At 37.4% G+C, this 60948-nt stretch overlaps 6 protein-coding genes across 16 annotated transcripts; 4 read left to right on the top strand and 2 right to left on the bottom strand.

Moving 5' to 3' along the window:
• Positions 1–886: 886 nt before the first annotated feature.
• On the bottom strand, positions 887–2048 carry LOC103708364 (hevamine-A-like). Its single transcript, XM_008793260.4, has one exon. It carries the CDS (start codon positions 1979–1981, stop codon positions 1100–1102), a length of 882 nt encoding a protein of 293 aa, XP_008791482.1. The 5' UTR covers positions 1982–2048; the 3' UTR covers positions 887–1099.
• A 6414-nt stretch (positions 2049–8462) lies between these two features.
• Positions 8463–9995, top strand: LOC103708363. Its single transcript, XM_017843123.3, has one exon. It carries the CDS (start codon positions 9055–9057, stop codon positions 9787–9789), a length of 735 nt encoding a protein of 244 aa, XP_017698612.1. The 5' UTR covers positions 8463–9054; the 3' UTR covers positions 9790–9995.
• Positions 9996–17151: 7156 nt separating this feature from the next.
• On the top strand, positions 17152–20285 carry LOC103708361 (F-box/kelch-repeat protein At3g61590-like). Of its 4 annotated transcripts, XM_039131187.1 has the most exons (5): positions 17152–17500; positions 17590–17701; positions 17866–17920; positions 18051–18102; positions 18774–20285. In XM_039131187.1, the coding sequence occupies exons 3-5, from the start codon at positions 17886–17888 to the stop codon at positions 20019–20021; spliced, it is 1335 nt and encodes a 444-aa protein (XP_038987115.1). In that variant the 5' UTR covers positions 17152–17500; positions 17590–17701; positions 17866–17885; the 3' UTR covers positions 20022–20285. The 4 variants fall into 4 exon arrangements, with proteins under 4 accessions (XP_038987115.1, XP_026660939.1, XP_026660940.1 ...); XM_026805139.2 differs by having other exon boundaries at positions 17153–17701; positions 17866–17960; XM_026805138.2 differs by lacking the exon at positions 18051–18102 and having other exon boundaries at positions 17152–17701.
• A 17149-nt stretch (positions 20286–37434) lies between these two features.
• On the bottom strand, positions 37435–41708 carry LOC103708380 (cytochrome B5-like protein). Of its 5 annotated transcripts, none has more exons than XM_017843104.3 (9): positions 41412–41707; positions 41257–41315; positions 41045–41154; positions 40612–40667; positions 40364–40458; positions 40246–40283; positions 38920–38997; positions 38733–38824; positions 37435–37728 (listed from the first exon to the last, which is right to left on the bottom strand). In XM_017843104.3, exons 5-9 carry the CDS (start codon positions 40440–40442, stop codon positions 37662–37664), a joined length of 354 nt encoding a protein of 117 aa, XP_017698593.2. In that variant the 5' UTR covers positions 40443–40458; positions 40612–40667; positions 41045–41154; positions 41257–41315; positions 41412–41707; the 3' UTR covers positions 37435–37661. The 5 variants fall into 5 exon arrangements, with proteins under 5 accessions (XP_017698593.2, XP_017698592.2, XP_038987116.1 ...); XM_017843103.3 differs by having other exon boundaries at positions 41045–41168; XM_039131188.1 differs by having other exon boundaries at positions 41045–41315.
• A 1554-nt stretch (positions 41709–43262) lies between these two features.
• Positions 43263–46140, top strand: LOC103708360. The gene is made up of 3 exons (XM_008793253.4): positions 43263–43827; positions 45545–45660; positions 45881–46140. Exons 1-2 carry the CDS (start codon positions 43424–43426, stop codon positions 45648–45650), a joined length of 510 nt encoding a protein of 169 aa, XP_008791475.2. The 5' UTR covers positions 43263–43423; the 3' UTR covers positions 45651–45660; positions 45881–46140.
• Positions 46141–50714: 4574 nt separating this feature from the next.
• On the top strand, positions 50715–58595 carry LOC103708359 (hydroxyproline O-galactosyltransferase HPGT1-like). Of its 4 annotated transcripts, XM_008793252.3 has the most exons (12): positions 50718–51059; positions 51238–51301; positions 51687–51736; positions 51835–52028; positions 52830–52893; positions 52975–53047; positions 54556–54679; positions 55215–55302; positions 55405–55455; positions 57634–57705; positions 57841–57953; positions 58207–58595. In XM_008793252.3, exons 1-12 carry the CDS (start codon positions 50947–50949, stop codon positions 58227–58229), a joined length of 1029 nt encoding a protein of 342 aa, XP_008791474.2. In that variant the 5' UTR covers positions 50718–50946; the 3' UTR covers positions 58230–58595. The 4 variants fall into 4 exon arrangements, with proteins under 4 accessions (XP_038987117.1, XP_026660935.2, XP_017698589.2 ...); XM_039131189.1 differs by lacking the exons at positions 57841–57953; positions 58207–58595 and adding an exon at positions 55768–55868 and having other exon boundaries at positions 50715–51059; XM_026805134.2 differs by lacking the exons at positions 57634–57705; positions 57841–57953; positions 58207–58595 and adding exons at positions 55768–55868; positions 56104–57627 and having other exon boundaries at positions 50715–51059.
• The last annotated feature ends 2353 nt before the right edge of the window (positions 58596–60948 follow it).

The raw sequence follows: 60948 nt of genomic DNA on the forward strand, positions 1-60948 counted from the left end.
TTTAGTACTCCATAATTCTAAATTAAAAATTAGAAATATCTATTTTTTATATTTTTATTTAGTATTTTTAGTATATAGAATTAATTAATTATATGAATTAAATTATAAATTAATTAGTTATCTATATAGTAATATATATTAATTAATTAATTCATATATAATTAATTAATAAAATTATGTACGAAATCAAATTAAATATTTGTATATTATTTATATGATAATAAATTATAAAGATTATAAAATTATATATTACTCTATTTCTTTAGTATAAATAAGTATTATAAATTAATAGCAATATTTTTTTATCAAAGAATAATTGGGTAAGAATGTTATTCAAATATTATGCATTGTCCTTTTCACTCTCTCTATACCAAATAGATTAGAAAATTATATTCATCTATCCTTCCATGTTTTCCCAAATATACAGAAGGATGGATGAAAGATTCATTCTAAATATAGGGTTAGGACTGTCCCAAACATCCAATTCTCTTTAAGAAAGTTTTTCCATATAACAAAGTCGAACGTTCAACGATCTATGGAATTATCAATCTTAAGCAAACTTGGGAAGTGAAAGCTTAAAATCGTTCAGCATGTTTGGAAATGGGAAGCCGTTACTTCCCCTTCCTAGATCAGTCAATGGTGTTTATTTGGAAAATTTCACATTCGAACAAATTGGATTTCAAGAATATCTTATAATATTCCAATATAAGTAATTTATATGAGGAAATTACATGTATCTAGAACGCTGCACAAAAGTATCGACTGCTTTGGAAGTTATCCACGAGGATTGTTCGCGTCGAACTAATAAAAGAGCTGTAGTTAACTGGTGAGACTTTGTCCGGTCAAAGTGGGTGAACAAACAAGCATCCATGCGACTCGCATCACGTACATTTGACTTTATTTATTTGTTTATTTTCTTTTTCAAGAAAGGTCACTTAATTCTTTTAGTAAAAAGAGGAATCCATATCACTTCTTTATTTCCAAAACATATTTAATTGATTTCAGATTGGATCTTTCTTGGCAAGCAACCTGCTTGTCATTATTTTAGTAAACATGACCATAAGTATAGACCTCCTTGTATATATGTATGGGACGCAATTCAAACGCTATTCTTCACGGTGGCACTGTAGTTGTTCAGCACATCGTAGTACCGGCTCCAGATCATTATCCCACCATACTTTGGCCCCTGAATTGCCGGCAGAACCTGAGAAATCAGCACGTCGGGAGGAATGTACCCACCACTCGGGGCCGCATCGGGCGACGCCGGCAAGCCCAAGAAAAAGCTGGTCGCCGTCACGCTCGATATCCAGGTGTTCCACGCACTGGTCAAATTGTCGATGCTCCCCGACGAGTACTGGCACTGTGCGTTGTTGTAAAATTGGATCCAGACATAGTCGAAAAGCCCGGTCTGCAGCGCCGTGTTGAGGTGCGCGTCGGGGTACGGGCACTGCGGCGCCGCCGTGAGGTAGACCTTGTTTCCCTGGCTGCTGAACTGCGACAGAGCCTGTGCAAGGGTGTCGAAGAAGTCTCCGTTGGTTGCCTCGATGTCGAAGTCGATGCCGTCGAGGACGGCGGCTCCGAGGGGACGAGAGGAGGAGCTGCCGCCAAGGAAGTTGTCCCAGAGGTACTGGGCGACGTTCTGGGCGTCGTCGGTGGAGGAGAGGGAGTAGCTTCCGGAGGCGCCGCCGAGGGAAAGGAACACCTTGACGCCCTGGGACTGGCAGGACTGGATGTCGGAGGTGAGGCTGGTGCAGGTGCCGGCGGAGGGGTCGCAGTGGCCTGCGAGGTTGAGGACGGGGGTCTGGCCGTTGCCGAATGTGGTGAGGAAGGCGAGGTTGACGTAGGAGTAGAGGCCGGAGGCGCAGGTGTCGGCGAGGGTGCCCTCGTTGCCGTTCTGGCCCCAGTAGACAGCGATGCTGCCTGCATGGGAGCCGGCGACTAGGGCGAGGAGGAGGAGGGGGAGGAGGAGGTTGGTGGCCATGGTGAATGTAACTATGTAAGAGGAGAGGAAAGCTAATGGGGCTTCTCTTCTCCCTGGGTTGAGGGAATGGGAGAGAGCTCGTGCCTCTTATAACGGGTGAGGGGTGGTGTGAATTGGTTCTTTTCCTCCCCCGTTCGGATAGACTTGGAAGACTAAAGCTTCATTGACCCGGAATCGGCGGGTAAGATGGCATGCATGCATCAGCAAAAATTTTTACATACATATCCTCTTAAATATTAAAATTTATATAAATATATCTTTTTAAAAATATTATTTATATGTATATTTTATAAAATACTTATTTTGTGTGCATACTATTTTTTTTTTCTTTTTTCTTGCATATATACCTATGTTATTTAGCACTATTAAAAAAATTTCTGGTTGAAAATTGAAATGACGAAAATAATCTTAATAGGTAAAAATGCAAAAAAAATACTGATAAGGGTATATATGTAAATAGTAATTTTGAAGAGTATTCATGCAATTTTACAATTTAGAAGAGTATAAATGCAAAAAAAAATGATTGTTGCATAAATACTCTCATAAATATTTGAATTTGCATGCATACCTTTTTAGATTTTTATTTACATGCATGCCCTTACAAAATATTATTTTTGTATAAATATCGTTAACATAGCAATTTAGCTGACATGATTAGTGAAAGAATTTTCATAATTCTTTTTATTATCTAATTGTCGAATTAATATTTTTTGAGTAATATTTTTACAGAAAATATTGAATAGCAGGCATTAAACTAAAATCCAAGTATTAAAATAAGTTGAAATAGATAAAAATAAAAATAATTTTTTTATGTAAACACTCCTAAATATGTGAAATTATATGAATATCTTCAAATAGTAATTATTTATATATATATCCTTATAAATATTTTTTTTACATGTCTATCTATTAAGAATATTTGAGTTATTTCTAATTTTAAACCACTAGTTTTTTAAAGGCGTGATATGCATGTAAAATAAGGGTTTTGAAACGATATTCATACAAAGTTGAATATTTAGAAGCATATGTATGCAAAAAATTCTAAACTTAATTATTTAGGAGGCTCTATTTGCATCACCCCAGTCCCCTAAGATGAGGCCGCTACAGCATGGCAAGACTGCAAGAAAAAAGATTTCGCTGCTACCAACATGAACCTGCGAGTCGATGCAATTCTCATGGAGCGAAGTAAGAAAATTCATAGCCATGTATGACCGAGCATGGCATCAAATTCTTTCAAAGTATCGTTGATGGCTCTCTGTACTTATATTTTAACAAGTCTAACGAAATTGAAATGCTATCATATAGGCCGCTCAATAGGCGGAACTTCTCCTTTTCAAAACAAGAAAAAGAGCCTACTTTTGAGGAGGAGGAGAACCATGCACAAACGTCAGTATCAATTTGTCACGTTAATCCTGTGTGAAAGAAAGAGGTTAAACTTGATAAAGATGACGAAGAACAAGAACAAGAACAACCAGAAAGTTGAGTTGTCATTATCAATTTGTCATGATTAGTTAAACTTGTGTCCTTGAATTATCATCATCAATTTGTCGCCAGCTAAACTTGTGTTCTCGTAACAGCCTGCACCAATTGTTGGTCGCTAAACTTGTGTTATCAATTTGTCGCTAGTTAAGCTTGTGTCCTTGTCACTGGTTAAACTTGTGTCTATCAATTTGTCACTAGTTAAACTTGTATCCCTGTAACAGCAACTTGAATTATCATTATCAATTTGTCACTAGTTAAACTTGTGTCCTTGAAATATCACTATCAAGTTTACTGGTTAAACTTGTGTCCTTGTAGCAACCTAGACCAATAAGAATAAGAACAACTAGAAACTTGAGTTATCATTATCAATTTGTTACTGGTTAAACTTGTGTTCATGTCGCGCGCTAGTTAAACTTGTGTTCTCGAACTATCATTATCAATTTGTCACGGATTAACCTTGTGTCCTTGTGAGAGCCTTTTCCAACTGTCACTGGTTAAACTTGTGTCCTTGAATTATCATTATCAATTTGTCACTGGTTAAACTCGCATCCTTGTAGCAGCCTGGCCCGATTTGGTCCTGTATAAGCCAATTAGTCAGGGAGACCAAGTAATACAAGCACGAAGTGGGCAAGGTATAACCTGAAGACAAAGCAACAAGGGTTTGGCAGGGTCCCCCTACTTTATTATTGAACATCAAATAAACTTGAACGGATAAGAAATGGTTAAAAAAATGGATAACCATGAGCTTGGAACAAGTGAGTCATCAAGTACGCGACAACATTATCTTCTCTTTTTCCAAAAAGCCAGCTTGACGGCCAGCTTTTATTATTATTATTACTATTATTATTATTTTTAATGTAATGGGACGCAAAAGAAGCCACCCATTGAACCTGCAACCTCTTCGCCATCTAGAAGCGGTCGCCTACGCGGACCTTTGACGTGGAAAAGGTCGCAGTGGGAGTGCTTAAAACGTGGAATTCGGGCTTTCATTCCACAGGAAGCGACATCGTGCTGCCGAATCTTGAGAGTTGAAGCAAAGCCACACCTTCCTGCCAGAATTTGGATCCAGAATTCCACAGCGACATTCACGCAAGCACTAACTTTTTTTTTTATTATTTTCTTTTAAATTTAGATCCAATACACCCTAGAAGGCATGAGCAATAATAATACGAACGCGTGTAAGAATCAATATATACATTAAAAAGCATCGAAAATTTTTGTTTTTTGTAGTGAGTTGGAGATAAAGTATATAACTCCTAAGCCGTCATCTGGGTTTATTACGTATTATGGTCGCACGAACATTAAAACGGTGCCCTAAAGTTCATACAAGATCTATAGATGGATACTTTTTCAATGAACTTTATAAATTTAAATCAATAGATTATAGACAAAAGGATCCAACTACTAAGTCCATCATAATCAAGTAATTCAAATATTCAAATACAAAATTTTAACTGTTTATTGACATTAGAAAATAAACTAGCTAACTAGCTAATGACTATTGTTCGAACTTCACACCAACCCATCCAAAATCTAAACTTCCTATGACTATAAAAAAATATGCAACAAGAGATGTGAGTTTTACGGCCCAGTAAGAATTCTTGTGCACTGGCATGCATGATTATAGATATTTTTTTCATATAAATATATGAATGCTAATGATCAAAATAAGTAAAATGCAATAATTTTTATGATAGTTTTCGTATTATTATATTTTGATCATGTATACTTGTCATTGATAGTATGATGAATGCATATACAAATATAACTTATATTTGCACAATTAGACTAATAAATGTGGTACTCTAGATTAATCATGTTATGCTGATTACCCCGTTATGGGTGGAAAGCGTTTAGTTTCACATCGGTTATTCGCTAGATAGATATTAGGTTGTTTGGGGGGGGGGGGTGCACCGAATTTAGTCCCACATTGACCGTTCAGCGGAAAGGTCTGTGCGTTAAATGGGGGGCTCAATAACCTCTTCTCGCCGAGGCGCCTTTTGGGGACAAAACCGTGAAGGACGCCCAAGCCCCCTATGCGAGCTCCGCGCCCGCAGGTGGGTGCGCACCCCGTGCGAGCTCCGTGCCCACAGGGTCCAGAGCGGACAATACCTCGGTGGGAACGCATTCGCTTTCCCTGCGCGGCTCGGTTTGGGACTATGCTGTTGTCGGGGTGAAAATCCCGCAACATAGGTATTTATGCATGACTAAGTAATTCAAATAATACCTTCCAACTAGCTATTTTAAGTGTGGTTCTCTGTTGTTACAAATAGTATCAGAGCGGAGGTTGACCACGAGCCAATCTGTATGTGTTGATAGACTAGCAACAAAGTTGTATTCTAATGGACCGGTCTAATCCTCCTAGTCACCAAAAGTTAGCTTCCACGCATCAAACGCCGCCTACAATTTGGCCTGTTCTATGACCAGCTGGATTGATTCCAAGAATGCGTCAATATGGTACATTCGTTGTTTAAGAAAAGAGAGATGTTTTGAAAACGAAGTTTTAGCAACCGTATTTGACAAAATAACAAAGTTTTAACGGAAAAAAAAAAAAATCAAGGCACGGCTTGTCAGTTTTAAGGAGAAAAAATAATCAGGCCACGGCTTGTCAGTTTTAAATTGGCCGTGGCATCTCCTGTGTTCTTCCAACTTTGCCTCTGCCACCGTGTTTTGAACTTATAACATGTCGCTCCAAAACTTCTAAATAGAAAGTGTCATTTGGGTTTGTTTAAATTTTTTGGTCCTACAACCAGTATATGGGACTAAACACATACTCATATGAGTCTCTCATATACATACTCTTTTGAGCCTGGGTATTCTCGTCAGACTAGAGGTCTAAATCAATGCAAATCCGATCACAAATGCTACAAATCTAATCATATATACCATGGCTAGCCCATGGTCAACTTAAATAAGCTTGTGGTAAAGTATCTTCTAATCCACATAGGTTATGATAATTCAATAGCAATTTAAGGCCTTATTCAAAAAAAAAAAACTATGGATGTTATTTGAGTTTCTTGATCCTATATAAATATTCAAAATTTGTCTAGTGCATAGCCAAAATGGAACTAAAAATACACCCATAGATCCTTACATTATCAGTGAAAGCCGGTGATATATAATAGTTATTACTGCACCTTTATCCATGGCAACTTGAAGAGGAAACTTTTCCACTATTGCACCTGCAAAGTGACCCTCAATGAAAGCACAAAATATGCAAGATCTTGCTATCAAAACTCGATCCAAAGTCTTAAAGAGCACTAATTTCATGCAGAAGGAAGAAAGAACAAAGGCCATTAGAGTTGTCCAATGGTAGGACTCTCTAATGCTTAAGTTAGTAAAGAGGATTTTGAAGAATGAAGAAGAATAAATCCGGGTAATGAATCAGAAAAAAAAAGGACCTTACGTACTTGATATGTCGCCCCTTTTTCTAGACATGGAGTCCTCGCCCACCGGTGTTCAACTTCGAAGTCCCAAGCCTGATGAAAAATAACCCATGGTCATCCTTATCCAATTCAACCCATAAAGATTTGTCCAACTAAAATAAGGTCCTCTTTCTCTTTAGTGTCATGCATCGGCCTCGAGGTTGGATTTGGGCTATATTACATATTTGTCTGTATAACTACCCAAGATGTACTCAGTAAATAACTCATGTGAAACTAAACACATGCCTGCACGGGTCATCACATACCCTTTCCATTTAAGCCCCAGTATTCTCGTCAAGTTAAGAATCCACATCTATTCAAATCCAATCATAAATACTATGCAAATCCAATTACAAAACACCATGATCAGCTTGTGATCACCTTACATATACCCATGTTGCGGTGTCCCCAATTCCACATAGATAATAGTTCAAGTATGTTCAGATACTATTTGTAACAATCCAAAACTTCATCCAAAAAACCTAGCCAAAAAGTATTATTTAGATTATTTGATCTTGTATAAGTATCCAAAATTTATCTAGCGAATAACCAATATTGGACTAAACACACATCCGCATGAATCCTCGCAGATGACAAGATGGGCCACACAAGGAATGTACAAAACAAGACAAATGCAACCCCACAAAGGATGACAGAAGAGCGAGATGAGGGAGGAATGGCCTGAACCAGATAGATCAATGGGGAGGGCCAGGAGGATCGATCCAAGCAGCAACATCATAAAGTCCAACAGCAGACATGACCATCCGGCCAATTCAAATCACTTGTAAGTAGCTCGAGCTCGGGAAGGATTCGAGCTAGCTAAGAGTGGAAAAATTGTGATAGATAGAGCATCACCAATGAAGACAAGAAAAGGAGCACCTGGCACACCTTTAGAGATTGTATGGCCAAGAACAAATGATGAGTCATCAATCACCACCACCATCACCATCGATCATCATCTCCTCATTCTCAAGTATAAATCTCATTGGCAATGCAAATTTCCTAATCTATGAACTCTCATTGTGATGCAAATCTCAAGTATAGATCCTATTGACAATGCAAATTTCCTACTCAAGAAACTTGTTGCGAGCTTGTGCTAGTTATCCTAAAGCTAGAGCTTAACATACTTTTATGGAGGAAAGAGCTTATTATGCTTGTTACCTTTTAACAAAAGGTTATTTGCAGGAATTGTTTTTAATTAGAATTTAGTGGCTAGAAATCAAAACTTTTTATCTAGTTCTACAAATTGTGTGAGCAATGATGCGACGACAAACAACTCTCCTAGACAACCTTAATGAGACATCATATGCTCTCCTGTAATTTCTGCATGCAGTAGCTGTCATTCAAAGCCTTACCTGACCGTTTAGGGCTAAACTTTCCTGTATATTAGAATTTTGTTATCAAGATCTCATCTAATTGTCCTAGTTTCTAGATGGCATCAAGCAAAATAATCTGAAGACTTCGCAATGACACAACATCAAGTTGGTAACAAAATTATCTCGATAGAAAGGATGATTTATACATTCTACTAAGTTATTTGATATTTCTTTTAAATTTCTCACTTCAAAATCAATTAGCGGACAATCCGGCCAGTTTAACATACATTATATGGAGTTCCCACTTTGAATAGTTACAAGCAGCACATTGGCCATATTTTTTTCCTCTAAACTCAAAACCTAAATAAAACAGGTTTTGCTTTCATTTACGTTCTCTTGCCATCATTTAGTGTGAGACACGAATATAGAGGCAACCGGCGTTGGCCCAACCCACATGCTTCTCGACCCAACTTGCATCCTTAGTGGGCCGGGCTAATATTTTAACTCGTACACAGCTCCGAAAGCGAACAGTTAATGATCCAACGGTGGATTGGCTCGAAGGAAAGCGAATCCTTCTTTTTCGCGCGAAGGATGCAAGTTGGATCCCCCAAGGACTCTTAGCTGCGTTCAAGTAACCGCGATTACATACAGCTGGAGCACGCCTGGTCGCCGCTTTTTAAACCCCTAACGCCTCCTAAACCCCTCTCCAATCACACCGCGCTTAGCAAGAAATAAAGGCATCCTCGCCTCCTCCTCCTCCTCTCTCCCCCTTTCCTGAAAACCCTTCCCTTCTTGAAACCCAGGCGAGCGAACGCCGCCGATAGCGGCGGCCCCCGGCGCGAGCGTCGGCATGGACTACCACTTCCTGGAGATCAACCTTATATGCGCCCAGGGACTGAAGCCGCCAGCCGGATTTCGCCGCGCCCAGGCCTACGCCGTCGCCTGGGTGGATCCCGCCTTCAAGCTCCGCACCCGCGTCGACCGCACCGGCGGCGAGAATCCTACCTGGAACGACAAGTTCATCTTCCACGTCCCCGCCGGCTTCCTCGCCGACGACTCCTCGTCCGCCGTCTCCGTCGAGATATATGCTACCGCCGGCTGGATCCTCACCGACTCCCTTCTCGGAACCGTCCGCCTCCTCGTCGGCAACCTCCGCCTGCTCTCCCGCCGCGACGGCTGCCCCGTCTTCGACGCCGTTGGCATCCGCCGCCCCTCCGGCCGCCTCCACGGCGTACTCAATGTAGGCGCCATGCTCCTCCGCCGCGTCCCCCTCGTCGCCGCCGAGGTCCTGGGCGCCTGCCCCGCTGTTAGCTACCTCTCCCTCATGGGCGAGAAGGGTTTCAAGATCAGGCGCCGCCAGGCGGCGGCGCCGAGGGACGACCCCGCCGCCGGGAAGGATCCGGCGCTTAAGCAGTGGAACGGAGAGACGATATCGTCAGACGGCGGGGTTGAGGCTGAGGAGATATCGGACGGTAGGGTGGTGCCGTGCGGGCCCTGCTTCCTGGGGTTCCCGAGGCGGATCCATCGGAGCCCATCTGATCAGATCTTGCAGCTCTCCTCGACCGAGGAGAGCCCTGGTCGATGATGGACTGTCCTGATCTCTGAGCCACCGCCGCTGTTGATTCGTCTCTCTCCGTTTTATTCGTTTAGTTTGTTTTTGCTTGCTTTTGTTATGAACTCATTGGTTATTCTTTAAATTTGCCAATTCTATTGGTGATTTTGTGGACATAAGAGACAACACATTGGATGATATATTTATGTAAATCTTAGTGTTAAGAAGTTTTGAGGTTTTGGGATGATTGAATTTGGGATTGGAATTTGGAATAGAAACTACGAGTGATGAATAGAAACTGCCTCCCGAGCTAATTGTAGTTACTAGGGTTGCGAAGGGGTTTAGCCGACCCATGTCTTGACCCTAATTTGTATTTGAAGATCTGTGAATTAAGCGAGCTAAAATTTGGCCCGCGGTCGGGTTTGAGTCATGTATCACTTCACTAGTTGTGGCTTTAAGTTGGGTCGGCAAATTATAAGCTTGTCGAACCAAATCCGATCTGACAAGATCCAAAAATCCGAATCATATAAACTTGTTCTTCTTCACTTTAAATAGCTTTCCTAACTTATTAAATAAGCTCTTAGTTAAACTAATTCCTCTTTTTTCATGTCAATAAATATATCTCTTTAAGTTTAATTTTGCCTAATTATACTCAAACATTTATATTTTGTTGTTTGTTTTGGTAGATTTCTATTTAGAACATGCTAAATACATCAATATATGCAATAAAAAGTCTTAGCTGGTAAATTTAAGAACAATCAATTACTTGGATGAAATAAAAAATTCTTAAATGAAAATTTAAGTTTAAGCTAGTTTTTTTTTTCTTATTTAATTTTTAATAACTTATATTTGATTATAATTTATATCTTAGTTATAAAAGAATAGGTAGATGCTTGACTCAAGTTGTAAAATTGACTTGATTCTATTTTGAACTTGAATATCTCATGTTGTGTTCAAGTAAAACTTGATCCCGGCCTGATCAGAATAACTCATTTAGTCTCTAATCCTTTCTATGGACTTGATCCGACCTGACTTAATCAGTTTATGGGCTAAATCCGGTAGGGAGACGAGCATGTTGGAAAAGTATGCTGGCAGGCAAAGGATATATAAGCCCATTATCTAGGCTAGATATATGTAAGAACATGCCACTGGCGTTAGGTTAGCCCAGAAGAGGATACTCGAAGAAAGTTAATTCAAATAGCATAGATTCAGGTATCTTGACCTTTAAGAACTTTTGTTATCGCCACACCGTCTGTGATGGATAGGGTTGGATAAGGTGTAGCTGAGCTATGATTGAAAATTTTTTACTATTACTGCCACTCTTAAGGTAGAGCTCTACTAGTAATCTAAAAGTAAGATAAATTAAAGATAAAATAAAAATAATTAAAGATAAATTAGATTTATTGATGTGTCGAGAGGTATCCTCTTCTAAAATATAATTCACTTATTTATACCAGCAAACAAATATCTATAATTGTCCATTCTAATGATGGTAGCTAACATCCGACATCTACTTTCTTGATAGTTTTGATAACTAGTACCAACTATCCCCCACCACACGTTGCTACGTTGTTCTAACCTTCTCATCTGCCAGACCAATAAGTAGGCTCAATCAGCCTTGACTCATCATGCCTCCATTTGGCCTGTTCTATAGTTTATCCTAACATTTTTTTTCTATTCGGCCTATAGCATGATATCTCTATGCTAACTTAGCGAATTTCTATATACTGTCTACTACTTAGCTTTATCTTTCGCTTGGATATTCACCTGAAATCTATTACACCTATCATATTCCAACATTACCGCATAGCTGAGCGAGCGCGTGCCCCTCATCCTTACCTTGAGTAAGGATGTGGTGTAAATAGATTGGAATATGAAACCAAGTTGAATCAGGTTCAGCATGCCCTGATCTAACCCAACCTTTGCAGCCCTAATAGTTATATTTTTTTTTTGCGATAGAAGATAAAAACTTAAATTAATCTAAACAGAGAGGTGGCCATCCAAGAACAATAGTTTAAGGAAAAGAGATTAGTGATTAGACACGGCATTAATGGGGTCACGCATTACACTTAAAACTGCTATCTTTCTTCCTCTCTTTTTATGCTTCCGGTGTGCATATTTGCTTTTTGCGGGGCAAGAGGATGAGCATGCATATTTGTGAAACACATATGATGACAATCTTTTGTACCATCAGTTCCAAGGAGACTTATATGTAACACCCAGACATATGACAGATAATGAATGGTGTGTAACTTTGCCATCATTTTCATGGGAACTTAAAAGAGCCGACCGACGAACCGTCTCTTGTATTGTCTGGCTTTGGTCATGAGTCTCTACCTGATAAAAAGTTTTAGAAAATCCTTGGCCCAAGCCTACCAACTTTGCATCTCTACTTCGTGATGGAGCAGGGTCTATTCAGCATTTTTAAACACATAGAATGGATGGAATTATTGTGTACGAAGTGGCTCTAACTTTAGTGTTACGAGCCGATCGCATAAGAACTTCTCTTACATGCACTGGAACAGTGTGTGCTTGCAAACACGGTCGCTGGCTGTAAATGGGTCGGCCCGGCCCAAAAATGCCCCAAAGAGCGGACCCCAGAAAAACCGAGTCGGTCTCAGGTATTGGATCCATGGGCTGTGCTTCAAGCCTGGAAATAGAGACCCATGTAATTTATTTTTTTTTGGTACACCGGCGGCTCACACTAATCTCGCATGAGCATTACCTACTGAATCAAAGAACAAAATACTCTGCAACGGTGGAGGGACAAGTACATGCCGGGTCCAAAAAATATCTCCAAAATGATGAGCAGCGAAGAAATTTTTGCGGCGAGTCCGAACCATGAATTTGATTAAAATGTCTACGTCGAGCCCAGCCCAGTCCAGAAAGATAGCTTAAGTTGGCCCGAGCTCGGGCCAAATTTCTTGGGTTTAAACTTCAGGCTTGTTATGAGCCTAAGCCTGATTCGGGCCATTGATATTGCTTCATCAAGAGAATGCTCGCAAAATTTCATGGGTTCATGTTGGAAAATTGATAGATTAATCATGTTTGACAAGAAAAAGAATGAAGAGAGTACAATTACGATGGATGATCCAGTTACAAAAGCCTCCCTTCAGCAAAGAATATATAGTAAGATAAATTATCTCTTGGAATAAGTGGATGTAATATTTACTATATTAATGTGATCTTCCGTCTCTACTTTGTGATTTGTCATCTTTAAACACTATAGAAGCTTGTACAACTATAGTAACAATGAATGGGAAAAGAATTTAAAAGAATGTCCCTAACTAAATAGCTACAAATATTGCATTCGCTTTATTTTTTCGACATGTGGAATGGTGCAAACTGGAGTATCTTGAATTTTAGTTGTATTTAATATACTCGGTTTTAATATCATAGATGGGCACAGTGGTAATGGGATATTATTTGTGTTTCGACAAAAGTTCTGAAATAATATTTTTTGCTTTATAGTATAATGTGAATGGTGATATATTATATATTAGGCTTCTGCACAAGAAGTGAAGTGAGATCCCTCCCATTTATATAGTTTTTGATTACCATGTTGAATTTTACCGCATGATTTATGTATAGCCTTTTCTTCTTTTCTTTCTTGAAAAATAATTTTGAGTGTTACTTCTATTCCGTAACTTACACACACACACATACATACATACATACATACATACATACATACATACATACATATATATATATATATATATATATATATATATATATATATATATATATATATATATATATATCCACTTGCATTTGATGAATTTTTAAAGCTATATACTATTAATTTCTTGACAAGAACAGTGGATGTGGTATCCTGCAACTCATAGGGTTCGCTTGTTTTTTTTCAGAGTTCAAAAAAAAATTAGCAAACCACTTAATTTCTCTCCAATAATCTCCAAAAATACATAATCCGAAGAAGATAATTACATGATAAGATTACCTTAACATATAATTTATCTCCTCCTCCCCCCTCCTCCTCTTCTTTTTAAAGAGGTATCCCTTCTTCTTTTGGCCCATCATTTTCGCCACATTTGTTCTCAACATTGTTTGCACTAACAAAAATTAAAACTCTAATAAATTTCCCCTTAAAAAGCTACAAGACAATTGCATTTAATTCCCCACGGGTAGCGAGTTTTTTATGACAGTTGTCAGAATGTTAGCCTCCAAAAACGATTGAAATGCTGTAAAAAAAGAACTGTGATGATCTCTCTACCTACCCAACCTGCTCCCAGTCCTTGCTGCATCACATTACTTTGGACTTTGGAGCTACATATTCTTCAAATCTATGGGTGTGGTCCGCCTTTTCTTAGCCCTTAGCTGGGTTTCTAAGGCGTCGCCAGGCACTGACAGTAGAGCCACTTCTGTGATCATACGGAAAACCAGCTCGCCTCTTTTTATTTTCTTTCTTGTTTTTTTCTTCATTGAAGCTGGCCTCTTCTTTTAGGAGCCAGACATGATAAAAATAATCTTCTAACATTACCCAAAGCTCCCCATCTACAGGACAACTTCTATGGTCTTGACTCTCAAACAGATTGTTCTCAATAAAAATATCTGAAATGTTTCCATTTCATAAGCTTAGAATATGTGGCTGATGTCACAAGCTTCCTTTCCCATCATGTGCACATAATGTCTTCTTACATACAAAAACAAAGCAACATACGGATGGCCACCCCATCACATTTAAAGTTGGCCACAATGGAACAATTCAGCTGACATGGAATGATGGAACTCCGCTCATTCTTCGCTACTGGGCTGATTGGATATTGCATGCACTTGCAGAGGAGTGAAAGCAATAATGGCGAGGGCGACCCTCCACCATCCTCCCCACCCTTTATTAACCTTTTGGCATCTAACTTAATATATATCTCATCCGGCCAATTGCGATCCACGTTATCTCACTTCAAGTTGCTTCTGCTGCTGCTCCTTGCGTTCTTGGTTATGGACAATGACATGTTATACTTTGATTCTATCATTCTACGTACGTATCTTTTTGTGGGCGACCAGCTCCGTGCTCCAATAATTTACGTGTCTTCCTCCGCTACCATTCGTCCACCGTCGTAATTTATATATGATTCCACTCATGAAATGGATCTTTTCCCCTATGGAACTTTCTCGTCTGTTGCTCTTCTCAGAAGCTTTCAAGTCTCTTGCACGCTTAATCTTAAGAGCCTTAGAAATTGCCTCGAGTGGCTTTAGTTGTTGGAAGCCATTGTTGCAGCGATGTTGGAGTCTAGCCTGGACTCGAGAAAACTGAAAGTTCTCGGTCTCTGTAATTGATTTCCATCCAGTGTCCAATTGGCTGCTGTCCGAAGGAAAGACAAAAGCCAGAGAGGACATGCACCGAGTTGATAAACTATTGCAAGCGAAGCAAGAAGCCTGAGAAGGGCGATGGTCTGGGCTGTAAAGAAGCGGTGTGGCTTAGTGGTGCTGCCACTATCCTTCACGAGTTCTCCTCAGCACAATGCTTCTGATGCTATTCTTGGGGGTCAAACTTTATTAAATCCAATCAAAAGGTATATTCATCAAGGCACATAACCATAGGCTTTAAGCATTATCTTCTTGATGAAAGTGGGTTGGATTTCCTCCTTTTTTGATAAAAAAAAAGAGCACACTAGTGCAGTGCTCTGAGTCAACTGGTTGGTGTACCCATATTCTGATACAGACAGGAGTCCTTTTAGGGATTGGATTCCTTTTTTTTTCATTTCCTGTTTTTACTTTTTTATTCTGGCTACTTTGTTTGGCTAGAAATAAGTCATACTAAGACTTTGTTTATTGGGTACATGGCTTGATATGGAACATGTTATTAGCTTTGGTAGGAGTGAAAATTATGAATTGTTATCAATTATTTGTGCCTTTTTTTGAGGAGGATGTAAGCTCTAAGATTTACAAATATGCCATTATTTTTTGATACTTCTGATTATCAATAAAATTGCTAGTTCTTCACTTTTGTTCTTCTCTAATTAGAGGCAATTTGAAGGCTCCAACCCCTCAAAGATGACCCTGTTTCTTGATGCAGAAAAACCACATCATATTCCTCTGTCAACCTTTCACCTTGTTATAGAAGAAGAGTATATGCATGGTAAAACTTTTGTTGATGAATAAAATAACACTGCCTATAGATTTCTGAGTTTGGACTTTTCATAAATGCACACGTCTGAGGTCGGTCCATGCTCTCTTGTCAAGTGTCCTCTATTTTTGATGATTAACATAGCTATTAGTCTTCCTTTTTAGAAAAAGCTCCTAGTCTTAATTTCCATGCATTCACACGTTGGACTGCGTACCATGATCTCTTGCCAAGTTTCTTCATTCAAGTTGCTAAAATATATCCCTTCATGAACAAATACGCTCATGCACAAATTCTCGTAGGTGAAGAATAATAAGCAGGACATGGAGTGAGTCCTACAAATCCCTGGTTTCTTAGTTATTTAACTTCTTAATATGAAATTTCAACAGTATACTATAGCAGTAGTCTGGCACGAACATATTCGGCTATAATTAACAGAGAGCAAACAGCTTGATGCTACTAGAGATATTTAAACCTCCCGATATTATGAAACAACCAGAAAGCTCTCTGTTAATTACTTAGCTTTTTAGTATGTCATGGACTGCCTCCTCCAACGTTTTTTTTTTTTTTTTTTTTGTTGCAAAGACGGATGTTTCACACCACTCCACCTAAAAAATTAGAAAATAATGGATTCCAAAAAGCTTTTGGCATCTACATCCTTCTGAAGTGATGAATCATAAAAAAGCCATCCAATCCTTCGTCTCCTAGTAGATATGTCTCGCCTCAAAAGAGATGCAATCTCTTGCCGAACCCTAAATATCCTAAATTGTACAGTTTGTTAATTAGAAGAACAACACTGAAAAAGTTATCAGTTAGTTACTTAGCTTTATAGCATAAAATTTCACTGCTCCATGGCACAGTGCTGGCACCAAATTTTTCCATCATTGTTAATAGAGGATTAACAGTCTGACGCTGCAAATGCCATATAAATCTCTTTCGATATTAAAGAAACTATTTTATATATATATATATATATATATATATATATATATATATATATATCACCCTGCAACATTACCTGACATGGATATAGAATGGTCCACCACCCTCCAACCCCATTGGAAGGGTAGGCTGGTAGCTAAGCTGGACTGGATATTTCTCTCTCCCCAAAATATATTGGGCATCAAGCCATCAACTGTAGAACAAGAACATTTGAAAGGGAAGGGATTACTGTGGGCAAAAACAGAGGGCAAAACCCATAAAGAAGAGACCCCAAGGAACTACAGAAGGCGATAAAGGTGGCCACCTTTCTTTCTAGAGAGACCAAACAGACCCACACATATATATACTCTTGGGAGCATTACATGGACCATCTCTCTCCCCAACTTGCCTATCTTCTCTTCTCTCTCCTATCGCTCTTTCAGGCTCCTCCCCTATCTGCTCTTCCAAAACCACAAAAAAAAAAAAAAAATCTGCCCTAAAGAAACCACCTTTCCCACTTGGTACTCTGCCTGTCGTTTTGTTTTCTTGCTGGAGCCGGAACCACTGCTCTGTCTGTCGCAAATCCGTCGCAACCTCTCGGTCTCGATCCCGACGCAAGACCCCATCTCGGGCCCCCTCGTCGTCGTTTCCGACCGCCGAATCCGAAGCCTTCGGATAGATACGGCTCGAGCCCGTATCGCCTCCCGCTGTTTTCCCTTCTCCCTCGGTCGCCAGATGGTGAGATGCGGATAAAAGAGGCCTTCGTGGCTCTTATCTAAGACCTCTACCCGCCATTCCTCCGGGAAATCACGATTTTTTTTGGATAGAAATAGGCGGAAAGATCCCCGGAACGAGCGAAAGGTGGAGATCTTGGAACGAGAGGAACCAACAAGATCGGATTTTGGTGCGCCTCTCTTTTTAGTATCCATCACTTCTAAGGTATGGGAAAACACCCCGCCCCTTTGTTTTTCCTCTTTTTGCCATTGTTTACTTTTTCTGTTTGCTTTTCGTTTCCCCTGTTCTTGTTTGATCTATGCCGTTTGTTTTTCGAGTCTCTTTTTTTCAAAAAAAAAAAAAAAATCTGATTTCGTTTTTTTTTCTAGTGTTTGAGGTTAAATGATGGATGGAGATATGGATAATGGCAAGTCTCTTGCTGAGGTACCTGGGAGAGAACATAATCTAGGGTTTCATTTTTGGAGTACGCAAATTCTCTATATGGAGATTACTTATATAAAACAGTTGCTCGAAATTGTTAGTATTTAATTATGGGGATTCTTTTATGATGCAGTGATAATAATATTGATCCATCTGAACAGATTCAGTCCAATCGGAAGATTGAGGTTTATCACTATGCCTTTTATTTAGTATGTTAGATTATAGCATGCTAGTTGATATGTACATCTAATCTTTTTGCTGAAATGGCTTTGTTTGTTGCTAGCTCCTCGTTTATATCTTTTCCCCGTTTCTTTCTAGTGAATGGATGAAAATTTTTGATAGGATTCGGTGCAGTGATGGGAATGCTTGCATATGTCCTCTCTTTTTTTTTATTCCAATGCAGTCTTGGTTGTATTTCCTGCTGTAATTTATGAACCAATATACTTGTACTTTCCTGGTGTTCAAGAACTTATCTTTTATTCGGTGCAGTGATGCGAATACTTGCATGTGTCCTCTTTCTTTCTCTCTCTCTTTTTTAATTCCAATGCAGTCGTGGTGGTATTTCCTGCTGTAAGTTATGAACCAATATACTTGTACTTTCCTGGTGTTCAAGAACTTATCTTTTATTGCGTAGTTATCTGTATAATGCTTGAAGATCCGCAGGATTCTATTTTACAGGGGCTTTTTTCTTTAAAGTTTTTCCCCTTCCTTTCTTCTTCTTGTTTTTTTTTTCCTGGTCAAGAATAGTTCGTGCTTGGAATTGGATTCATGTTTTGGGACTTTTACTATAGTTTTGAATCTGATCCTTTATATTTCCCTGCTCTCCTCCCTTCTCTCTCTTTAATGATCCTTTCAGGTTTTGTTTTGGCATTTGTTGAATGGTATCATTAGCCTCATGGAGGGTGAGTCATCTTGGGAGCCTCATCCTATTAGCCACTTTGGAAGTGAGGTTGCTGAACTCGAACCAGTCTCTGGCAGCAACAACGGAGGCGAAGCATTCGTGGTTTGCTTGGATAGCATTCTTCCAGATGATATCTTAGAAAGAATCCTATCCTTCTTACCCATTGCAAGCATCATCAGGGCTGCATCGGTGTGCAAAAGATGGTATGATATCATCCACTCAAGGAGGTTTCTATGGGCCAACAAGTTGCCTCAGAAGCCATGGTACTACATGTTTACCTATAGCGAGGCGCCTGCTGGTTATGCTTATGACCCAATACTTCGGAAGTGGTATAGCTTCAATCTTCCTTGCATTGAGAAAAGTAACTGGTTTATCTCTTCATCCTGCGGATTAGTTTGTTCCATGGACAATGACAGCAGGAGTCGTATTTTTGTTTGCAACCCAATTACAACAGACTGGAAGATGCTATTGGAACCTCCTGGTGTAAAATTCCCCGACTATAGTACCCTTGCCATATCCGTGGACAGGAAGTCTCATGATTACACTATTGTCGTGGCAAAATCTAAGCAGGTGCCTGGTGATTTCCTCCAGTGGGAATTCTCCATCCACATATATGAGTCAGGGAATAGATCATGGGTTACATCCATTACGGAGGTTTTCACAGGATGGAGGGGAGGTGACGAGAGTGTGATTTGCAATGGAGTTTTGTACTGCATGATTCACTCTACTGCTGTTTTAGGAACTGCTGAACGCCGCCATGGCCTGATCATGTATGATCTCTCAGCTCGATCTTCTCACACTTCTCTGATGCGCACGTTAATACCAGTGCCTTGCTCCCTCACCTGTGGCCGGATGATGAACCTCAAAGAGAGGCTGGTCATGGTTGGTGGGATTGCAAAGTATGACAGGCCGGATATCATCAGGGGAATCGGCATCTGGGAGCTTTACAAGGAAGGTTGGCGAGAGGTCACTCGAATGCCTCACAGATTTTTCCAAGGATTCGGCGAGTTTGATGATGTTTTTGCAAGCAGCGGCACTGAGGATCTGATATACATACAGAGTTATGGAGCCACCGCTTTGCTTGTTTTTGACATGAGCCAGAAGCAGTGGAAATGGTCGGTCAGGTGTCCTGTTACCAAAAGATTTCCTCTTCAGCTTTTCACTGGTTTCTGCTTTGAACCGAGGCTTGAAGTGGCCTGTTGAATTGTTTTCTTCTGCGGTGGATTTGATGGCATCACAAGGATTTATAAATAGTTTTTTCTGTTTTGGGGGTCATTTTGAAAGTTTTTGTGGGGCTTGGAGCTTATAGAAATTGCTTTTGATATAGGGGAAATCATTTCTGAAAGTGCCGCTGGTGACCCTTGTCCTTTTCTTTTATATATCTGTGGACAAAACAGTTTGAGATGTCTGTTGGCACAGTTGATCTATATAATGGCAAGAGGGCTGACTTCCATTTTACTGTGATGATTTCTGCATCATTTTTTGAGAAGTTATTTTACATTTTTCCTGTTTTGCTTAATTTTTAATAATTTTATTTCACTCATGAATATCATTTGCACTCATGAATATCAGTATTTGACTCTCATATATGTTCTAAATGTCGTTGGTATCCATCTTTAATTTTCTTTTTTTGTGATGGTTTGCTCAATTTTTAATTTTTAATATTTGACTCTCGTATATGTTCTACATACTAGAAACTTGCTTGTGGTGGTTTCTCTCTTTTGCAATGAATGAAATGCATTTGGGATACCTGTTATGAATGCCACCAAAATAAGCAGAAATTTTCAGTAGTTGCTTGTTGCCTTCATTGTATAATTGAGGAGCATCAATTCTCAAACATTGTCAAAATCCTTGTTCTTTTACGTAGTATCTTTAAGAAAATGTGGTTTTAGAGGCACATTGATGCACTTAGGGCGGATGTTAAATTTAGCCATTCGTTTAGTCAGCTGCAGGCTAAAATTCCTTTTTTTCTTTGATATATCCTTATGCACATTCATATCTCATTTTCTGTTCAATGTACAGACGTTCAACCCAGGTTTGTTTTGCAAATTGCATGCCCAATTTATTATCTGAGTCTTAGGAGTTATTTAATCCTCTTTGAATCAATTAAGATTTAAGAAGCCTTGCAAACATAAGAATCAATTGAGTTCTTCGTTACAAAACTGCCCATTGTTCAGTCTTTGAAGGTTGATAAATCTCCCACTGCTTTACAAATGATTTGCACAGGCCATCCATAAAGCTTCAGCCGATGCCATGATGTGCAATAGCTAGTAGCTAACTCTGTATGCATTAATTTCTCCTCATATCTCATTGTATGCATTCAATCATGTAAATCTAATGACTCCCCTACCAATTTATGGTGCGAGGTGGGCATCCAGGATCTATCTCATTTATTTGTACTGAAGAACTTGAGACATCCAAGTCCTATCTGTTTGTTCTCAGATGGTGGAAGCTAGTTGAAAGTCTAACCTAAAATCTCTCTAAAATGGCTAACAGTGAGAGAAGGAGAATCTTTGGTTACTAGAACCCAGAAAAGGCCTGAAGTCTCCTCTTCTTTCAAAAGTGGTATAAGGTGCACATAATATTCTTTTATCTTTGGATGCTTTTTCCTGCAGAAAAAGAAGAGGGGCTCTTGGGTGGTGACCCCTTGTTGCAGCCTTCTCTCAGAGATTTGGTGGGAGGACGGCAACAGCTGAGGCCAATTCTGGACGCTCGAATAAACTGTATGTTGGGGTCCTCCACAACTTCCGACTGCTGATCAGGAGATGTCAGCTGGGGGCTCAGGCCATTGTCCCTTGTCCACTCTATTCAGGATTCTCCTCGATCATGGTTATATTATGTTTGAACCGTGCTTGGCTTCTTTTCATTAAGTCAGGTTGTCTCTTTGCATTTGTCCCAGAGCTGGCAAAAAATTTCTTCGCTTCTTTGTTGGATTATTGGGAGGGTGGCACCACTCATGCATGTATCAGCCCAATCTCATCATCTCTTGCTTCGCTCTCAACTCCATCCTACTGAGTTGATATTGCTGAAAGTTGACTACGCAAAACCATGCAAAAAATTTGCAACGATCATCCTGAAATGACAAAAACCAAATTGGTGATCGGTAGATTATGTAGATTTCTTTTTTTTTTTCGAATGAAGAAGTTGCCTTCCTTCCCCAGCAAGAGTAAAACCTCTTATTCCTGTTCTTGGATGTGTTGAACACTCCAACCCTGAGAGAGCCCCTGCTGCATGGACATGCAAGCGGCTCATCTGCAGCACCCCATGCCGAGTCCCTCGAAGACAATCTCTTATTTGTGGTCTCCAATATTTGATTGATGTTGCTATCATGTTCAAGGCTACAAGCATATATCCTCGAATAAGTAACAGAGAACAAATAGTAGGAAGTACCTGCACTTGATTACATTGAACTCATTATTCCTTCTTCTTCCCTACCCTTGAAGCAAGATTCTGAGATTGTACTCTTATAACTGAAAGCTAACTTCAATTTTTAAAGCTTTTGTAACAGGTTTCAACTCCAAGAAAGTTTCGGTAAAACAGAGGGGAAAAAAACATACCATTTGGCAAAAATGACGCTGCATCAAAATATAAAGACAAGTAAAGAAGAGGTGAATATAGAAGTATGATTAGGGTGCGATCATACTGGCACTAGCATACCGGATCCCATCAAAATACAGAAGCATGATTACAAGTAAATCATGATCATACTCCTGTATTAAAGAATAGATACATACGCTGCGGCATCATACATATTCACATCTCGATAAACTTCTGGGCGTGGAATTTAGCCAATCAAACATACACTGTGATGGAAGACACAACAAAAGGGAATTTCTTTAAAAATATTTTTTCATCATGGTGGTTAGACCTCACCTCAAAGCTACGAGATCGACCACAAAGCTGACACCCTGCCTGTAACCAAGCACAGAGCCCTTATTCTTGGTTGCCTCGCTGAGGCAATTCGGGTTAGAGCCTAGAACCAAAACCTAACTAATTCTCAGGCACCAAAGCCAAGACAAGGAGAGAGTAGGGGCAAGGAAGTTGCCAGACCATAAAAGAGTAGCACTGCTGGAGGTCGGCAAGGGTTAAGGGCCTCCATTTGGCTAGATCTTTCAAGATCTTGGTCAGGGAGGAGCAAAGAAGCCATGATGACATCAGAGACAAGACCACGAGGAGGACCCAGAGCAGAGGAGCAAAGAGAGGAGAGAGAATACACGGGAAGGTGGGAAGCAGTAATGAATGAGATTGAGAGGTGTCATCAAATGTGGACATGTATCAAGAATTTAGATAGAGCATATATCATTAAGCGACCAGAATAACCCTCAAGAATTTAGATGCGCATTCTTTGAGCATTGTTTCTCTGCTTCACAAACCATAGTTAGAATTACTTTCTCTTCCAGGTATGTCAGGTACCAAAAAAAATGGGCTCATAAGTATTATAAATCTAGATTAAAATTTAAGCACAGGCGCTTTCTTTCGCTAGATGATTTTGATTGTAAGCGCTTCACAACAATATGGTATCTATACCTTAAATATGGAGCAAGAGAGTTGTGTTTCTGGGCTTGAAGGCACTGCTAGGATCCATGTCTTGCAGTTGGCAGGAGAATTTTCTATATCCAGATACGCTGCAAAACAGAATGTTGTTAAAGTTCTTGAACTTCAATTTTGACTTCCTTGGTTACTTTTATTACTGAGCTTCTTCTCATAACCTGTCAGTTTGGTTGGTTTTGCTCTTAGTTTGTAAGCAAACACATTTCTTCTGCATCCCTCTCTTATTTTCCTTCTAAAATGATTCTACCTTATTGTAGCTAGCTCATGTTTTCACAGTAAATTTCCTTGACCTCGCAGAACTTGTTTTTCTTGGCTGTGAAAGCATGAGACCTTGTGTTGGTTTTTAGCAATATGATGAACCAATGAAATCTACAAGTTAATTTCTAGATTAGGAGAACCGGTCGTTTGTTTCTGCTCCTCAGCTGGTGACCATCATTGCTTATTATCTTTTTTGATGTGGAATGGAGGAAGTAAGAAACTTCCCCCGTTTTATTGATCAAGAAGAATGTTCCATGAGATACAATTATAGAGAAAAAGAGAAGAGTCAGCGAAGCAGAGAAGAAGCTGCCATCACTGTTTCCAAAGGGCACATCAAAATTCGGGAGGTAGATCAGAGACGCTTATCATTGCTTATGATCTGTTGTTGGGATGGGTATGGGCTGAGAATAGGTCCGGCCCGTTAGCAGCCCAAGCAGTGGTGAGAATCTAGATGTACGGCTGGAGTTATATGTTTGTTTTAATCTAGGTCCGAAGATTACTTGGTTACGTAACTATTTTCCTTTTTTTTTTTTGAGGAGAAGAAAATCAAAGGTGACTTGAAAAAGAAAATGTTTTTTTATAAAAAAAGGGAGATATAAGAATGAATTCAAGGTCCTCGGGTCACACACTGTTTTATCTATTTGAAGTTTAGTGATGAAGTAAATGATTTTTAATAAAGTTGATCAGGGATTCTTATGACTCAGTTTAGTGTGAAATGAGAATTTTGCAGTTCAGTAGTTCGAATTGGTTCAACCAGGAAAGAGAACTTTTATTAGAGGTCCATTAGAAATCACAAGGTTCAGTCAAACAGACTTTGGGAGAAGTTGATAGATTTTAGATGCTTTTTAGCTACGTCTGAATCCCTTAAGAAATTGTTCTGAGGTTTTTAAGATTCAAAGTTAAATCTGGTATGCGCCACCAACGGAACCAAGCAACTGTCTGTAAATTTAGTTTTCACCCAAGTTTTTGAGAAAAAGAAAAAAGAAAATACAGGATGCAATTCTTTGAACTTGCTGAACACAGGCTGCTCGTCTTAGTCTGCCTAAAGAAATTTGCTATCCTGCGCCTGCCTTAGAGAGTTAGAGGATCATCCTAGGCTTTTGAACATTGGTTTTGATTGTGTTATGACCTATTTTGCTACGAAGAAAGTTCGGCGCACTCTAAATTTTTATTTCGACAAATTCAACATCTACATTCTACCTTGCCTATATGCATATTTTGTTCATCAATTTTATATCCGAATTTTTGTCGAATTCTACCTTGCCATACGCCTTTTTCCACTATAACTAATTAAAACTGGATCCTGGCCATGTTTGGTGAGCTGCAGTTCATAAACTCAAGATGCTGGTAACTGAAGCAGCAGAAGCATACTAATAAAGCTACGATTTCCCTTAACCTTTATACCTTTTTTTACTGTCATCCTTTCACTCCCATTAACGAAGGCTACCTCTATGGCGAAAGCGCGCACGCATGAACACCACCTTTCCGAAAGCCTCCAGACCTGGTAAAATGGAAGCATATCAAGTTATCAACCCGCAGCGGTTATGGCAAGATCCGCAAGAGACTAACAGTGGCATCACAGCCTTTTGGGCACCCCTTGTTAAGCCATACGTGAGCCCATTAGGGCACTGAGAGGGATTCTTGGGAGAAGGTAGACTGAGGTAAAGGCAAAGATAGAAGGAGACGCTGGGTTATGGAAAGCGGGAATTCTGATGGGAAGAGAGCATAGCTTGGGGAAGAGCCCTACTGATCTCGTGTGGGGGCAAGCCCACCAGAAAGGCCACGTCATGGAATTAGACAGCCGGTTCAGAGGGATTCTTCCCACTCTCAGAGATGGGAGACGAACTGGGCTTCAGCTGGCACGCGGGAGAAACAAATTAGGGTTAGGGTTTTGACTCATGCACAGGGCCTGGCCCTTACGCACCCAAGTTGACTCGGAGGAGGTCTATGGTTATCTTGGCCCTTACTTGGATGCAGCATAGATTTTGCGTATGGATGACGCTTTATTGCTTTCTTAGACGGCCATCGGTTAATCCCTTTGCTTGAGTTTGGATACTGAAAACTACAAAAAGATAAATGGTAAAGGAAGAGATGAGAGGAAAAGAGATGGAGTAGAGTTAAAGAGAAAGGAACTTCGACTTCTCAGTTCTTTAAGCTGCTTTCTTAACCAAGACGACATTTATTTGAGCAAAAAAACTCTGAAGACATTGATTCTAAGCTGCCCATTCAAAAGGGATTAACCATAGCTCCATAACTGAAAAAGTTGGAAAAGATAAGCTGGAATCCTAGCTGTGCTAGATCTATGCCGGACTTCCACCCTTCCTGGTCCCCAAAAATGATAAAAACAAGGTTGGAAAAAAAAAGAGCAAGTTCTTTATGAATACTTTATCCCGTTTCAGGGATATATGAATTCCATACCATGACTGATTACATCTTCAGCAAATGAAGCAAAATGGACGATAAAAAAACAGATGATGACTTGCACATATATGACCCATGAATTTATTTATGCAGCTGGACTTTTAATTCTTCCTTCAGTGGCTATGCATTGAACTGCTTCAAGCCACCAAAAAAGACGCTGCATATGGTGGCCAGCGCGAAAATATTTCCAATGTGATAATGGCTAGATATCTGATCAATTTTTGTTTGGAAGACCGTTGTTGAGAATTACATATGGCTAGAAGAAAGAATTTTAAGCAGTTTAGTATAGATCCAACGAAAACAACGACCAACTCCTGTACTGCTTAACGCATTGTCCAACAAGAACAAGTATTACGTACTTAGTATAGATACTAAGTGATGACTATATATATTAGATCACTATAGAATTGATATGAGATATTAGATCCCTATAGAATGGATATGACACAAAATGCCTCAAATTAACAGCCAGAGAGAGAGAGCATACAACGGCGATGCAGATGCTAGCCCAGATCACATCTCCTACCAAGGAATTAACAAATTCGTTAAATTCAGCGACCACAACTCTTTCACCGTCTGCATTGCGTGAGATGTCATAAAACATCAATGTTGATAAATCTTACAGATTCTCACGGACAATCATTGCAAGATAAGTCATTCCCAGTGCTGCATTGAGAAATTTGAAGCTGCATAAGCACCAAAGTAATTAACCAAACAACCTTAAATAACGTGATCCAGCACCTACAGACAAGCATGGCATCAGATGATTATCAGACACAAAATTAACACGAACAGATGAAGTGTTCATGCTTTTTGTGGACCTTAAGATCTTTTTGAATTATAAATACAGAGATGCAGACGGAGAGAATCCCCCCCGGGGGGGCCAATCCATGTTCCGGCTTTCTCAAGACAAGTAAATGAATAACAAAGAAGAGTAGCATACAACAATTTCAATCAGACACTAAACTAGAGCCACATTAGCAAAAGGAATAATATTACAAGTAATCTTTTTTGAGAGGATGGGTCGCCCATCAATTCATTTCATTTCATATGAAAATGAATACAAGCTAGGAGTACCATGAGCACAAAGAAAAGCTGAAGCCTGTAATCATCTTTTCTTCCTCGTTAAAATAGTTTTGTCAGAAGAAATGGTAGCAACAAAAGCAGAAGTATATAGGTTCACAAAACAGTAAAAATAGCGTATATAGTCTAAGCCGAGTAAACCCTTTTTGTGTGGAAAGATGCGTGTTATTAGCTTGACCAGTCTTGTAGGTTTGAGCAGAGATGTTTTTGGAACTTGTAGCACCAAAGGAGCCTCCTCCAAAGAGGATACTGTTCAAGACTGAGTATCTGCAAAGCCAGGCAGATATCTGAGGTACTCAAAATACATGTTCACTGCTTCTTTACAAAAAGTAACAAAGTATCTGGCAATCGACTCTACGAAGGAAAAACCTTTTTAGAGACTAAACATCCCCTCCCCGTCTCTTCTATTTTGTGAAGAAGATTGCTCTTTTTCCCCAACAAAAAAAATAAATAATAAAGATTGCTTGGAAAACTTCATCAGTGTTTTATTGCAAAACACCAGTTTATACTACATATATCCAAATTTCAAGCGGCAGCATATGATATTACCCGGAGCAGGCACCCATTTGCATGGCATCAACAAAGCCATCTGTTTGTTAGCTTTCTCGATCTAAACTTCGATGAGACAATACAAGGTGATAGGCTGCTAGTAATTAACAAACAGAAATTTCTGCATATCTACAACCGCAATGGGCTAAAAACTAGATAGATCACAAAACATACTATGTATATATAAAAATAAAATTCCAGAATGAAGGCCTTTCTTTGATCTGTTTATATGATGTCGGGTGCATTAAATTGAAAATGACGGCTTCAATGCGAAAATCCGAAATCAGACTGCTAAAAGAATTCTGATGAAAGATTCACAAAAAAAGATTCACAACAGGACACCTTTCAAGTTATTAATACAATGCTTACGAAAAGATAAACACAACTATATAATTATAACCAAGATGGAATACGTTATCCGAATAGCATGCAAACAAGTTTAAGCATAAAGCTTACCGTTTGATCTATGTTAGGTGTGACCCTTTCAAAAAGCCAAATGCAACACTAATGTGGGATTAGACTTATAGAGGATATTGAATCATTTCTCCGACACTACTTTTTGTTACAATAAGCATATGTGCTCAGCAGCAGGAATCATGGAAGCCACTTTTGTTAATTTTTGATGAGAAGGTCGTATGATGTGCATGTACAGTGAAAACTTGGAAATTTATTCACACAAACTAATAGATAGGATTGAATTAAAACTCCATGTTGCATATAAACAGAAGAAGATTAAAGTAGCCTGATTTGTTCCGGTCAGAAAAGTCAAAAGAAACACAAGAAAGAAAGTAATCGAAGAATAGGCAAAGTCTTTTTCTGAATCAAAAAATAAACATATATAACTAGAACCTTTCATAGTTATGCATGGGCTTGTAGAGAAGGGAGCTCCCTTCAGTCCAAGCATAGGCAGCATAGGATATGATTTTATCTCCCGCATCATTCACTCAATTACCAAGCAAACCCCTTCTTGGTAGTTGGATGAATGAGTCGGCAGCTAATTCAACCCTACGGCCACCCATGAGTGGACTGAAGAAAGCTCTCTTTAGCCTATCCCATCTCAACTCTCATGAACCAAAAAACTCGCCAAAAAAAATCATATAAAGAAGATGAAATAAAATCCAAATCATCTATATTTAAAAGTTAAGCTAAGCATGCATGGGAAGATTTACAAACAAAGAACCGCATGCTTTTAGCCTTTAAAAGTTATAGAATAAACGAAAAATTAAGCCATCCAGTTTTGTTGGCTTTAGACCAATGATTCTGTGACCTAAAAACCAATATTTCTTGGCATGTGCAGAGGAGAGGAAGGACGAAGGGGAAGAGGAAATAGACCCCATGCCTCAGGAGTGATGAGAGTAAGCATAAGAGAGACAAGAAATCGTCTTCATTAACATATACACAGCAACCATTCACAGGGAATAAGATTTAAGAAAGGAGGACGGGAGAGGTAAGGAGGTGATCCCTTTGAGAGCCTCACCGAGAACCCCATAGATCAAAGCATAGAAGAATGACCTTAAATAACTAGGAGAAAGGCTGACATCACATCATATAGTACCGAGTATATATAAAATATTAATTATACTTGGACCGGTACCGAACAAGTGGAAATGGGGTTTTCTTTGGAAAAAGAAATAATCACGCAACTGTTCACGTTCTTTCTTCCAAGCAACACTTCACATACCCCTTGCTCCATTCTTTTGTCAGTATCCCTTCGTATTCTGAATTTTTTGACTTTAAATTAATATACTCGTAATGCCTCTACTAATTCTATGGCAAGAAGTAGGATGGAGATAGAAAGTGTATCTTTTTCACTTGAATATCAATCTTTGAGTGGGTCGTTAAAATGGGCATCAGGTCATACAGAAGAACTTGCCACTGTTATTTTGGCTTGTGACCTACATGGATTTATTTATATTACATGTACGTTATATTGTTCTGAACCACGAATAGTGCAAGCTAAAAAGACTTGCATCGATCTGTGACGAACCAAAAAATATCATCACATCACCAAATCATGCACTTCACCGAATGAGATCACTATAAAAAGCAAATAAAATGGATGGCATCAAAGATTTGTAGGACTTGAAAGAGAATTAATAAAGATTTGATGTTCTATAAGTTATATGATTGAAGTTGTCTGAGGAAAGACAATTTCAAATTTTATGACTGTTTATATAATTCTTAGTGGATAATAAGCATGCTTCACCAATTAATGTTTTCACAAATCATTTTTACACAAATTACACTCTCATTGTCTCAAAGGAAGGCTATGTTGGCCTTATTTTTCATTTGGGGATTAGGAGTAATTAAACCAGTGACCTCGGGATAAGAATATATTTGAGGCATTTTTCAGTTGGAAAACGTTTTAACTCAAAAAAAATTCACTCAGCTTGGGTAGAGTATTATCATTGCTCCCTTCGAATTGGCATCATGACTTTTTTGAGTGATTTTTCTGAGTTACCATAGCAGTACTCTTTTCAGTTCGAAGTAGTTTGAATAATATTTGAGAACAAGGCTTTTAGGTGTTTTTTTAAATGCCTAATGCAGCGGTCATTAAGTTTGCAGCAAGTTCGAAAGAAATGCACATCGCTTAAGTAATTTATTATGTCACTTAGAGCAATGCTACCCTTTTTTACTTTATTCCGGCCTGCAATAAAAGTAAAATATGCTGTTGATCATTCAGACAATCAAATCTTCTAGTGGCGCTTATTTTACCATAAACGTAGAAACCATATATTGGTGTATCATGTGATAAGAATATGCGAACTGTACGAATATGTATTTAGTCCCACATCGATTATTTATCGATGATATTTTAGATTTTTATATAGGATCAAGAAATCCAAATAATACCTTCTGGCTAGCTATTCTGAGTAAAATCCTGTTGTTACAAATAATATCGGAGCGAACCCGGCTACGTGGACTGGGAGATACTGTAGCACATATTTATGAAAAGTCAATCATAATGCTTGTGATTAAATTTGAATGGATTTGAACATTTAGCTTGATAAGGACGCCAGATTCCAAAAGACTGAAATATGTATAAACAGTATAATAATGTATAGGAATATTGCACAAAATATTGTTTTAATGAAAATGAAATATATTGGACAAAAAATTGAACTTCCAATAATATGCAGGGAACCACGTGTTTATGGTGACACAATTGAATCTCATGTAAATTTACATGAGATCAAAAATATTTTTGAGTTACGGGGAAGGTCAAAAATTATAAACCTAGGCAAAGTATAGGAAGCATTAGCTAGAAAGATGACAATCACGATCTTACATGATAGTGCTTTTTTTATTTCCTCTTGTAAAGAAGTAATGGTTTGAGTGGTAGACTACTAGTACAACGATCACTCTCTTCCATCCTCAATTTTTTTTTTCTTTTTTTGGGGCTCAAAATGCAATAAAATATAACATACCCTATCCTACAATCAATAATGAAAAACTCGATCATGCCATGAATAAAATCCATGTTCTCTATGACCATCATAATTTATTTTATAAATACAACCATCAACTAGTTTTGAGATAGAGAAACAAGAAAATTATATATTATAAATTTATAAAATATTAATCCAGTCGAGAGATCATAATTATCCGAACTGCCAATTATATGCATTGTGGATGCCACATTCTAATATAAAACTAACGGGCTCTCTCCGGCTCATTTTGAACTAGCTTCTTTTGAATAATTGCATTCATAGTTATATCCTCAATTTAATAATTTATTTATCTCGAAAGATAAGTCTAATAGTAATTTTGCTCATCGGTCGCAATCAGTCGAGGCTTTCTTTATTTAAGTTTGAATCCTTTCTAATTCAGGGCTAAATAGAAGAAGCTGGCCTCTCGATCACGATCATCAGTGTTACCATGCTAGAATCATAATTGCATGGGTCCAATATATAATATGTATATCATACCATCATAATATTGTACATAGACATTCATGATGGATAAGCTAGACTAGTTAAGCATGAATAAATAGGATTCTAACTTTGATAATGATATCTCCACCATATTTTCTAGAAATAATTCTTAATTATCTCCAACAAATCAGGAAAAAATACATTTGGATTTTCCAAATTTCGGGAGACAACACTTAGATCCCAATTTTGGTTCCAACTAGTTCCCAAAATTAGTTTACTGCAACAACTTGGTCTAGCCGTCAATTTCCATTAGACAGCGTCATGTCTTATGGGAGATGAGATGGGATTCTCTCTGCCTCGCTGCAAACGGTCTTTTCAAAGGAAAATGGCTTCGCATTAGCCCATTTTGTACTACGTCCTATCAATCCTTTCACAATGTTACCTTTTGAAAGCTCTTAAGAGTCCCAAGTCCGGGAAGGAATTGATACGTAGGCTTCCCTTTTCAGATGGTTGCACCCCTCCTTGAGGCCTCTCTCTGAGCAAGGGGAGTGCATCTGTCATGAAAGGGAGTGGCTTCTTAACCCTCGTGTTTGCCTCCAGCTTCGATCCGTCTTTTGAGGGGACAAGAGAATGGTTTTATTACAGTTTGAACTTTGAACCCTGCTTACCTGTAAAAGAATTGGTTCTTTATTTAGATTCTCCCGGCTATTCTTCTCCAATATTTTAGATCAATAATGCCAAGGACGACTGGGTACATGAATGGTATTACTTGGTCTACTGTACGGAACTATTAGCTGTATTATTAAATTTAGATATATGGGGTGGATTTATCCCAATAGCAATTTTACGTATCTATTAGGTATGATTTTTTTTTAAGCAAATACTAGGTATGTATTTTTCGACAGATTTAGCTCATAATAGTATGTTCTAGATTTAAACTGAGGGTTGGTTTGGTTGGAGTATGTCAGATTATGGGCGATTCTTTGAAATTAATAATCTGAAAAAAAGATTGTGGGTGAAAATAAATTTTACCATATTTTGTCGGTGAAAAATAGCATCTGAAAATAATTACTATATTTGGTCGGAGGTAATCTTATATGGAATACTTCTAAATTTTTAATATTACTTTTGAATAAATAGTTAGATAATAATATTTTTTCTCAATTTATTTGTTGGTCATTTATAGCCCGCTTGCATAAATGTCGTTAATATTGGCTATTTCGAATATTAAAATATATTTATATGAGTTAATAAATATTTTTAAATTAATTATACGTATATTTAAAAATATATTTCATATTATAAATAAATTTTAGTATATTTTGGTATATAAATAAATATATTAAACATTACTAAATCCTATGATAGATTTATTGTAATTATTAAATATTTTATTATTTTTTATTTATTTAAAAATTAATATTTATTAAATAAATATATTATATATTAATATAACTGATATTAATTATGTAATATTATTAATATAATATAAGTGAGGATATTTTCGTCAATAAATGATATTTTTAGATTACCTCCATTCGGTAATCCCATATGGGAAAACAAATATCCTTCTCCTAATGGTATTTGCTTTATCTTCTCTCTCAAAAAAATAAATATAAAATCTAATATTTATTTTACCATATTTCTTATCCACTTTTTGTTCTAGATATAGTAATCTGAAATGCAATTTATTTTTTTATACTATATTACCTCCAACAAAATGGCTCTAAAAAATGATTGAGATATTACAATTTTCTTTAATTAGAGTATGCAAACTAGTTAAGTGGGTAAAAACACTTTATATTAAGTGATATTAGTTTGACATCGCTTTCTTTCCAATCTTCATCAATTTTTTTCCGTTCTTGTTCTAAAAAAAAAAAATGATTTCAAGTCTTATTATTATCAATCAGTCATTTTGTTGTTTATATTAATCACGACGATGAGTCAATTATGAAGACAACCAGATTATATTCAATAAATTAAATTTGATTATAGAATAATATGTTATAGGGATTTTCTAGACCTCAATACATGAGCCTCTACTCTCCTCAGGGGGGGGGGGCATCAACAACCAAAGGCACCTTTTCTAATATGAATACATGGTAAAATATAAGTATATTGATATAAGTGATTGCTTTAATAAAAAAAATACAAGATGCGAGGGCGTTGGAAATAGTTCGCACTTAGAAAAATAGGAAACAAAGCTAAAAAGTGGGGAGGCGAATCAAAAGGTGGTGGACTGGGGTCGTACGCGAGTTCCGATGCAAGCTGATGTCCGGTTCCGGAGCAGCTGAGTTGCATGGGAGGTTGGCCGTCCCATAAAAAGAGCATCACTCGTGCCTTAAACTACAGCTGGTTTGGTCTCCCTCCCACTCTGGCCTTTTTAATTATTATTACTGTCACGTCACATTGGGTTTGCCCATAATTCCTTCCATACGCTCACATGCCATCTCTGTGGCAAAATAAATATTATAAAAAAAGGGAGAATATTGAGATGGCTGGCTATGGAAGTGCCAGGTATTAAGTACAGTAATTACTTGTGCTTGGAATGGGGAATGGACGAAAGGACATGGTGGATGTTGGGAGAGTTATTGCTATTCGTAATTTTATTGATAGGTTTATTTAAATTGATATATCTTCTTCTTATTCTGGAGGAAATTCAAGTTTGTTTGTTGGAATGAATGCGATCTTCTATTTATTTTCTAACTTATATATATAATTATGCACATATATACAACTTTGCATATTTATAGATTTAATTGTATGAAAGAAAAGTTTTAATCACATATGAAGATGAAGTACTAATTGTATAAATGACTAAATGTAAGTTGACAATTAAAATTAGGTTTATGGAATAGATTTTGCCTTAGAACCAATAAAAGTGTATGTTTACCAAATTAAGGAGTATTACTAGATTGCTTCCTAAATAGATGACAATGGAAGGCAATATGCGTGCGCTTGTTTGGCTTTGATTTAGTTAGAAAGATGAAAGTTAGAAAAGAAATAACGGAAAACAAAGACAAGAAAATAATTGATATTTTGGGTTTTTTTTTATTTTTTTGAGCAAGTTGAGATCTGGAATGGAAAGGATAATGAGCGACTCCAATTTTAGCTATCTAGTTGGAAGAAGTTTTATTTTTATTTTGATTTCAAGAATGAATGAAAATATTCCAATCTGCTGAAACATAATTCTGAGTGTTTTTCAAATATTTAAATTCTATTCTAATTTCCATTGCAGTCACGAATCAAATACACCTTGAGGCTCTTCTCACAAATTTTGTGACTCTATAAACACACCTACAAATCCTACAAAGCCAAGCAACTCAAACTAGGCCGCTGGCCGACCTATCTCCTTTGTCCACCTACAATTTTTTCAGACAATCGTATGATCTCGATTGGTTGCATCGTGGGACTCGAGCACTTTTGCTGCTTTTCAACGCAGTTTAGCACCTAACTCGAGCATCCTGATAGGAAATATATTCTTTTGAATGGACCAGCTACGAAATACCCAAAGCCTACTTCCTAAGTACCATTCTTCTGATTTAATATCGTATATTAAAATGACTCACGATATCCTATAGTCTAAAATAAGTCTGTTGTCATTAGCTTTACAGTCTATACGAGATAATATTTAAAGCACAAAATCAGAGAATAAAATCGGTCGAGTCTTTGCATGTGAAAGTTTTAGACTTTTTGGGACTTACGATCCAAGTACAACCGACTCAGTTCTGATACTAGTTTAGAGAGTTTAATTCTGCATGATTAAGAACAGCCTTGCATCTGTCGTATTCCCATTATTTATATCTATATGTCCTGATCTAACTTGCACACGTAGTGCGGGTTCGGTCCATTTGGGTCCCCGGGGGTTGGGGGGAAGCCGCTGAAGTGCTGCAAGGCTCAAAAATTGTAAACTAGGGTTTATCCCTGCCCCTTCCTATCAAGTCTCAATAGAGATTCCGGGTACACGTAAAGGAATGGTTAATGAGGACATGTACCTTTTTGAATTCAATTATCTATTTGCTCAAAAAAAAATATTGTAAAGTATTTCAGTTAGAATTTTCTGAGAAGTGAAACAACAGCTATAGAAACTTGAGTTTTTCTGATTTTATTAGCTGTATTCATATCCGTTTGGTGTAGGCTATCGATGTACCCCCCCAAAAAAAAACTTAAGTTCTAAGCACACATTTGTTCTGCAAGATCTCTACTAGTATAATTCAGACTCCCATGCTGCAACTTTCACTCGGATATGGGAGTTTGACTCCTTTCTCTTCTCTCCCCTTCCCCCCTTTCTTTATTTTTGTTTCTTAAGTGGCATGTGCAATGCTCGTGCTAGGAAGGAAGTGGAATTTTGAACATTGAAGATACCATTAATAAAAGTAGCTATCAATTAGATTTTTTTATTTTTTTTTTTGTAATTTGTGTGCGCGCACGCGCGCATGAGTAGGAAATCATCTTGAATATTGCTTTAATGTTTCATTTCCAAGGAGAAATGTGATTGGGTAAAATTGCATTGAAGAGTCATGCCATTTGATCCATGAAATCATAGTGATTGAATTCCCCTCTAGAACAATTCTATCACTTTGATCATGGTCAATTGCACATCGTAGCCCATGCCATGGCACCATGATTCGTGCAATTCGGACGAATGTAGCGAACACCGGGATTGAGCCTGCCTTCACAGAGCCCAACCCGTTTGCGCCATTCGACCCACATTAAACTTGTAGCCCAGCCAGCCAACTGGGCAAACCTACGGGCCCAAAAAAGGGTTTCCCTGAAGCTCCAAGACATGGAGCTCAGCTTATGATGCATCTGATAAAAGCTCCGAGAGCTGCATTGCCAAAAGGGTTGAATTCTACGACAAAAGAGTGCAAGATTGAGGCAGACCATCCTTTGGTGATGAAACAAGGAAAAGAGAAGTGGTGGATTTGAGGGGCAGCATTTGTTGGTGGAGTTGTAGGGTTGGTTTTGGTGGGTTTGATTGTTATGGGGATGTTCAAGTTAGGAACAGGAAAAGGAGAATTAATTTCAACTTTCTGCCAATCATATATATCTATTGAAAACAAAAAAACTTTCAGCCAATCATAATATGGTTTCAAAAGTTTACTAGATATATTTCATAATGTATTGTCGATGGGGAATTAGGTGTCCATTCAACCCTATAAGGCATCATGTACACTAATTTAACATGCAGTTGCCTGGGAACTCAAGTAGATACAGGACTTGGATCATTACCAGCCAACTAGATCAAATAGGGATAAAGAAATCCAAGAATGCATCATATATTCCTCTTTTGACAGAAGCATGTTCCAGAAATGATTGCTCAACAGTAGATGGGCTGGCAGAATCGAAACCTTTTGTGGAATTCAACATCTTTGAACTATAACATAAATTCAGTCCAAGAAATATTAATAAAACAGTGACCATTAATGTCATGGTAAATCCCACACATGGCAAGAAAAAAAAATGAGGAGGCTTCATAATCAAAAGAAAATCTGTATGTAAATTTCAAACTACTTCTCTACACAACTGCTGCATAGGCATCTTTTATATCTTTGCTCGAAACATCTTTTATCTCCTTCAGTCAAAAGCAACTGTATCCATAACATTTGTCGTCTGTCGCCAATGAGTTGTTCCAAATTTTTTTGCATCATGACATTCTCCTTTGTATTCTAAAATTCTTTCTCTGTTTTCACTCTCTCATCTTTCCAAAATTAGAACAGAAGGATCCTATGTTGTTATAAAAATGAAGTGATATATAAAGAAAAGCAAAAGACTTGAACAAAGTTCAACAGTTTTCCTTGGCAAGACTTTTAAGTTAGCACGAAAATTGCAAGTAATTTGTTAATTCTCAACATATCTTTTGAAATAGTAACCAACAATGATGACAAAGTTGCTCAAATCAGCATAATAGGTATATTGAAGAACTGCTTTCCCACAGGTCACCATAATTCTATAAAGCACATAGTAGTACTACAGAGAACATAGCATTGTCTATCAGCTAGCTAAACTAGATTAGAAACTCTAGGACTGCAATACTTTCAAAGGCATTTGTTACAGCGCTTGTTGAATTTCTAAGCAAAATTTCAGAGTTCCGATTACTTCAACTTCAGGGCTTCAAGTCCCCAATACAGAACTCATCAACCATGTCAAACACACGAGTAGCATGTTGTGGCCTGTGGAACCAGCAAAGAGAAAATTAAAAGCCCAGGAGCACCAGAGTGAAAATTTACAGGGAAACAAGTGGAAACACAGAATATGTAAAAAGTCTTAAGCATTGCATGATTAGTCTTTTAGAGAGGGAAAGGGAGGTGCATGCGGTGCACATGTGCATTGTGTGTGTGTCAGAGAGAGAAAGAGAGAGGGTGGATCATATGAAATTTTCTAGAAACAAGTAATGTATTGACATGTAATGACAAAATAAAATAAAATTAAGGTAGTGTTAAGTTTCTTGCCATCTAGAGCAGTAGCATGGGTCAATCAGATCCCATGAAAAAGTGATTTCCCAACCATTCAGCTATAACTAAATTATCTCCATGACAAATTATAAATGAGATTATGGGTTGCTAATTAACAGAAAAAGCCTGCTTTAGATCCAAAGCTATTTTCTATATATCAATAGCCAAGCATGTTCCATGATGGATTGTGAAGCAAAATATAATCCAAATCTTACAAAGCCCTCTCTTTTAAGACAATCAAATTAATAGAGAAGGGAAAGTCCTGAGTTTTGAAAATGTTAAACTGAGGCAAAGAGTGAACAGCTTGATGACATCTGATCAAAAATTGAACTCAGCACTCATGTTTTTATCCGGCCCGGTCAACATACTCAGCATTTATCCTACTATTCAGATGAACTGAGACAAAAATACAGGCGGGACTTGAAACAGGTCAGCTGCTGGCTGGAGACAAACGAATGGAAATACAGAGCAAGTAATAGATGTAGCAGATATATTGATGAAAGTTCGTAAGTATGATATGATCAAATTCTTAAAATTTTCTAGATTTCCATTATCAGAATTGGAGCAAAGAAATTTTTCCATGATAAAATGCAAGCAAAGAAAGCAGGAAAGAAGATCATGCTGCAAAGTGCCATTAATCAAAAATTAACTTACAATTAAAAGTTTCTTTTTTTATAAACAAAGCAAAACTATGGCTGTAAGTTCCTATAACATGTACAGACCCGTAAAATCCCTCTGTTGAATCACCTCCAGCATTGTTTAGCATAGCATCACCACCTGGATGTTCCTCCACATATGGAGTGACATCATAGACCTACACAAAGAGCAAAATATTGCTTCATGAAGCAGAGTATTTTCCTATCACAAAACTTAAGAAAAATAGTATGGATAAGAAATACGTTATAGAACCTTTCCTTTGATAATGATCCAACAATCATCTCTCTTATTATGCAGACAGACCTCTTCCTTTGTGTAAGTTTTCAATGTCTAAGCAACAAAACATCAAGAAAAGAATTGCTCACGAACTAAATAACAGGCAAATTCTAATTTGTAACTAGATGAGTACTACATTATACAAACAGCACACACATGCAAAAGAAAAGGATGTACAAGAAAAGCTTCCCTTTTCCTGTGTACGAGATGTATCAATCTAGTGCACAATGATCCGAATAAAGTATCAATGCCTTCATATATTTTGTGTCATAAATGCCATGTGGAACTGGCACGTAGTTCGAAGATTGAAAGCCCTCATTGTTTAGATTTTTATGTTGCTCACAAATAAATTTAGCTGACAAATTGAGAATAAAATTTGAAGAGATACAATTGTCAAAAGTTAGATATGGAAAACAATAGATATTATAACATGCCTAACCAATGGTGCAAAGGCAGAATAGCAGCACAACTACTTGGCAACTGGACAGGTTGGTATATTTACAGGCCTCCATTCCCGTGGTTTGGATACTTTAGACCTAACCTTTTTTATGTTTTCCATATGGCATGGCCATCAAAACTTGAACAGAATGGGACAACTTGGATTGGCTTAACAGGCATGCACTTGCATTTATTGCAGGGATTAAGCTTTGACATGATCATAGCAGGATAGAAGATCGAGAACAGTCTTAGAGAATCAAATCCCATTCAATGCTGACACATCATCCAAGTGCCTAGCAGACTGGATCAGACACATCAATTGCATGAGTGGGAAATTGGGAACTAGATTCACTCAGTTACTTCCTGCTTCCATTCCTTCTGTTGTATTCTGTCATTGCTAAAGGTTTTACTAGCATATCTCATGAATATTCTTAATCACTGATTTATGCTCTCAAAATGTGGTTATAGGGATTCAATTTTTCCTTTTCTCTGGCCTGTCTTCACAGGTTATAGAAGATACACGAAGATCATAATTTATGAATCCATCAAATTAAGAAAAAACATGCCAAAATGATAGACAGTCCTGCTTTCACAGAAAAGAAACTCAGTTAATGGATGCAGATAAAGTTTGGACAGAGAGGAAATTAAAGAAAATTTCTAATTGTATACCTGCCATTAGAGAACTAGTTAAATTTTAGTAATATATATCACACTGTAAGTCTTAATTGTTTTTGAAAATACAAACTAGACATTCTTCTGAGTACTGAAGTTGTTCAACATTTCTAGCAAAGTGTATCTCAAGCAAAAGAAATAATAAAACATAAATATCCAACAAACCGGTAATTGTGCGTTCAAATAATGTACCTTTGACGTCACACTTGGACGAGTTCCTTTAGTTTTACCTACATGGATAGAATAAGGTGGATAAATGACATGATTGTAGCATACATTGCTCAAAGATTAAGGATGTGAGTAATGCTACCATTATTTTTTGATCTTGGGATGATAAAAAGAGCTCCGAGTACAATAAGTACAACTATTGTCATGACAATCATCTCCATTCAAATCAAGATTCCCCTATTGAACAATGAATTGAACGAAGTGATCCATGACTATATAATTAAACAATTAAACATTGAGTTACAAAAGAAGTAAAAGAAAGAAATAATAGAAACAGATATTATTAGACAATTAAACATTGAGTTACAAAAGAAGTAAAGAAAGAAATACCAGGAACAGACTTTACTCGATCAATAACTGCAAGAAAATCTTCTGTTGATTGTGATCTATGTCAAAAAATGAACCACAAATTGCATTGTTAATCAGAAGAACTTCTTCACCTATTAATTCTCCATGTCTTCAAATCACAACCCACTAAATAGAACAGAATTGTATCTAATGAAAAGAAGGTTTCACTGGAAAGGGTGTTGCCAGAATGAAGGTAGATCTTGGTAAGTTTCTTTAAGAATGTTACTGTTACTTGCCAAAACGAATACTTTATCAGAGTATTCAACAGAAACCAGAACAATTTCCAACAGGATGTATCTAAAATGACATCACTTGATAATGTTATTCTCATGACTAGATAGTCCCGATGCAAATGGCTGTTCTATATATCATGAAGGAATTCCAAGTTGCAGTTGTTCTGAACAAAATCTCATACCAGGCTGATGCAACTGATTGTTCTATTTCTTGCTTTTATTTTCTCTCTTTTTTGAACGCATTCATTTTCTTCCAAAATCCCCGCGATATTCCTCCTGTCAAGCGCTAAATCTAGAACGGAGAAACTACGCGCAAATCAGGCATCAAATCGAAGTACTAAATCAGAAGGTCCCTCATCCAAGGAGAACACTTTGAATACTTGATCTCCTATACCTCTACTGCGATGATGTTTTCCTCCGAGTCCCCAATCTCTTCACGACTCTTCACAAGTCCTGAGATTCTCATTCATTTTTTTGAACTAATTTCACATGATCGAAACATCTAATAGAACGGAACTGTACCAAGAGAGGATCGAAGAATGAACGTACCAGAAGTCGCGAAGATCGAAGCTAATCGCCGCCGGATCCACCGAGGAAATCGTCTCTGTGGGTGCGGCTTTTAATCGAGGGTTGAGGGTTTTAATGGCCTAAGAACTGGGAGACGGGTTTGGAGCTTCCGGACGGGATGGTTTCGTAGCCGACCGGTGTTTCAGTCGAGAACACCGTTTTACATAACGTCCGTCATTAGAATGTCGAAGTCCGTTAGTCTCTTATTTGGAAAAGGTAGAGGTTCGACTAAGCCGTTAACTGGCGGCGTGGGTACCGAAACAGGGGAGGAGTTGCTCTCCCTGGTCCCGGGCCGGCCTTCATCTTTTGCGGTCATCCGTAAAAAAAGTAGTAGCGAACGGAACAGCGGATCGTAATCTTATCCACTTTCTACCTCCGGGCCGGACGACAGCATTGTTCACTCTGGGATTTGCTTTTCGGTTCCTAACAGCAAACTGGCCCGTCACATTGACCTCAGCAATTACACGAATTATGAGTACACAATATACAAATTTGCAAAGCAATTGGATTGGACTTGATTAAGCTTGGCCTACTCAAATTTGGCTTCTTTCCGGTTTTCTAACTAAAGCTCAAGATCAGAGGTGCCAATTAATTAGATTAGTGAAGTTCGAGTCCCACCTATACCATCACAAATTCTACTGCTTTATTAAATTAGATAAGGGTCTTACAAATCTCTCTCGTTTTTTTTTTTTGAAAAAACAAAAACTCAAAATTAGGCTTGACTTATCTTTAATTTTGATAAAGATTAGTATTGACACTATCTATGATTACCATGTGACTCAAAAACAAAATAGATATGAGGTTTATAATAATGCTTGTCAAACCATATAATCATCGGAGTTATGCTGATCTAGCGTATTCATGCTAGGTATAATTATTACAAAAAAAAATCTCGTTAGAGATATCTCACGAAACTACTCCAACAAGAATCTATGATAAGCTATTCCTAGTTTAAACCAATAATTTATGCTAGTCTTCTTTGTTTTATGAACAAAAATGACATCAATAAAAAATATTTTAAAAATTATAGCCATAACTTATGGTCTTATTATTTCGATAGATAATAGTTATAATGCATATAGTTATGTGTATGTCTACTACTAAAGATTTTAGATATAGAATAAATAACTATTTTGAGCATAAAACATACCTTTTCAATAAAATCGTTTGATATTTATTTGATATATTATTTTTTAAGTTAAATATTTTGAAATTTTAATTAATAAATAAAACACTGTAAATTTGGACTTTGGAGGATATGCAGATTCTATGGTGTATAAAATCCCAAATTAATAAGAGTTCTCTTTGGACAACTCCTTAAAGTTTAGCTATATCAAAGATTTTTTTAATAGAAAATTAGCATGATTTAAATTTTAAAATCTAATCAAAATTATTTTATAAATTGAAAGGTTGAGAAATAATCGTTTATATATAATAGAAGATATCATGTTTTTAATATAGAGAAAGTTAAACTTTGCCACAACCAGCAAACCAATATGAATTTTAATTTTACAAGGAGCGAAACATCCTTTTTATTTATAGAATCATGAAAATCCAGATTTAAATAGAGTTTTTTTTTTCTTAGAGTCCTTCTCAAAATCGAACAATATCAAAATCTTTTTTAATGGAACTTCAGCCGGATTTAAATATCTAAGTATGTACCCAAAAAGAAAATCTAAGAAAAATTATGGTAATGATTGTTAGGAAAGTAGAAATGTTGAAAAACATAGTCATGCAACAAAAAGAAAAAAACATAGTTCTTTTTATATAACTTCAGAAATTATAGTTGATTAGGGATAGGAGTAACATGTGGCGTGACTATTTCAGCAGGTGCAAGTATTCATCTGTGCTTGAAGAAACTGAACTGCAAATATTCTCGATATCATCCCCTTTGCGAAGAGGGCTTCCTCCCGGCCGCTACTTGTTCAGCTCTTGCTCCAAGTAACTGGAGAAAAAAAAGTATCAAGGAAGGAAGGAAGAATTATACGAGCAAAATGCCGGCAATTTCGACGCCGAATTCCGTCGCAAGCGCTTGCCTCTTTACCTCTTTGCGTCCCTCCCTCCCCGCGACTCCCGATCGGCTTCTCGCCTTCTGCTCGCCCCCTTTCTCGAAATACCCTTTTCGTCCCCAAACTCTAGGTCTCTCCCTTAGGAGGAGGAAGAGAGGAATCCTAGTCTCCTCGAAAGCCTCGGCGGAGCTCTCCCCCACCGAGGAGGAGTGGCTCAGGAAGCTCCCGGACAGGAAGAAGCCGCTCTACTCCCACAGCCTCCCCTGTATAGAGGCGTGGCTGAAGAATTTAGGGTTCTACCAGAGCCGCGAGGACCGGGCGGTGTGGTTCGTGGAGAAGGACAACTGGCATGCCCAACTCTCCCTCGATGTCACCGATCTCTACATAAGGTCCCGTAAAAAGGATTCCTTTCCTTGAATTTAAGCTAGTGATGTTTGTTGTTTGGTGATTTGAATTCTTATGGTGTTGAATCTTTAGTAATTGGCGAGTTCTTAATGATTTTTGACGTTTGAGATTGTTAAAGATGGAAATTTTGTGTTGATTTGCTGAAAAAAATGATTACTTTTGATTTGGTTGGCGCATAGATACATGTGCATGTGAATGAGATCTGTAATGTACAACTTTTAGAAGATGAGGTCTTATATGTCAGAAGTTGTTTATGGCTGTAACATAATAGTGTCATTTGTTATTTGGTGGTTTGAATTGTAGTAGTATTTATCGAGTTCTGATCGATTTTAGCAGTTTGAGATGGAAAGTTTGTGTTGGTTTGCTTAAAAAGATGTTTACTTTTGATTCAATTCCGGCATGGATACAATTTCATGTGAATGATGTGATTTTTATAATTTGAAAGTTGTTGTTTGTGATTGTTATCTCTTTTCATCATTTAGCATATGTATTTCTTGATCTCTTCTGGTTTAGTGGAACAATATATGGATTATGGATACATGACGACAATTGAAATGGATGTACATGAGGTAACCTGTAGATTTTGTTATAGTTTGTGACTGTTATATGTTTTCATCATTTGACATGTGTATATCTCGATCTCTTCTGGTTTAGTGGAACTATGTATGGTTACAGACCACAAGTGAAATTGATGCACATGAGGTAACCTGTATTTTATGTTTGCTGCCTTCAGTCTGTTACATGGATGAAAGACAGAAAGAGAGGTGAAGACATAGCCAGCAAATTAGGGGGAGGTGGCTGAAATATGCTCAGGAATTGTCTTGTGCACCTCATGTGCTGACAAGAGTAGTCACCTCAGAGAATTTTGTGAGACAATTTAATTTGGGTCCTATTTTTTGCTAACTTAAGGTGTTGGGCACATAGCATTAGTTTCAGAAAAAAGATGACAGTGTGTAATGTAACTAGGATGGACATTTTTAGAAATGGGTTGTTTTTTATGAAGCTTGTGGGTTGCTGTACAATAATTGACAACTTTATTAACTGGTGTTGATTTCTAGGTTTATTTAGATATCTCCTACTTGAATGAATTATCTAGCTTGAGATCTCTGTAGACCTGCATCCTGTACTGAAGAGGAGGACGGTTGTTGCTGCCAGGACACTTTGGCAATTTAAGGGCACTGGAGATATTGTCTTTTATGTGTTAGTCTTAATTCATGCTGTTTCTGAACTGTTCTGTTAACATATAAATGTAGGCAAACTTATTCTTTGCAGCCGTGAACTAGAATGTATCTGGTAATTGAACCAAGACTCTTCAAGAGCTCACTGTGGAGTGCCATGTCCTTCACAATCAAAATGAAAGGAATGCTACTTTTCTCTAAGATATTTGCAAATTCTGTTGAATGCGTCTCTGCTAATTTTAAATGTTTGAACATCATGTGTGTCAAGTCAAAGCTATAGAGAAAATATGCTTGACAGAAATATTATGTGAATTGACGATATATTGTTCCTTTTGGTTCGTGGCATTGAAAATTTTTATTGTAGTTGGTTTGTAATGTCAGAGCATGTTTTGATCCGGCCAGATAATTCATTTTTTTTTGTTAGATTTTTCAATTGCAATAGCATACATTGACTTCAATTTAACCTGACTATCGAGCCTGTTGTGATGGAATCATTGTCTGATGCATTGAGTGGACATCACAGGTACCTGAAGAGTGGACCTGGAGATCTTGAGAAGGATGTGGAGAGGAGATTTAGCTATGCATTGAGTAGAGAGGACATTGAGAATGCAATACTTGGTGGACCATGAAAACAAGATGGTAGGCACAAGAATAATCTTTTCGAATCTGTAGATGTCATTTTATATCCTTTTGGGGATCATAGAAGAAAGGACTTTGCCTCTGAACTAGTGATTCTTTTTCTTTTTTTTATTTAATTGCTTTCTTCTAAAGTATCAATGTGCTGTGTATGTGCGTGTGTGTATGTATGTGTATGTACATATAATATGCTTTATAATTGCTAAGATCACTTTCTTCGCAGAAATCTTTCCACAGGGTCATTGATGTATGTGCGGATCTCCTTGCATGTCAAGCAAGGACTTGAATTCATCAAGATTTTGGGCTGTTTTGAGTGTATGTTCCTACTTCTATGTATATGTCCTCTCAGAAAAACTTATATATATTTGTTCTATGTATATGTCCTCTCAGAAGAACTTCTATATACTTCAATAGTAGTTAGTTTCGAAATAGTTTCACAATGTACACCAAGCATTCAATCCAAATCCTCTTCTTTTTTTCCCCCCTGGAAAGTGAAATCCTCATTATAAAATGCAATTATGTACATTTCTCAAATAATGCCTGATGCACATTTGCTGGGTCAAGTTTGGTCCCCATCTAATTGTGTAGAATTAAATAATTTCGTATTGATAGCATTTCACCATCAACATGGTTTCCACCTGAAAATTTAGTTGGAAATATTCAAAAAGGATTTTTAGCAGGTCAGAGATCTGTCACAGAATCCTCATAACCATGGATAAAATGAAGGGTTGTGGATGCCTGACAGCTTGCAAACAGCATAATTTGTTAGTTCTACCTGAAACCATACAGTTGGATGACTGGATTGTTGATATTTACAGGAGTAGATGCCTTGTCCTTTAGTTACTTCACTTAGGACTTTGCTACTGTGCTTAGGAACATCACATTTGGCATGCATAGTACATGAACTGCATCTGAAGATGGGGCAGATCCCTGGTATCACCACTTGGATCAGAAAATAAGACACCCAGCTCAGTTTGAAAAGGAAAAAGGCTCATGAGACACACTTCCTGTTTTATTGGAAATTCTAGGCATTGGAGAGCTGAGCTCTACCTCAGTCAATTCATAAGAAGAGCTACCTGCCGGCAATCTGAAAGAACCAAATCAATGTATGCAAGTGCAGAAGAACAAAACAATGCAGAAAGTCTTGTGTACATGCACACCCAGCCAGCAATTTTCGAGAAAACATCAGGGTGGTATGAAATATTACGCAGCATGGGTTACCACAAAATCCTGAGCAAGCCTTATAAATACACAAGCAAGAGAAATGCCATATCAGTATTCCTATCCCACTTCATGTCCGTGGTGCAGGCAGTCGCTTGATCATCTGATCTGGATGGAGAGAGTGGTTTGATTTCAAACTACTAGAAAAGATGCAGCTTTACTGTATTTGTGGCACCTCCTTTTTTCTCATGAAATCTGGGGTTGGATGTCATCAACAGTGGGAACTGGAAATTTAACAACTTCACTGAAGATTTGTAGACTGGATTTCTGCATTTGAAGTATAGGATCAATACACCTTGACAAGGTCCCCAAACAGAGATCCCTCAGTTTTTCAGTAGTTTCTGTGGGCAATCATACTCCACCAATTTCTCAGACAGAAAAGGAAGAGCTTCCCATGAGATGAAAAATTTTACCTAATTGATCACAGCAATGCATCAATTAAGACCCTGTTTTGATAAAAAAATTAAGAGAAGCAAACTGTCTTATAATTTTCATACTGAAGTCGCCCAATTTTTGTGATGGAGATACTCAGATACATGAATTCATTATCGCCAGCAGAAAAAAATAGGTCTTTAAAAGATCGGAAATAGGATTAAACATTTTTGAGAAAGCTCAAATTGGTGTGCAACTTCTGATAGCAATAAATGTTTATCCATGCATAAAGAAGGCTTCTAGTGACAACTGATGAGTGTATCTACAGAGTTAGCTTATGAAAACGTGATATAGCACATAGAAGAAATCCTTAATATACCTATACTGATAACAAATATGAACCCAAGGAGGCTTGACAAAATGTGAAAATTCTTGATTAAGAAAAGCTCGACTTATGAACTTAACCCACATGGCCATATACTGTAGCAATCTATATTGTAGTTATTTGTGTTTCAATTAACGTTGTTATTTTTTGATAAAAATTTTAATATAAGCATGGTGTTAGTATGTAAATTAGATATTTCTAAGCATCATATCATTATCATAAGTTGCTATTTTGTCACTTACAATTGTATTTGCCGGATAGCATTCAAATTTTTGTTTTGTTTGATCTTTCTGGATCATGGAGTGGAGTTTAAATGATAGCAGTTCCCCCCCCCCCCCCCCCCCCCCCCCCCGGTACATTAAATGATAGCAGTTAATCCATATGAAATCATGCCAAATTGCCAATGGGTGGAAAAGTTAACTTATGGGCATCAGTTAGGCAAGGAGAAGCACAATTTGTCATTCATTCAGGCACGGGTGCGTACTAACTTTGAAAGTTTACACCTACTGAGATGTCGACCACTTTGACAGGAGCTAACATTCTTGGGCTGTAAGAATTATTTTAGAATGGTTAATCTTGCTACTGCCAATCTGGTGACTGGTGAGATAAAAATGAGGTCCACAGGCCTCACCCAAACGAGTCAGAAGTCAAGGGACATAGCTACAACTGACTTTGCTTGAAGATCATTCTTGTCCAAAGTTAAAAGGCCTTGAACACTAGCACACAAGTCCTTGTTGTATGATATGCAATGCCCTTGATGGCGAATCTGCAATGTGCTTGCTTTATAGATTGAGGCATATCAGGACTCAATTGGTTTGTAGAAAAAAAAAATTCTTTCTGAAATATTTTTTTCTAAAAAGTTGATATCTGAAAAAATGGTTTTTGCATGTTTGGTTGACCATGAAAAATTGACATTTTTCACAGTGACTTTTGTTTGGTTGAGCATTTACTTTTTAAAAAAAGTTTTATAAAATACATGTTATGTTTTTAATAAAGAAAAAAAACCTTATCCATTCCATCTAAAAGCTTAAGAATATTTTGAAAAAAAAATTATCTTAATTTTCAGCTGGTTGGAATTGGATTTTTCCAAATTCTACATGTTTTCTTTCTTTTTTTTCTTCTATAAAATGTGAAAATCTTATTCTTATAGGAATTATCTCTTTTTTTCGAAAACTCCAGCTAAACATGAGGCATCTCTCCATTTTCCCATTGACTCTACTTCCGCCTACTTTTCCCGTGAACCAAATGGCCCAATTCATGACCTCGCGAATTTGTTCTTAGGTATATAGGAATCATCCATGAACCATTTGTTTCATAGGTTCTCTCACCAGTCTGTGGCGCTAGTTTCTGTAACTCATCTGAAACATCCCAGATGACAACAAATTTTTGCCAATATAGCCCATGCAACTGGGCACAAAATTTAGACCCAACACTGGAGCCAACTTCGGCGGCATCACGGCATTAGACACAATTGAGTCCAATTGAGCCATGAAACTCTGTACCTGAGATGCAAGAATTATGGGACTCATCCTCACCACCATCTGTAGTGCAACGCAATCACTGAATAGCAGTTGGGCTGGAGAGTTGCTGTTTGGAGAGAAACAACAAAGATGCTGTTCGTGATGATCGCAGCCGTCAATCCACCAGATCACAAGCTGTGGTACAAATACTTATCAATATGTTGGCCAACTTGCATCCAGATCCCCAACGCTCAACTTGTTGCAACTATGTATTCCAAATCAGCTTATTCAAGACCTTCATACAATCCTGATATCAAAGTTGAGAATGATGAAAAGTTTTGCAAAGATTTAGATAAAATGGATACATCAAATGTAGTACAAATACTGAAGCTAGAAAATTTATAAACTTACAAACTATAGCATGGTTTTTAAATCTTTTGGTATTGTTGGCCAGAAAGCAAATGAGTTTGTCACCTGTATGGATTTCAACCTTTCGTCAGCATTGTAAGGATATCAATTTCTCATAGTTTAAAGTGACGTGAAAGTTTCAACATCCAAGGAACGTAAGGAGCTTTAAGTTGACTGGTGGACAATCACCTTGGAACTCTTAGCTATGACCTTTCGAGTACTTCCATTTTGGACCAAATATATATCATTACGAATGGTTTTAAACCCTCATCAAACCCATATTGGCATCATATGCATCGGCCTGGATTGGCTCAGCTAGCTAAAAGCAACGCAGAGTTTCTAATGGCTAATGAATGCCCTCTATTAAGCCCCAAATACACATTCCAAATGAAACAGGTAACATATGAGAGTGCAAAATTACATTCTCTCCGACGAGGATAGGGGTTGTAATTTTTGCACGAAGAAATAATTCATCTTTTTTTCGCACAAATTAATTATTGGATCGTGCAACAGCTGCTTCGAGATCTATGCAAGTAGATGAGTGAAATATTCAGAATGTTTTGGGAGTTGTGCGGGATACTATCCAATGATCAATATCATGAAAGAAGATCAATTATTCTTTTAGATGCAACCTAAACTAAACTTTTTTCTCTCTTTTTTTTCGAGGAAGGGAAAAGGCGAAGCGCATCCATGTCAAGCTTAAACTATTTTGACTGGCTGTACCATACTAAACTTTGACTCTAATTCTCCCATTTGGTAAAAAAATACAAACATTTTTTTTATGGTACAAGATACAGGCAGTTATAACATGCAATCTCTTCCGGCAAAATCACATGGGGCTTAAATGCTTAATAAGTCAACCCTAACCCCAATTCCTTTTCCTTCTAGGAATATAATTTCTGAAAATTAGATTTCTAGAAAGAGGATGTGTGGGAAAGTACTTTTGGCATGTTTGGTTGATAATAAAAAAAGTGACAGATTTTCAGAGTGCTTATTATGTTTGATTGACCATCCACTTTTCTAGAAAAGTTATATGTAATTTTTATTATACTTTTAATAAAAATTAGGATTTTAATGTTGAAAAGTTTTTTTTAAAAAAATAAAAATGAAATAATTTTTTGCTCATAAAAAATAATTTTATATTTTCATAGGAAAATAATTTTTCAATCTCCTTTCTTTAATCTCTCTTCGTTGACCACAATTTTTTTTTTTCCGCTAACCAAACGAGCCCTATACATTCAAATAAGTCGATTTCTCCTCTGCCCCCTCTATGAATCTTGCATTCCCTGTGTTCGACGCCGAGATCGGTTAAGACGTCGTTCTTTTCCGTCGACTAACCTCTCTCTCTCTCTCGGTCTCCATTAGATCTAATCTCAGAATCGGGGGGGAATGTTGTGAGGATTGTTGGGTCTTCGCTTCGATCGAGGGAGGGAGGAAGAAAAGATGCAGAGTCGAGGATCGAGCCACCGCCTGCCGGGGTTGGTGCTCCGTTCTCGGATCTCCTCGGTGATGCTCGCAATGTTTGCCACCATGGCCTCCTTCTACGTCGCCGGGCGGTGAGACTCCTGTCTCCCTCCGTTCATCTATATTCTTCTTCCTTTACGGTTGAATGGATTTTTTTTGTTTTTCTGTTCTCGATCGCTAGAATTCGAATTGCGAGCCTGTGTTTCATGAACTACTGGCAGTTATTCTAATTTAAGCGCAATGTTGAAGCTTTTTCTTTCTTGGTATTAGTCTATGGCAGGATGCGGAAAATAGGGTTTATCTCATCAAAGAGCTCGATCGGAGGACCGGACAGGTATTCTTTTTGATTTTTCTTGAGATTTTTGTGTTCGTGTCTCTTTCTGCTTTCGATCCGATTGGGGCTTCGGGGAGTATATTAGATTCTTGATGCTCTTCTTGACGCAAGTTGGGATTGAATTTTGATTTTTTCCATGGATTCTTGTACAACGGTATGATCTTACGAGTGATCGAAGCAAATTTCTAATTTTGGGTATGTTATCCAGTTCTCGATGCTCTTTTTTCACGCGAATTGTTTAAATTGTAAATTTTTACATCTTGTCTCCTAAAAAAAGCGTGTCGTTCAAGTATCATTGAAGTCAACTTTCGAGCTTGGGCTGTTGTTTTTCTTGCGTGGTGTGTAAGAACTTTGAAGAGATGTGAGCTTCTTGGTTCTGTTTCAGGGGCAGTCCGCTATATCAGTTGATGATACGCTGAAGGTAGTAGAATGCAGGTAATTCGCGTTTATATGCGAATTTTCTGGTTGAATGAGATCAGAGCTGAATCTTTTGAATTTCTACATAGGGCTTAACTGTAGATATTCTAATTCAGGTACCAACATAAGAGATTAGCTGCGCTTGAGATGGAGCTGGCTGCGGCAAGGCATGAAGGCTTTGTTGGGAGTTACTCTTCCAAGACAAATGGAACTACTACTAGGAAAAGGCTGATGGTTGTTATAGGAATCATCACAGAATTTGGGCACAAGAACAATAGGGATGCGATCCGAAGGTCGTGGCTTCGAACTGGTATGGTGCTTGCCCCTATTATGTTGAGATTCTCTATGAAATAAATAGAACTCTTTGCGTTACCTATATTTAAAAATAATTATTATAAAAAGACTCTGCTTGATTCAAGAGTTGGGTTAGTTGTGTGAAAATCTATTATTGTTTTACTGTGAATCCATTTATATTAGTAATGTGATAAATCACCTTTGTGCGCTATGATATTGTTTGGTAGTCATTTTTCGTGAGCTGAACTACGAGAACATGGGAGGTCTATGTCGAACTAAACTGTATTTTGGATCACATATCGTATTTGATGCCGTTTTCCCACAAATAAAAAAAGTTTATGCTCATACCTCCGTAAATTCAAATTTTTCTCTCATCCATACATTTCTAGTTGTTGCTGCATTCATGTTGTGGTGCTCTGATGTGGATATAATAACTTGCATGTTACAACTACCACCACCTCCAGCCTTGGCCCGTCAAGAGAAAGTCCCGCAAACAGATCGAGCAGTAATTTACTGCTTACTGCCAATTTGCTGTCAGTCTCTTGAGGTTTTGTTGACATTCTTGGGTTAATCCAGTTAACAGGAAAGAGCATAATCACTTCCACACATTGTATTACTATTGAAAAACTATTTGTTGTTTGATTTGTATGTAAAATATATTGATTTCAGTACTATAAATTGAAATATATAATTTGATATGACCCACAGATTTCGAGAAGCATTAAGAGCTTTTTAAATGCTAAACCAATGTATGATTGCTAAAAGTTAGCTATTTTGCCAAATCATGTGCCATGCATGATCTTTTGACTTTGTACAGGTCCAGCATTGAAAAGGTTGAAAGAAGAGAGAGGTGTCCTCATACGATTTGTGATAGGAAGAAGGTCTTATTTAATGGCTTGAAATAACACATTAGAAAGGTTCTATGGGAATCTTTTTTCTGATGGATTCGTGCTGACTTGCAGTGCAAATAGAGGAGACAGTTTTGACAGGGCAATTGATGATGAAAATAGGCATACCAAGGACTTCTTGATTCTTGTATGTTTGTTTGATCTTTTGACACTTCCTTCACAATTTTTTTGATTATTATTCTTTTCTTGCATATTCTTATTTGTTTGTTTGTTCCTTCAAGCTGCTTGCAATTTACCTGTTTAAATTTTTCTTTCTATCATCTGTCCTTTTCAATGGAATTAAATGGCGTTCAGCATGAGGATGTTTTGACCGAGATCTCTAGATTTTTTTTTTTTTTGGTACAAAACCAAGATATCTAGATTGACGGAGACAACAAAAAACATGAAGATATGCCATGAGAGTTATATTATGCCATCTCTTTACTACTTCTGTGGGAAAGAGATAAAGATTTTATTATCATCCTCATATTTGTGCTAACAGTCCTATAAATGAATTAGAACAGTTTATTGTGTGCAGAGCTACACCTCTTTAAACTATAATATAACTTCTGTCTTTTAAGCCTGTAAAAATTTTTATAGTGATTGTTTTTTATGGGAGAACAAAACCAACAATAAGGACATATCTATTATGAATATTGAACCAAGCTATTTTTCTAGAGTAACTCAGTTGTATAGAATCCAAGTTCAAGCAGATCAAGTGAGGCTCAAGTTCACTATTTTAATAACCAGCACAAGCTCAAACACAATCCAATTACTTCCAAGCCATCCTTGAAATTAATTTTGACAGAAACACAGACTATTCACCAATAACTTACTTGATGGACTTCTGAGAGCCTTTGGTCTGAATATTTTTATTGTTTATTAAGGTTGAAAATACAAAATGCAACCATCAAACATACTAATTAACCAACTGGTGTGGTGCATGCTTATATCAAAGAAATCAGTGATTGTTGAGTGGTTGGGCTATCTGCTTTGAGACACGCAAAGAGATGGACAGTACTGTCAATCAGGGTTGTGGAGGATAATTTAGCAGCTTCAATAAATAGATGATGAGACATGATAGTGTTTAGCAGATAGACAACACTAGAGAAGCACATCATTATCGCAAAAGGGTGATGGTCTATTTGTGGCCACATGCTTGCAAATGGATCTTATGGTGACTGCAGCGTGTTGTTTATCCAAATAATTGTAGCAGGAATTCTTTGATCTTCCATTTTCTTATTTAATAGGAGCTATTCTTTTCACATGGTTTTGTTTACTGGATCTCCTTATTGTTAACTATTTTCTTTTCTTGTTTTCCCATTTCTTACTCTGTGTATCATAACTTTGTGATAATCCTTTTAAGCCCTTGAACTTGTCAAGAAATCAAATCATTTGCCACCTTTTGCTTTTATCCATTCTTACTAGACACACCTTGAATCTGTGGTCTGAAGACATATGTAATATGATGTAGTTGGTTGAGCTTCAGTTTATGTTGTGGTTATTTGTTTGACAAGTTGGAGAAGGCTGTGGGCTAGAAAGTTGTTCGTTTAACGAAGAGATTATTTAGTGAAAATTTTCCACAAATCCACTATGATATACTTATGTCGATTTCTCTGGATGGTTCAAACTGGCTTATACTTTAATTTCCAACAGGATAATCATATTGAAACATCAGAAGAATGTCCAAAAAAGACAAAGCTGTTTTTCGCTCATGCTGCAGATGCCTGGGATGCTGAGTTCTATGCTAAGGTTAAGGATGACGTTTATGTAAACATTGGTAAGAACTGATCTTAACAAGTGCTACATGACTTACACTGGCATTATGGTTTATGTCAATACTCTGTGATAATATTTCAGTTCATCTAACTGATGCCTACCTATATCATGTCTATAATTACTGAAAATTAGGTCGAACCTTAAATTTACTTGCTGTGCAGCTAATTTTCTTCTGTTTGAGGAACCTCATACCAAGATCAAAATTGCCATGTGTTGTAATAAAATCATGAAAAGTTAACACCTTATGTGGATATTAATAAAGTAATAAATTAGTCTATCTTGGTTGAGTTCTAAGGTGATATAGAAACTTGTGCATATATATGTGCTATAAATTATTTTCCTAGTGTTCCCTGATGATCATAATATTGACAGACTTTGTGCTGATAACGATAGACATGCTTAAAGTAGCTTTTTAGCATATTAATATCATGTACTGTTTTCATCAATTTATGGCGCACTATAGGAATGCACGTATAGGCATATGCGCATCCTGATATATTTTAGAATATATCTGAATAACACTTTTTTCTTTCTAGATGCTTTGGGAGCAATGCTTGCAACTCACTTGGATAAGCCCCGTGTTTACATTGGGTGCATGAAATCTGGCGAAGTTTTCTCTCAGTCGTGAGTAGTTAAATTTTTGAGTCTTTGGTACTTTTTCTTCATTATGACTATTAAAAGGAAGTTTTTTTTTGTTTTTTTAATATTTATCAAATGCTGATGTAGGAACCATAAATGGTATGAACCAGACTGGTGGAAATTTGGCGATGGAAAATCGTGAGTGATATTTCACTTTCCCTTTATGTTTTAAATAATCGTTAGCATCTTTGGGATAATTTGCAAGTGTTGAGCATCTTCTTTGATGATCTTTTGGTGGTTTAGTTATCTTGGTTAATTTGGTAATTGCTCCTAGCTTGGTTTATTACTTCAACACAGAAACTTTAAGAAGGGGTTTTCTATCATAATTTGAACCCTCCACAACCTTATGGCAGTGTATGGATTTTCGAAAATATTACTAGATGATTTTTCTTTTAATTTTTTGACTCACTGTGACCATTTACTTCTGGCTTGGTTGCATGCAACTTACAGAAAATACAGCCCGAATTGCATATTGCCTAGAATGAAACTGCTGAAAAGCATAGACTCGTAGACAGAAATGGGTCACATTACATCTGTAATGCTTACCACAGGTAGCCGTTAGTAGGTTTCTCAGATTTATCATGTTGATTGTCTTATCTCCATTTCTGTATTTTTTTCCTTTTTGAGGAATTATGATGTTCATGATGAGTATATTGTAATATCTTGGATCAATGCTAGTTTAGGGGCATCAGGGTGTCATTATAGAGTAACTCTTACCTGCTGCATTTGAATGACATCATGTCAGGTAACTGAAGAAGAATGTTAATTATTTGTGATTTTTTTCAGTGCTGATCTTGTTAGAGGAGACAAAGTGGTTAAACAATAAAAAAGAATTGAAGGAGCGATTGGACAATTTCCAGTGAACATTTGGAACATGACAATAATAGGGAAAGTTCACTCAAGAGTTATTTAATTTTTGGTGTTTTATTTGATACTTTGGTTGAATAGTATGAAGAGAAGAGATCCACACACATGTTTTTTTTGACAATGTTAATGGTATATAAATGTGTCAGGCTGGCTTGTAGTCAAACTAGGCCCAACCTTGGTCGGCAGGAACACGAAAAAAAATAATAGGGAAAGTTCGCTCAAGAGTTATTTGAATTTTGGTATTCTATTTGATACTTTGGTTGAATACTATGAAGAGAAGAGATACACTCACATGTTTTTTTGACATTGTTAATGGTGTCAATATATCAGGTAATAGACAAACTAGGCCCAAACTTGGTTGGCAGGATTTTTCATTTTTCTGGTAATTTTTAAGCTTCTGTTTTAAATTCATGGCCATTAAGGGCCTGGGAACAGGCTTGATATGCGAAATTTTAGTGGGCCTTCATCGATCTTCATTTGTGGAATTGAATTTTTTACCTAAAGATTTGTTCTAGAAACCACTGGCCTGTGGTTTTCAGTTCTTATATGAGCTACAAGACATCAGCCATATATAGTTGGTTCATCCAGGTCTTTATGACTTGAAGCAAACCCAAAGAAAAATCTACACCCCCTATATATCACATCATTTAGCAATTTCTTTTCTTAAAAAAACAATTATTCATGCTCGTAAAATGCATACTAGATGGTGAAAACCACTTCAAGTAGTTTGGTGATTGTTGTGAGTGAAGGTCTCCTGGAGTTCTTTGCAGCTCATTGTCAAAGGTACAAATTAATTGGAACATGATTCTGGTCGAATTGCCAACAAGGCTTATCTAAGCCATTTGACACCCCTCTCCGCATGGGAGAGGTAAGGTTCAAATCCAGGCAGTAGCATCTCTATTTTATTTCTCAAGGAGGGGGAGAGGGAATTAAGCGAGTTGATTTTAACATATTATCAAAAGTTAAATCTTGGATGCCAGAATCAGGAGGCAGCGAAGGTCTGAGATTCTGTAAGTTTCTGAAGCAGGTGTGCTATCTTAGGTAGATGATTCCTGCTACTAAGTGTAAAACTGAAAAGAAGCATATATCAATTTTTAAAGCTATTATGCGTATATATTTCTCTCCCTTGATATCTTCTTTTTTGCTTGTTGTCTTCCTTTTTCCATAACAATACCGTTTGATGTTACTCCATGATTTCTTTGAGGACCTTATTTTCATACAACTTCCTCCTTATTAATAAATGTTTCCGACTTATTGAAATAAATTCTGGTTCTTAAGTCACTAGATCTCATTTATGCAAATCTGATCTCAACCTTACCCATTCCAACGTAGATTGGCAGAAATGAACAATGAAGTTGTACTCAATAATACAGTTTTTTGCATTCCATATATGGATTCTGATAGCCCTCTGAGCTCATGTCTTGTTGTTTTTCCTCCCTCATTTAACAGATATTTTCGTCATGCTTCTGGTGAAATTTTTGTCATATCCAGAGCTTTAGCACAGTTTATTTCCATAAATAGGTGAGTAGATTTTGCCACTTTCTAGCTTCTGTTTCACTCAATGAATAATTGGGAAAGCATTACATGAGATCATATTCTGTTGATGAAAAGTTAATGTATTACTAATATGACCATTTCTTGTGTTTTGAGCAAAAGATATATTCTTCGTACATATGCCCATGATGATGTTAGTGCTGGTTCATGGATGATTGGGCTTCATGTGAAGCATGTCAATGAAGGAAAATTTTGCTGCTCATCATGGTCCTCAGGTTACTCTCTTACCCTGCAAATCACTAATAATTTGATAATGTCATTATTGTGGATTTAATTTCCTTGTAAACTTATATGTGCTAGTCTTGGGCTTGGTTTTACATATCTTGGGGACCTCTTACCATACATATTTCAACATATATGTGTCATGATTTTCATGTCCCAACTAATGCTTTAGCTTTCACTTTCTGCTGCCTTCAGTAGCAAGGCATTCTCACCCATTGATGGAGTTTGTGACACTCCACTTTTCAGGAGCCATATGTGCAGCTCTGTGATGATGTGTTTACGGTAGAGAAGTTTACAAATCATGCCAAGGGCCCTCGGGTTTGAGCATCCGGTCTGCATCACTAGTTGAAAGCAATGGGCAACAAGTCTCTGACGGGAAATCCTCGTCATCTAGATTGACTTTACTAGAAAGATGACATCTTGTGTCGAAGAAGAGCTGGTGGCCCGATAACAGGATGCAATATGGAGATTCTTCTGGAATTGAGAGAATTGACAGGTTTCCCACTGTTTTATATATATATATATATATATATGTATGATTTTGTCATTAATTGTTAGCACAACATTCTTTTGTTGAGGAATCAATTTTACGTCACGCAATTGAAAGGATTAGAGGAAAATCATTTTTTATGCAAGTTCAGATTGAAGTTTTAAAAAATTTGTCATTAGAAAATCGAGTTACAAGACTTGATTCTTAAGGTGCATTTATTTTAGTTGTGTGGGTGGTTCTTACTATTAGTGTTCCCGAAATCACTAGGATTGTTTCAGAATTTGCAAAACCCCCTTTGCCAGCACTGCTGTCAGATGCCATCTTTCCCCTTTTTTAACCTGATTGGTGGCAGCAATAGGCACGGTGATAAAAACAAAATAAATGCCAAGGATGGTGATTTTGGCAACTGATAGGGGTGACATCGGGATGGATATTGGTCAGAATTTTGGTATAAGCTGAACCTGAATCCAAAGAACATTGAAGCAGATCATTCTGTTTGCAAGGTTCAATCTGTAGTCATTTATGGATACTGGATGGTTAGGCGGTGTTGGGGATATTCTCAAGGCTCCTTTCCCAAGTTGATTAGTCTGTGCCTAAAAAATAATAATAATATTCATCTTGTCATGCTTTGAAATATCTAGTGAACGAGACACCATTTGACACCATTTTAGTGCAATAACAACAATAGCCGACCTTTATGATTGCATACAAACAGCTCGTTGGATGCGTGAGCTAAGTGCGTGCCCATTGATGCCCGTATATGAGGACAAAAACGTTTCATACGCATTTGCACAAGCCACTTCAAATTTCCTAAATATTTGAAGGAAGATCCTAGGAAGCAGATGTGATTTTGGGCAGATATGTTACCCTAGGTAAAAGTTTTCTGCTATTAAGATTCTAATCCTATGCATTTTTTTTTTTGTTGGTAAATCAGATATGTCATACCTTCCTAGTATGGATACATCCAAAAAATTCAGGTGGTGGAGGAAGGGAGGTGAAAAATTTGAGGCAAAAGAGGGATGCCAAGAAGATAAGTTTGTAGGAGGGATAACATATCCTGATTATGCAGTCCCAACGTGCAGCAAAGCATATTGGATAAATGATTAACAATTTAATCCATATCAACTATTTATAATTGTTTGAGCAAAAGAGCTAACAACAGTTAAGACTTGACAGTGAAAATGAAAACAAATTGTATTTATTGTTACACAAGCGGCACTGGGCTGACTGATTCAAATGGATGGCTAATTATAATTGCTACAAGTTCTTTAACTATAATCTCTATTTTGACAATGGAATTTGGAGATGGTTTCGTACCTTTACCAAGCACTGAGGCAACATATTTGTCCATTACTGGATCCCCTGTTGAACCCTTTGAAGAAAAGCAAATATTAAGCTCATAAAACCTTGCGCATATCCATATCATTCTATTGCATGCAGTTGAACCTAACTTGATGAGAATATATATACATAACATGGTCATCCTATTTCGAATTCAATTTAGATTCATGTCCAAATCACAACAAATTTTCCGGGATCCTCATAATTTCAGATGACGCATACCGTAAAAAGATATGGCGGTGTTTTTTTTTTTTTGGTACATTGAAAGAGAGAACACTCAGACTTATAAACTCTTGCAAAACCCAATCCATAAGCAGCATATGCCATTACCAACCCATTAAGTTTAGATGGCAGAATATCTCCCCGCATCCAGCACACATTATCTTCTTGAATGGCCGTTGATGCAACAAAATGTGCTTAAGATACTGATTGGAGCCCAATCTGTCCTTAAGATGTGGTAGTGTATTAAGAATATACAATGGCAAAATATAACATGCAATGAAAACAAGCTTGTCATCTATCTTCATTAGAATTATTAGAAAGATTTTAAGCAGATTCCATGCACTGTTGATGCAATCCTCAGGTAAAAACCATGTCAAGGATGGCGATGGCGATGTCGATGGACATGCTCTTCAAATAATCTCAGAAATAAGGCATTGTGGTTGATACGAATGCAAGGCCAATGATAACAATCATCAGGGTTAGGGCTGGAGATAATGGATGCAGTGATTCTGCATATTCTGCAGTAATCTATTTGGGTAACTAGCATTAGAATGGGGTAATCACTAATCACCACAGTTCTAAGGAAAGTTTAAAAATAGCAACCAAACATCAGACCGTGGTCTTGCTATAGAGAAATTGTATCCTGCACCATGCCGATAGTGCATTACAAGAACAAATCGTGATAAGATGAGCAAACAACAATTCAGAACGAGTGCATAATGAATGAGGCCCATAGAAAACAAGATGCATAATTGGCATGGTGCATGTGATGTAGAGTATAATTTCGCCTCGCTATATATCATCAATTTTGAGATTGACTGGATGCTATTTTTATTTCCATCTATTATAATTTATAGAATTAAGTTTTAATCCCGTTCGCTGCTAACATTTTCAGGGACCTGTAGGGGTGTATCACATCGAGTTCGGGCAGGGGC

This window comes from Phoenix dactylifera, chromosome 11 (genome assembly GCF_009389715.1).
Source record: "Phoenix dactylifera cultivar Barhee BC4 chromosome 11, palm_55x_up_171113_PBpolish2nd_filt_p, whole genome shotgun sequence".
Classification (NCBI taxonomy): Eukaryota; Viridiplantae; Streptophyta; class Magnoliopsida; order Arecales; family Arecaceae; genus Phoenix; species Phoenix dactylifera.

Excerpts from the sequence above, each read along its gene's own strand:
- LOC103708364 (XM_008793260.4), bottom strand. The coding sequence starts at position 1,981 with ATGGCCACCAACCTCCTCCTCCCCCTCCTCCTCCTCGCCCTAGTCGCC.
- LOC103708363 (XM_017843123.3), top strand. The coding sequence starts at position 9,055 with ATGGACTACCACTTCCTGGAGATCAACCTTATATGCGCCCAGGGACTG.
- LOC103708361 (XM_039131187.1), top strand. The coding sequence starts at position 17,886 with ATGGAGATATGGATAATGGCAAGTCTCTTGCTGAG. Across the intron at positions 17,921-18,050 it reads ATGGCAAGTCTCTTGCTGAG|TGATAATAATATTGATCCAT; the intron begins GTACCTGGGAGA and ends TTTATGATGCAG. Across the intron at positions 18,103-18,773 it reads AGTCCAATCGGAAGATTGAG|GTTTTGTTTTGGCATTTGTT; the intron begins GTTTATCACTAT and ends TGATCCTTTCAG.
- LOC103708380 (XM_017843105.3), bottom strand. The coding sequence starts at position 40,442 with ATGGAGATGATTGTCATGACAATAGTTGTACTTATTGTACTCGGAGCT. Across the intron at positions 40,284-40,363 it reads CCCAAGATCAAAAAATAATG|GTAAAACTAAAGGAACTCGT; the intron begins GTAGCATTACTC and ends CTATCCATGTAG. Across the intron at positions 38,825-38,919 it reads GGATCATTATCAAAGGAAAG|GTCTATGATGTCACTCCATA; the intron begins GTTCTATAACGT and ends CTCTTTGTGTAG.
- LOC103708360 (XM_008793253.4), top strand. The coding sequence starts at position 43,424 with ATGCCGGCAATTTCGACGCCGAATTCCGTCGCAAGCGCTTGCCTCTTT. Across the intron at positions 43,828-45,544 it reads GTCACCGATCTCTACATAAG|GTACCTGAAGAGTGGACCTG; the intron begins GTCCCGTAAAAA and ends TGGACATCACAG.
- LOC103708359 (XM_008793252.3), top strand. The coding sequence starts at position 50,947 with ATGCAGAGTCGAGGATCGAGCCACCGCCTGCCGGGGTTGGTGCTCCGT. Across the intron at positions 52,894-52,974 it reads CGATTTGTGATAGGAAGAAG|TGCAAATAGAGGAGACAGTT; the intron begins GTCTTATTTAAT and ends GCTGACTTGCAG. Across the intron at positions 53,048-54,555 it reads CCAAGGACTTCTTGATTCTT|GATAATCATATTGAAACATC; the intron begins GTATGTTTGTTT and ends AATTTCCAACAG.